This window comes from Dermacentor albipictus, chromosome 10, assembly GCF_038994185.2.
Source record: "Dermacentor albipictus isolate Rhodes 1998 colony chromosome 10, USDA_Dalb.pri_finalv2, whole genome shotgun sequence".
Taxonomy (NCBI): domain Eukaryota; kingdom Metazoa; phylum Arthropoda; class Arachnida; order Ixodida; family Ixodidae; genus Dermacentor; species Dermacentor albipictus.
The window spans coordinates 41,253,019-41,324,765 of NC_091830.1; the positions used below are offsets into that span (position 1 = coordinate 41,253,019).

General features: G+C 45.4%; 3 protein-coding genes and 2 long non-coding RNA genes across 6 annotated transcripts; 3 read left to right on the top strand and 2 right to left on the bottom strand.

Annotated features, from left to right (window-relative positions):
* The first annotated feature begins 2,362 nt into the window (after nt 1-2,362).
* On the top strand, nt 2,363-5,319 carry LOC135907392 (uncharacterized). The gene is made up of 2 exons (XM_065439083.1): nt 2,363-2,609; nt 4,811-5,319. Exons 1-2 carry the CDS (start codon nt 2,510-2,512, stop codon nt 5,050-5,052), a joined length of 342 nt encoding a protein of 113 aa, XP_065295155.1. The 5' UTR covers nt 2,363-2,509; the 3' UTR covers nt 5,053-5,319.
* Nucleotides 5,320-10,458: 5,139 nt separating this feature from the next.
* LOC135907393 (uncharacterized) lies at nt 10,459-15,220 on the top strand. The gene is made up of 2 exons (XM_065439085.1): nt 10,459-10,670; nt 14,697-15,220. Exons 1-2 carry the CDS (start codon nt 10,487-10,489, stop codon nt 14,942-14,944), a joined length of 432 nt encoding a protein of 143 aa, XP_065295157.1. The 5' UTR covers nt 10,459-10,486; the 3' UTR covers nt 14,945-15,220.
* A 6,202-nt stretch (nt 15,221-21,422) lies between these two features.
* Nucleotides 21,423-29,161, bottom strand: LOC135907394 (uncharacterized). Of its 2 annotated transcripts, none has more exons than XR_010565986.1 (4): nt 28,847-29,161; nt 25,966-26,013; nt 23,096-23,305; nt 21,423-21,600 (listed from the first exon to the last, which is right to left on the bottom strand). It is a non-coding gene; the product is annotated as an uncharacterized lncRNA (long non-coding RNA). The 2 variants fall into 2 exon arrangements; XR_010565987.1 differs by having other exon boundaries at nt 23,092-23,305.
* A 6,610-nt stretch (nt 29,162-35,771) lies between these two features.
* LOC135907395 (uncharacterized) lies at nt 35,772-38,540 on the top strand. The gene is made up of 2 exons (XM_065439086.2): nt 35,772-36,157; nt 38,199-38,540. The coding sequence occupies exons 1-2, from the start codon at nt 35,845-35,847 to the stop codon at nt 38,420-38,422; spliced, it is 537 nt and encodes a 178-aa protein (XP_065295158.1). The 5' UTR covers nt 35,772-35,844; the 3' UTR covers nt 38,423-38,540.
* Nucleotides 38,541-44,258: 5,718 nt separating this feature from the next.
* Nucleotides 44,259-56,978, bottom strand: LOC135907396 (uncharacterized). Its single transcript, XR_010565988.1, has 4 exons — nt 56,826-56,978; nt 54,244-54,279; nt 44,706-44,910; nt 44,259-44,437 (listed from the first exon to the last, which is right to left on the bottom strand). It is a non-coding gene; the product is annotated as an uncharacterized lncRNA (long non-coding RNA).
* Between the last annotated feature and the right edge of the window lie 14,769 nt (nt 56,979-71,747).

A 71,747-nucleotide genomic window follows, 5' to 3' on the forward strand; every position in this document is an offset into this window, starting at 1 on the left:
GTCAAGTGTACTCCGCAAGTTTTATTAAAGAGGGATGCGATGGCTCTTTGAAATTTGGTGCGTGCTTTCGCTTGTAGGCGCATCTACCAGATGGCGCCCCAGGATCGCGCAAAGCAATCAAAGCATGGACAGACAGTAATGGCATACTGGGAGAACTTTAGAATGTCTTCAGATTCAGTAAGCGTCTGGATGATAACATATTTGCCCTTACTCATTGTATTGAAATATCCAGAATAGAAAGGAGGTTGTTATATATGGCTTTTTTAGACATTACAGAAGCGTATGACAGCATAGACCGCAACATTTTGTGAGATAGTCTGGAAATGGAATGCTTAAGCGATGATTGCATACAGCTTTAGAGGCATTTGCCTACAAAATAACGTTTGCGTTTAATGGCTGGAGATGAGGAACGAGGCGGAAGTTGATATCAACACGGCACTGAGACAGAGGTGCCCTTTATTCCCACTGCTGTTCATGATGTACATGGCAAACATGGAAAGGGCGCTAGAGGGAAGTAATGTCTGGTTTAAGCTCTCATACAAACAGGCGGGTACACTATAGTAGAGCAGCAGCTTCCAGGTTTGTTTTATGCGCAATACATTGTGTTGCTAGGCTGTGAAGCAAAGTGATATGCAATGTCTGGCTAATATATGTGGACAGGAAGGTGAGAATTTAAGTATGAAATTTGGCCTTAAAGAATCATGTGTTATGGCATTGAATGAATACAGTGAACAGAGTGTCAATGGAGGGCCAGAAATACCTCGTGTGAAAGAATACTAACACCATGGTATGTGGGTAAACGAAGGCAATACATGCATGGAAACACAGGCAAAAAACACTAACAGCAGAAGGGAAGACAAATGGGACCATAATTAAACACAGAGCGCTATAGGGATACACTGGGTTCGAGGCGCTCCAGGGTATGTGGAAAAGTGCAATTGTTTCAGGACTTACATTTGGAAATAAGGTTGTTTGCTTGAAGTCAGGCTTACGATCAGGAATCGATGGCAACAAAAGGTCAGTGGGACGCCTCGCATTGGGCGCTCAAGGGGAGATTACAAATGAAGCTGTGCAAGGTGATATGCGCTGGACAAGTGTTGAAGTGAGGGAAGCTCACAGTGAAATTGATTATGAAAAACGACCGAGGAATATGGCAGAAAGTAAATGGGCTTTGAGAGTGCTCAGATATTTTTACAGGACAAATGTTGATTCACAGTGGAGGAAAAGAACTAGGAAGCTTACCAACAAGTTCGCGACCGGTATGGTGAGCAACATTAGCATTAGCAACAGTGAAAGGCGATTGCAGGCTTGACGACCGAAAAGTAGGTAGACCAGAAACAGCGGAGGCGCACGAAAACGAAGTTCCCAATACTGATCGAGAAAATTTAATGCTGGGGATTTCTTGACTCGAATCTAGTTGAATGGTGGAGTATCTGTCTTTCATATCTGGCTTCGATAAACGTATAGCCTACATATACGGAAATCTATGCGGAACATCGGGGCGAAGGTGACAGCGAAAATTTGCTTGGAGTGTCCGTATGTTTGTTCTTGCAATAAAAATAAAATCTGGTAAGCTGTATCCGCGACGCAGTCGCACTGCGGTGCGTGAAACATCTTTTGCGTGCTGCTGAGGGTGTGCGGACGACATGGTACAGAAATGACCTAAAGAAATATACAAGTGACATATAATCACAGATTACAACATTTACATGCTCAACTTATGGTGCTGCTGGTTTGGGGACAGAAGTATAATGTTGCTATCACACCGGCTGCTTATTCGCAATCGACGCCATTAGTTTTCATGAAATGAGGTGCTCCTTCCCGTGCAGATATATGCATGTGCGCATAATTTTACCGTGCATCGGCAGCCTGCACTAAAAAAAAAGGTCTTTGACATATATATATATATATATATATATATATATATGTATATAATATGGGGTTTTAGCATTTAACGTATGACGAGCGATGATTGGAATCCTTGTCCTTGGCAAAACTTCATCATTCGCTATGCGAAGTTTTTTAATCGGGAACAGAGACAAGCAGGAGTGCAGGAGCATAACTCTCCCATGGAAGTTCTCTGTTCGACCTAATTCGTTTTCGTGCAAGTCTTACCGGTTTTCTTGCTTTTTTTTCTCTGACTTCGTTTTTCAGCTTTGCATTCTGTTGTCTGTTCTTCCTGTGGTAGACTTGAGGGGGCGTGGGGGGGGCGGGTAACCGCAGACTGATACCTGTTACCTGTTTCTTATTCCTTCATTGTTAAATGTATATAGTATCGAAAAATATTTCTAGCTCTCATGATCTTACGAATACTTTTATTTCTTTCCCTCTTCTCGTTCTGCCACCCATTTTATGGTTAACCCGCCGTTGTGGGTGTGTGCCAATGCTAGGAACCATCATCGAAAAACACTTGAGATAAGCACGCAGGTACCTTCAGCCGATTCCCGGGTATCAAGAGAAGCAGAGCCTTCTACGGTCATCCACCAGCGAAGACCAGAGTGCCTCCCAGATGAGCGGCACCCGGACCTCCGAGAATAGCGCCAGTGGTCCCGGCTTGGAGGACCACCCAGGAAGCAGCTCTTCCCTGAGCGGCCTGACTAAGGCTCAAGGTCAGGACTCGTTGGTCATCTCGTGGGTGCGAGCCACTTACTAAAGATGCAGCTACCTTTTCTACGCATGCTAATGAGCTAACTACAGCACTGATTCAAGGATTGTGCATACAAATTGCGCAAATAACCTTTGCTCTGCTAACCACCAGTGACACTAAAAAAAACAAAACAAATGAACTGCATTTTCAAATCTACTAGGACTTTTCGTAGTTAACATTTGGACTCGCTCTGTCGAGATGACAATGCACTTAGAGTGTGGCGTCGGGCAGGTGGCGAGGTCAACTTCTTCAAAGGCCGCTCTCTTTTCCTTCCACGGGCTATCTGCGCAGTGGTCCCTGGAAAGTAGACCGTGCATGGTTTCCATTGCGAGGAAAAAAAAATACTAGGAGGGAGTGTCATGTCACAATGTTGAAGCCAACTAAAACATTAAGTGAAAGGTCGTGTAGAAAGAGGACTTCTTCACGTGATATGCAAGCGGTAATTTCTAACCACCGAGGGCGAGTTGGCTATGCTGTGGAGGGACAGTGAAGTGGAGAGTGAGGTTACAAGAGCGATCGTGACACAGGTAGTTAGTCAAAGCTACCACTGACCAAACTATGCATTCTATTTTTCGGCCACCATGGAGGGCATATTTCCCAAGAGCCCACGCGAATGTGGACCTGGAAAGAAAGGAAGGGTGACGTCACAGCAAGCTGCCTTGCTGAAGTTAGTCTTTTTCATTCCTCCATGCGTTTGAGTAAATGACACAGCACCTGGTTGCCAGATCGTTAAGGGCAATGTTTCGTTTGTAGTAGCCTTTGGTGAGGCCCGCGCCACTATCGGCCCGCATTACCCTATCCCTCATGATTTTTGACACGCTACGCTCTCTTCAACGCGCCAGGGAGCTAGTAGTTAACACAGGCCTATCATGGGGTGAAGACCCTTTTCGCAGAAGCCTTCATTTGTGTTTTTTCATCTTCTATCCCAACTTGGCGTAGTAAAGTGAGCGAGTAAATTGTGTCAGTCCCTCAGACCATGCAATCAACGCTGGCGACTTGGTGGGCAAATACTGGGCGAACCTGCTACTACAGTGTACGATACCTTCCCTGGCAAGGGTTTGAACTTGGCTTGTCACGAGGACCAGTGCTGGAGGCGGTGAAAAGTCCCAGCACTTGCACGCCTGAACGAATTAAATGATACAGATAGCCAACGAGGGTTTTCAGTAGAGGGTCACAGCGCTACGGGAAGCTATCTCTTTAATTTGACGACCATACCTCAATGGTTTCTGCCCAGTTTTTGCGACTTTGCTTCAGTATTTTCCCGTGATACTCGCTTTTCGTTTTTTTATGCCCCCATAATCAAGATACGCAAGTGAGCGTGAACACAGCAGAATTCTACGTAGCGTAAGAGAGATAAAGACCGACCTAAGCATGACTACATCCGGCGTTCGCTTCTTAAGCCACCGCGTTCTTATACTTGTCTTTGTTTAAACTGCACAATAATTTAAAAAAATTGCCTGTGGTGGATAGCAGAAATTACTCAGCGAGGCAGCCATTACTTCTACAAGAAACCAGAATTTCGAACTAAATAATTAGCACACTTACACTGATTACGTTTTCAATTCATTACTTTACTACACATATTTCCATTTGCAAATTGTACGCGGTGAGTTCGCAAGGTGGATTCACTTGGGACGAATTGTCAGGACTAGGCCAATAGCGATATAACAATTTTCAACGTGATCAACGATATGCATTGACCTTCCACTTGCTTTTGTGCTTCAATGCTCAAAACAGCGTTTTCTTAAAATAGCAGATGAAACAGCAGGGCATTTTCATCGCAAGTTGGACGGCGCACATCTTGAAACCAGCGCCGTACTCAGAATTCGTTCCCAGTTGATACGTCTTCCAAGCTCACTAGCTATAATTTGTAAATTGAAATACCCGTCCTAATGTAAATGTTCAGAAAGGTTGATTAGTGTAATCATAATTAATTATTCATTTAGGTATTTTGATTTCTCGCACAAGTAAAGGCAGCCTCACTGACTAATTTAGATCAATGGATAAAACAGTGCTATATTCGACAGACAATTGAAAAAAATATTTCGGTGCAGCTGAAAAACACTTCGTATGTGTTTTTGTCTCCCTAGGGTTGCTCAGGATCCCAGCATGACCAAACATGTGGCCCGAATTACTGATTTTATCTAATCACGCTCTCTGCAGATCTCGGTGCGGCTCGACGCTCACCTCGTTCCGTTGGGGCTCGCAGGAGAAGGTTCTTGCGCTACGGGAGGATGCGCGCAGACCGGACGGGCAACTTCTTGCTGTTCTGCCTGGCGGGCATGACGCTCGCAGCGCTGTCCTGCCTCGTCATCTTGGTGATGCGCCGCCACAACAAGACCATGCTCTCACTCGAGTGGCGCTTGGCGAGCGCCCTGGTCAGCCGCATCTATCGCGGAGACTGACCACGTCGAGCAGCTATTGCGAGGAACGCACGGGAAACGGCGACGACTCCGATCATTGTGCGGCGAACCGGAAACTAAACAGCGCAGAAGATGAGAAAGAGGGAAGCACGACTCATCCAATGCCCGCATGAGTCTAACAAAACTGTATTGCATTTCACTACGTTCCCGTGTAGGCATGCAGCAACCGGCCTACGTCGGCACATTACAGTTATGCACGTTGTACCGCTTACTTGGTGGCGAGTAAATCGACACTTCCCTAGAAACAAATGATTAACTTGATTCAGGCTCTGCCCGGGCCACGACAGAGTCCCTAGCAGTAATATACCGACTGGTGAATGGTTATAAAACACTTGATAATTGAACCCGAGGGCAAATAGTAGTGGAAATATTAAAGCGCGATATCGACAGTTTTATATAGCCTATTCTAAAATATGCTGCTTAGTTTGGCTTGAGTGGTAATGGAAGTGACGTTTGGTTGTTGCATCACCAGCTTTGTTGCTCAAGGTACGCCGGGAAGACTACTGCACGATGCGTACACAGTGATGTATACTCGAAAGTTCCCTCCTCTGGTGATCAGCGCTCATCTGGTGTTAAACTTTTCTTGTTTGGTGAGCGTATCCTATAATATTTATTAATATTGTGGATATTATGAACAGTTAGAAGCAACACAAATTTAAACGTGAATGAAAAAATATTTGTCTGAAACCCTACATAGCCTGAACAAATGCATATGAGCAGTGATGCCGCACTGCAGCCACATCCTAAGCAAGCCGTAGTCCCCAGAACGTGCGAGGATTTTGCGTATCGATACTATTGAAATGTCAGTCACGTTCGGAAACGCACGAACGCTTAACCTACGCTTCCTCACATCTTGCTGGACTCCTGCAGGTGCACCGTCAACGATCTGCCCTCAGATCACGTGGGATATCTGTAAAAAAAAAGTTTCATTTCCGATTGCTGCCTCTTAAGGTGCTTAGAGGTACTTGCTTTAGCGGTGTTTCACGTCAAACCGCCATAGACTCGCCGTGAGAAAGCACTGTGTCTTGATGAAGAGTTCAACGGCCTCAGCTGTAGGTGGCACCAGCAGAGGAAATGTCAGGCGGAGGACCTTGGAATCAAGCTGGAAGCCCAATAATCGCGCTACTCGCGTATACCGGCAATGCCGCCAACCTGGTCCTACTTGCGTACTACTTTCCGAATACTTCCATCGTTCTTGCAGCACTCACCGACCTCACCTTATACGGTCACTAGTTCAATTAACAAAGCAAAAAGCCACATTTTCTTTTCTTCTAGAGCTGCACTGGAAGAATGTCGCGAATCATGAAGCGATCGTAAGCAAAAATACTTAGGGTGCTTGAGGAGAATGCTGAATAAACATTTCACGATCATTCGCGCAACAAGGTTGATATTTGGAAAGAGAAAAATACATTTTCAGTGTAGTTTATTTGCCCTATACGGACACTGCATTGAGGGCACGTTGATAAAGCATAAATAATTTTCCGGGTTTCGCGTGGGAAGGCAATGATCAGGTTAAGAGGCATGCTGTATTTCGAGAATTGAGAAAAAGTTTGAATGACTGCGGTTCCTTAACGTGCGCCTAATTTGCGGTAGACAGACTTTTTTTACATTAAATAGCCTTTCTAATGCGACCGCTGGAGTCGGGATTGAACCTATGACCTGCACCGCAGTGCTCTAGCCGCTCGGTTGTTGTGGTGCATCAAAAGAGCCCCTCAAGCGCGTTTTTGGACATAGAGACATAGAAAAGCCCTGTCTCCGCACTTTCTTGGTGAAAATAATTTCTGATTAAAAAATACGGCTACACTAACTGAATGTATTGAATTTTTCTATGCTTACACTCGTCTGGAGTGGTCAAGAGATATCAGAGTTGATAAAGTGCGCTCCTTGTTTATTTTCGTGCGGTGAAAGGTTGCTACGTTGAATTACTTCGTAACATAAAACGCATTGCGTTGGATGTAAGCGAGATAGATCACGTGGAATCAATCAACCGATCAGTCAATAAACTAGTCCGTCAATAATTCAGTGAGTTCCTTCACTAAGGATGTGTTTGACAGTCAGCTGGGCTAAAAGTTATGCCGGAAACATAGCATTTGATTGTTAAAGTAAGCGAACAGGTTAGGCGTATTGCCCCTGATGAACCAATTACTACCACTTCTTGAGTATACGGCAGGGGTGAATAACGGTGTTTCGTGAATGCGGCGCAAATTATCGCCAACGTGCTTGGTAGACGACATGACAGCGGGAAAACGACGACGCTTTGCGGGGGTACGATGACGACTGCGCGATTACGTTAGAACGACGACGGTCGAAATCAAGTCGGCGCAACCACCAAGGCGTGACGACAACACAGCGTTGATAGCCTAACGATATCGGTTGTGGCAACGGCTGCACACCTACGCTTTGTTCTCCGCTTTTTTACTCCATGGATGCGGGATACTCTTCGGACCGTTAATTTATTCGTGGAGACCGTGTGAACTCGACCACTGAACTAACTCGACGGCATCACCATGTACAAACAATGAATGGTGGTTCCATGGCAATAAGGGGGGGACGACGACGACAGGACGAGTGTCGGATGGCAAAGCTGGAATGACGGCCATGTAAAAACCACAATGCCATTACGACCACTAGTCCGCATTTGTGGCCCAAGGTAGAAAACTTGGGCCACTTGGTAGGGGTAGAAGGCGTGACGACAATGGCAAGACGAGAGTAAAATGTCACGAAATTTGAATGACGACAATGAAATAATAACGACACCATCACGGCCAAGATTGCAAATCTCGTGACCTAAGCAGGTATACAACTTAGGCCAATGGGCAGGCGCAAGAGGATAGAAGATAGGCGCATTGATAGCTAGACAGGGAGGCTGAAAGTGGATGAAGTAGACAAAGAATGCTGTGGGCAAACAACGTTGGTTGATCTCTCTGTCAGAGGAAATGGTCGCCGCACGAAAAAGAAACGTGTACACGAAGAAGCAATGGCATCTTTATTGCACCTTCACACTACAAGCATGCACATGCTTTTATTAACTAGAGTTTCGCCTGGAAGGCGAAACAATTACAGGGGTAGCAAACACGCGAGGCCTGACCCGGAGGCTGCCAGACGTCCCAGGTATGTCTGACCCGGCGGCCACTGCGTATGTATCGCAACAGTTTCCTTAGAGCTGCGGCGGGATTACACGTGCGTGCCCATGCACATGTTTAAAACCGAGCAGACACGCCAAATAAATGGGTGGATGGATGGATGGATGAATAAATGAATGGATTGGTGGATTCTATGAGCGTCCCCTTTGGAACGGGGTGGTGGGTTGCGTCTACAAGCTCTTGTTATTATACTGCCTAGTATCCTGCCTATCACTAAAATATAAAGAAGGAAAGGAAAAAAACAACTATTCCCATCACCAAGCTTTGCACACCCCTATCGGGAACGTTTCACGTCGCCGTTGCTGTTAAGTTCCATACTTTTCTTCCAGCAATCATCCAATCACCTCTTACTAATCTCCATTGAGGACATGCTCACTTTCCCCGCGCTCTCCCCGAACTCAAGGGTTTCAAGGACAGAGGTGCATAATTCGACCGCTGGGCGGTGAAGATTGTCCTGAATTGGTTTCGTAATATCGCGAAGAACCTGCAAGGAACGCCGCTGCAGGTAGACGTCGAGTGAGTAAGACACACCTTGCAGTACTACTATCTATACTACCCTTATAGGTGTCGTCACGAATGAAGCCAGGGTAATCGACCAGCTAGCAAGACTGGCATTCTGGTTGTTACGCCTTGATAACGGCGATTCAGCGAGCGAGGTGAACGTCCGTTCGAGGTGTCTGCAACAGGCCCCATGTGTGAAAGGGGTAACAACCATCAGGTAATTGCAGCTCGCTAATCACTGCAAGGAGACAAAGTCAGGCCGCGAGACCGGCGTTGACTGCTGCTTCCCGAGAGCCTCATACGCGGGAGGGAAGGTGCGACATCAGGGGCGGACTTCGGCGCGATGCTGCGAACACTTCGACCTTTCCGATTGGTCAGGATAAGGTGACTAAATTTTCTCGTCTGGTGACAGCGAAAACGATGGCTTAGACGTGAACATCTTCGGCGCTGTGAGCAGGGTGTGCTCAGACTTGTAGTGTGCTCCCAGATCCATGGAGCCAGTTATGAGCTGCAACTATGTAGCACAAAACAGTTTTGCGTTTAATTCGACCTCTCGAAGTCTTCTTATCGCCGACAAGCAGCTATCGGTGATAGGGACGGATGGCGGCTTGGGTTCAGATAGCGAGTTTGCTGCAACGCCCTAGTATAACGCAGGCCAGTAACCACGCTTTAGGCACTCGCGCGGTGTAGGCAAGGACCCTCTGTGGATACCCGAGTTCGAACCAGAAACCGGAGCGGATCCCAAGAGTGTCCAGGCAGCCAGCCTGAGTTTTTAGGGAATTTCTTGCGCATAAAACATATGCCACCTAAACGTCTTAATTTCAGCATATATGCGTCATCAAGAGCATTATTCCAAATCTTCCTAGCCATCCTATGGCTACATTTTTAAACATAAGGAAGTCAGACAATGGCGAAGTGTCATTATCAGGAATGCCAGCGTGATAATGATTCGGTTATGTGCGCATGCGGGACAGATTTTGGGTTAAATCCGGCAGAGAACACATTGTATAACAGCGTCCAAGCCAAGGGAGTTTGTTACAGATTGTAAAAAAAATATTAAGTCCGAGTCAGTGGATTATCCACATTGAAAAAAAAAACACATATGCAACACACCACATATCAATAACTCCATATGACACAACCATAACTACAAGTCCTTTTACAGGATACCATGGATGCATAGTCCCCATAGGAATTATGCGATACGGGGGTTAATGGGCATAAGTGTTACTTCCATAGTGTAACAGTTCAGCAGTATTTTATAAGCATTTTCAATAATGAAGTGTTTTGTTCTCCTTAATTGCTGGTTATCTGCTGACGCAAAAATGTATTATCGTACCGTCTGGTGTCTACAGACATGTACGGGCATATATACGGCCCTAACAGTTAGTTTTAACCCTTCTGGAATGGTTATGTGCTTTTCTTAATGGGGAAGTGGGACAAAGAGAAGTGGGGCAGATGATGTTGATTCCCACAAAATTCTGTATTTCATTTGCCTCATTCTCATGTAATTCTTGTTTTTTCCGCGCTCTCGTCCTTCTTTTTTTCTCCCATTTCATTTTTTCCGCTTTGAATTCATTTTGGTTTTCTCATAGTAGAGGAGTTGCTGAATCACAACACATAATAATGCTAAGAAATTCTAGTTTTAATAATGTTACTGCTAGAAATAATTCTCTTCTTCTCGTTCTGCCACCCTCAATTTGTGGGCATGTGCCACTGTTCAGAATCATCACCAAGAAGAAAATCAAGAAGCCCACAGGTACCCTTGGCCGATGTCCGGAAATCGAGGGAAGCCGGCCTGCTCTCAGCAGAGCCTTCAGCGGTCGTCCACCACCGTAGAGAGCAGCGCCTCCGAGATCAGCGGCACCCGAGGCTCGCAGGACAGCGCCAGCAATGCGGACGTCGAGGACCACCGAGGGAGCATCTCGCCTCTGGACTACGTGGCTAGGGCTCGAGGTCAGAACACACTAATCGTCCTGTGGGTGCGTGGCGCTCACTAAAAATCCGGCTATTTCTTCTACACACATTGAGGAAGGTACCGAAGCACTGGCTGAATTATTTCGCGATCAGGTTACACAAGAAGCCCTGTGCCAGCTAAACTATCAGGGCCTTAGAAAAATTCAATTTACGAGGGCTTCTCATAATTACCTTTTAGAATTGCTTTATGGTGATGACAATGAGGGCGTCGGTGTCAACGTCGATGACACCCATGTTGGAGTTAGAAAACTGTTAGAAGAGAGCGCCGTCAGGTAGCTATAAGCCTCTGCAAGGCGACCTACACAGTAGCAGAGCAGCAGGGGTATAGCTTTTGCATTCGTTCAGTTTTGCACACTTTCGGCCCACTGGTACCATCGTGTCGTTTCTATGGAGCAAACTGCCCTGGAAAAAGGGTGTGTTCTCACCGGCTCACACCCCGCAGGGGCGTCTGCGTCAGCAGGCGTTTGGTGAGTTGCGACACCACGTACCCGAGCACACGAGAGTTGGACCCTTCCGCGCCTAAACGTGCGCGGCTTAGCCGTGTCCGGGGAAAGGGAGATCTGGGGGGGGGGTTGACCTGATGAGCCATGTCTGGACCTTTACGGCCCGCCTTCAGAGGCAACACACCCCTTTGGCTTCGGCTTCACATAGACGGCACTCCCGGACTGACCCATCGGTAGTTTCCTTTTTCTGTCCTCCTGTCCAATCGGTCTTTTTTTCTCGCTTTCCATCTTTTCTGTCTTCGCCTCTCTTCTGTATTACTTCCTATCTTCTAGACCGTGATGGTTAACCCTGTGCAAGTAGCTAACTTAGATTATGTTATATTCGGTTATAGTGGTAACGCACAGTTGGCCTTTGCAGGAGCTGTCTTACAGCTCCTACAGCGTCCCCTTGTAGGTCTCTATGGTGGGTAGCAGGCGTTAGTACAGGAAAAATACACACTCATTAATCTCTCATACTTCCCCCCCCCCCCCACTACCTTATCGCTCCCTGAAAAGGGGACGCACTGATGAAACCTTCCAGTTTTTTTCTCGCCGAAAAAAAAAACATTTCCGCGATTCCATTGAAGTTATTCCCAAAAAATAGAAAAGACATTAAAAATGATCCCACCTTTCGTATAGCTGCGATGTCTCTGACGGAAATTTTCGGTGCAGGCTATACCGTATCAAAAATGATGAGTGGCGATCTCATTCTGGTACTGCGTGATTAGAAACAACATGAAAAGCTGCCCAAGCTAGTGACTTTCGGGGACATCCTGATAACATGTGCCCTGCAACGCACTATGAACAATATTCGAAGTGTCGCTTGAGATGATGATCTTGTGGAATTTACTGACGCCGAACTTCCAGAGGTTTGGAATGATGAGAATGTGATCAATATCGAAAGAATTAAAATGAGGCGTCATGGAAAAGAGATGATGACCAAGCGCCTAATGCGTTTGGCTCAAGCATTCTACTGACACTATCGAGACAGGGTCAGCGCACATCGAAGATCAGAGCACACTGAGTGGCACATACCCAGAGCTTCAAGTCGGCGTCAAAGTGTTCAATTCAACAGCGGTACCTACCCAACCCCTCAAATACAGTCACCCATGTCGGTGTGGAAGAGGTTCGTTGAAGAGCGACCCATATGTACATATTACACATACTCAGTGAGTCAAGTTGGTGCCACGGTTGCTTTCGAACTCTGTTCTCTCAGCATAGCAGTCAGATTCTCTAACCATTCGGTCATGAACTACACAAGGGCTAGACGGCGGAAAAAGGTTAGTTACAAGCGTACATACATAGAAACATAGATAGATAGTTAGCCCCCGGAAAGTCTGCGAAGTACGCCTAGGAATGCGAATCCATTAAAACAAGAGAAAGAAATGTCACTTGACATATACACGACCAGCCGTGGTTGATTTGTGGCTTTGGGGTTGCAGTTCGAAGCAGGAAGTCGCGAGATCAAACTTCGCCACGGTGGCCCCATTTCAATCTTAGTGAAATGCAAAAACGCCTGCGTACAATGCGTTAGATGCACGTTCAACAATCCGAGGTGTCAAAATTATTCCGGAGTCCCCCACTACGGTGCGCCTGATAATCAGATCGCGGTTTTGTCATGTAAAACCCCAGAATTTAATTTTTGTTTTAATGACATGTACTCAGGGGCACAGCCTAGTGACCCTGGTCGGCGGGAAAGCGGCTAGCCGATGTTAGACAGACATGCACAGAGAGATACCGCACACTGGATGAAGTTCCCAAAAAATGCAAATGACATTAAAAACAAACTCTAAACATGTGGGAAATTGACCCTAACTACGTGTTAGGCAAGCCGTAATTAATAGCCTCTGTGAGCGGGGCGAAAATGGTATTAAAAAGAGTAACTTGGAGTAAGAGAGAGAGAGACCAACTTTATTGTTCCCCCAGGATGAGATCAAGGGGAGGGGAAGAGGTGGGAGATTCTCTTCTGTCTTCCCCTTTTAGGTGGCAGCCAGTAGCCCTTGTGCCCCGGCGGCGCCTTCAGCCATCGGAACGAGTCGGATGTGCATTTCAGGATCAGAGCTGAGCAGTGCGATCTCCTATTGCTCCACAGAGCTGATTTCTATAGAAGGGTGATCTTTCTGTTGGACAGGACTACCTTTGAGGGGGCACAACGAAACCATGTGCTGAAGGTCTGCCCTGCCTTTGCAGATTATGCATTCGGCTGTATAGAGTCCTGGGTAACAGCGAGTGTAGGGTACAGGGTTGGGGAAGGTGTTGGTCTGGGGGAAACGCCATGTCACCGATTGCCACTTAGTTAAAGTTCTGTGTGCTGCAGGATACTAGGCCCTCACATGTATACAATGATCAAGGATGTCCTGACAGGGCACCAGCCTGTCCCGCCTCGACCGGCGAAACGAGCGAGCGTCTGCGGTGGAAAGGTCGGCGTCGACTTGGTTGGATACACCTCGAGCACCGTCGTGCGTGTTCTCGTACCCCGGGAGGCGGGGGTGGGCCGGCGCCCAGACGATTTGGACCCCACTGACTCGGTTGCCACGAAAACCGGTCAGCAGGATGTTGATTGCTTCGGACGACAGACGCCTCCTTCCGAAATTTACGATGGCTGAGTTATAGTCGCTCACTATGAATTTGTATTTGCAAGATGCAGAGTGAGGGACGAGAACTGTCATGACGAGGGCATCACTAGAAGCTGCCGCGAACCAAGCAGTGACTTCTATGGTCCGGCAACCAAGGAGCTCCTCTTTCCCAAGAGCTAACGCGCCGGCGGGCCTCGATGGACATTATGGGCAGTGCCAGAGCTGAGTTTGCTTGCCGGAGTAAGCTGCCTGACCTGAAGTTCCCTCACAATCTCTTTTCCTTTCTCAGCGCTCTTGATTAAGTGAACATGCATGTGGTTACCAGATTTTTCAATGCAATATTTTGTTTATGGTAGCCCTTAGGGACCTCGGTGGCACGATCCTCCCGCACTAAAACTTCTGGCGCGATCTTTGACGCCTTTCACGCACACCTCAACCCACGAGACGGCTAAAAGGGACCGCTTGCATATCACTTGGTGATGGCCCTATTCCCACGAGTATTCCTTTGTTCTTTTTTAAAACGGAGCTTTCTACCTCTACCTGGGGTTGACGGCTGTCTGGTCGAGTAAATTGGGGCGATCATTGAAACAGTGTCATCAGAGACGATGACTTTGGGGGTTTATTCTGACACCATCGCACAAGGTGTGTCGTCCTCACAAGGGCATTATAACGGCTTGTAGGGCGCACTGATAATGGATGCAGTGCAGTGTGGCCGCACCCACACACGCCTAATAGCATTTGCCAAGTAGAGCTGACAAATCAGTGTCCCCAGCAGCGTATGTGAGAATGTCGACCGGGAAGGTATCACTAGACTTTTGCAACCAGCTTCCGTAGGTTTCTGCCCAATTTTTATGACTAGTCAGCACAATTTTCAGCTGACGTCTGGTTTCTTTCTTTCCTCAATCATGAAGAAACCCAAGTGAGACTGACGAATACGCTCTTTGCAGATCCCGCGGTGGGTCTTCACTCGCCTTCTCCGGTTCGCGCTGGGGCGACATGGTTCCACCGCTACAGGAGGACACCCGCAGCGTTGACCGGTCACTGCTTGCTGTACAGCCTGGCCGTCCTGACACTGGGATCAGTGGCCTGCCTCGCCTTCATGTTCATCCGCCACAACGAGAAGGTGTACGCTATCGTATGGAGCTTTATGGCCGAGCTGTTCGGGCGCATTTTCCGCGAAGACGGACCATGTTGAGTAGTTATTGCGAGACAGTGAAGTGGCGGCCCCGGCAACGCTAACCATTGTGTGGCGAAGTGTGAACAAACGGCAGGAAATAAGGCAAAGACTGGAGGAAGACGCACCAAGGACTTTCCAGCAAACTACGCCCACTTCAGCACGTTCCCACTTGGGTCTGCAGAACTAGCCGACACCGACACACTTTGCATTTTATGCCGTTTACTCGGCTCGATGTATGATTCGATGATTTAAAGGACGGCGATTGTTTAATAAAGAAAGGAGTATATGGACTCAGGTAGTGTGTGGCTCGAGGGAGAGCTTTTGCCAGTGAGTGGCTGATTTGAGAACGCCGATAACGGGGGTGATAATGAAACTCGCCGACGAATAGTCATGAAAAATAACAAGTATGGGCTGTTTCCTTAAGACCGTGTTTGAAAGTTCTGGCACTTAGTTCGGGTATAAGAAGCATGTTACTGCAAGTGACATCCTAATTGCATTAATTTTGGCAGACAACGTGACAACAAATGGGTTGGAATTTTGCTTCCCCGTGCAGTTTATAACTCTCGGCGAAAAACGAGAGGTCATCGGAATCCATGTCCTGGGCTCATTTCCCGGTAGGCTATTCGCTAAAGTAAATGATAACGAAAGACAAGCGGCAGCGGAGCGGAATGACAGCATTGGCGCGCAAGTTCTATGTATTTATTGTCATGTAATTCTTCTTTGTTTAAGCATTCTTATTTTCTTGTGCTTTTCTTTCTCGCACTTCTTCTTATCACTTTGAATTGGTTTTTCTTTAATTTAATTATTATTATTATTTAAACATTATTATTATTGTTATTTTATAACCGGTTCTCATCTGATTATTTCCTTTTTTCTCCAAACACAAAACGTTTACTAAATTGTTAACTCCCTTGGTATTATTATTATTTTTATGCACCTAATTGAACCACCCGATTCTTGGCCAATCCCCCACTGTGGGTATGTGCCACACCCATTCAGGACAACAACAACTACTGCACACTGACCATTGAATGGCGCCTGCTGTTCATTATTTTATTGTTTAAGAGATATTATTATAAAGCAATGGCAAGTTTTATTAATATCACAAGTTATACTTCTTCCCCTCTTCTCGTTTCGCCACCCGCTTTTTGGCCAACCCCATTTTGTGGGCGTGCGTCAGCGTTCGAAATCATCATCAAGAAGACAATTGGGAAGCCCACAGCTAGGTTTGCCTGGTGTTCGAGAAGTGAGGCAAGCAGGCGTGCTCTCAGCAGAGCCTTCAGCGGTCACCCACCCCAGCAGATTGCAGCGCCTCCGAGATGATCGGAACATGGGTCTCGAGGGACACCACCAGCAGTGCGGACGTCGAGGACCACCGACGAAGCACCTCCCCTCAGGATTACCCGGCTAGGGCTCGAGGTCAGAACTCACCAATCATCTTGTGGGTTCGAGCGGTTGCCTATCTTGTCTAAACACGTTGATAAGTTAACGTTAGCTCACTGGATGAGGTGTTTAGGATACAGATTAAACAGCATCCGTGTCAGTCAACGACTAGTGGAGTTGCAGGGAAAGGTACTCCATTTTTAAATCTACCAGACGTTTCCAGAGTTAACCGCCTTACTGGTCCCATGTCGATGGCAGCAGTGGCGCAAGTGAAGTCAACTGTGTGAGTTGCAAAATTGTACTTGCAAAATTGCACTGCATTTGCTCTGTATGCATCGGCGATGGGGAACAGCTCTAGAAAGTCAACTGTGTGAGTTACACTTGCAAAATTGCACTGCATTTGCTCTGTATGCATCGACGATGAGAAACAGCTCTAGAAAGACATTGAAATTTATTATGTGACATGCAACATAACGTCCTAGAAATTGGCGAGCGTAATTTATTGGTGCATCTTTAAAAAATGCAATCTAGCTTGACAGTGCTGCACTATCGCGAATAATTCTCGGCCTACTTCAGTCACTTTGTGTCTATCTGACCTCCTTGTGCCACAGTTCAATAGCTCTTTAATAGAATAATGCTTGAATTTCTACTTCTGCGTTTTTAGATTGTCACCTACTGCAGGAGGAACCATGGCGTCAGGCAGCTAGCGTCAGAAATGAAAACGTAAATGAATTCTGGGGTTTTACGTGCCGAAATCACGACCTAATTAGTATCCACGCCATAATGGAGGGATGCGTGTTAATTTTCACCACACAGGTCTCTTGGACATGCTGGCACACGAGCGTCTTGGGATTGCACCCGCATCGCAATACGGTAGCTGCGGCTGTTATAGAACCTACGACATCGCTCTCAGCAGCGCAATGTCATATCCTCTGAACCACCGCCACTGGTCTAGCCTCGGCAAGCCATCCTACTCTAATGCCACCCGTCCCTCCTACAGCCCACCTACGGGACTCGAGGGCGCGGGTTATCGTGAAAGGCACCGACACACTATTGTTAAACTTCTGAATGCAATATTTGGTTAGCGGTAGCTCTTAGTGAAGTGACGATTGGTCCACGTCACTGTCTCCGCGTTGCTCTCCACCATTCTACGCGCAACACCGAGCGAGATGGCTAGATATTACCCCTTGCCTATCGCCTGTTGAGAGCCCTTTTCCCACAAGCCTCCCACAAGGCGGTGACCTGGTGGGCTGATCTGGATAGCACTGCATGATGTGTGGCCGATCGTGAAAGGAGTGCAACATCAGAGCACCCACAAGCGTCACAAGATGAACCTGTTAAGTTAACCAATAAGCGACCACAGCCGCCTGTCTCATAGAAGTGGTAGACAGGGTGGACATCGCTTCACTTGGAGAATAATTCACAGTTGGATTCTGACGATTTTTCTTACAGCGTTGTAAATAATGTCATGCGAGGTTCACTTTTTGTTTTGTTTCCTTTGCGATCAGGACACGAAAGAGAAGGTGATGAACACAGTATTTGCAGATCCCAGGCCGAATATTCGCTCCCCTTCTTCCATTCGGGCTTGGGCGACGTGGTTCTCCCGCAACCGCCGGAGACCCGCGAATCTGGCCGGCCACTGCCTGCTGTTCTTCCTGGCCATCGTGACTCTTGGATCTGTCGCCTGCCTCGTCTTGATGTTCTTGCACCACGACGGGAAGGTGTACGCGCTCGTGTGGAGCTTGATGGCCAAGCTGTTCAGGCGCATCTTCCGCACAGACTAGCCACTTCGTGTAGCATGTGGCGCGATACAGAAGTGGCGCCGACAACAACAACGACAATATTCTGTACCGAAATAAGTGGGAACAAGCAGAGCAGATTAAACGACGAAGTGATGGACAACGAGCGTCACACCTTATTGAGCAGGTTCCCCCTTCGGTTTGCAGGAACCGATCTACATCGACACACTTCCTCGGTTTGTGCCGCTTCCTCGGCTCTATCTGTATGATTCGATGATTTATGCTGGGTTTGTTTAGGAATAAAGTATTGTGTCAGACTAGGCGGTGATGGGCTCGCGGCAGAGCCGCTAGTACTGAGTAACTGATTGGTAATGCTAGGGGACGCCAAAGACTTGAAAAATTATAGAGCGGTCAGCTTACCGTCCGTTGCCTACAACGTAAATAGAATCGCAAATCGGTAATCGCAAAGGTAATCGCAAATAGATCGAATCAGGAACACCCTAGACTTCTGTCAAGCAAAGGACCAGGCAGGATTCTGTAAAGGCTACTCAACAATAGATCATATTCACACTATCAATCAGGTGATAGAGAAATGTGCGGAGTATAACCAACCCTTATATATAGCTTTCATTGATTACGAGAAAGCATTTGCTTCTGTCGAAACCTCAGCAGTCACGGAGGCATTACGGAATCAGGGTGTAGACGAGCCGTATGTAAAAATACTGAAAGATATCTATAGCGGCTCCACAACCACCGTAGTCCTCCATAAAGCAAGCAACAAAATCCCAATAAAGAAAGGTGTCAGACAGGGAGATACAATTTCTCCAATGCTATTCACAGCGTGTTTACAGCAGGTGTTCAGAGACCTGGATTGGGAAGAATTGGGGATAAAAGTTAATGGAGAATACCTCAGTAACTTGCGATTCGCTGATATTGCCTTGCTTAGTAACTCAGGGGACCAATTGCAATGCATGCTCACTGACCTGGAGAGGCAAAGCAGAAGACTGGGTCTAAAAATTAATCTGCAGAAAACTAAAGTAATGTTTAACAGTCTCGGAAGAGAACAGCAATTTACAATAGACAGCGAGGCACTGGAAGTCGTAAGGGAATACATCTACTTAGGGCAGGTAGTGACGGCGGATCCGGATCATGAGACGGAAATAATCAGAAGAATAAGAATGGGCTGGGGTGCGTTTGGCAGGCATTCTCAGATCATGAACAGCAGGTTGCCATTATCCCTCAAGAGAAAAGTATATAATAGCTGTGTCTTACCAGTACTCACCTACGGGGCAGAAACGTGGAGGCTTACGAAAAGGGTTCTATTCAAATTGAGGACGACGCAACGAGCTACGGAAAGAAGGATGATAGGTGTAACGTTAAGGGATAAGAAAAGAGCAGAATGGGTGAGGGAACAAACGCGAGGTAATGACATCTTAGTTGAAATCAAGAAAAAGAAATGGGCATGGGCAGGACATGTAATGAGGAGGGAAGATAACCGATGGTCATTAAGGGTTACGGACTGGACCCCAAGGGAAGGGAAGCGTAGCAGGGGGCGGCAGAAAGTTAGGTGGGCGGATGAGATTAAGAAGTTTGCAGGGACGGCATGGCCGCAATTAGTACATGACCAGGGTTGTTGGAGAAGTATGGGAGAGGCCTTTGCCTTGCAGAGGGCGTAACCAGGCTGATGATGATGATGAATGCTTTTGCGTTCCTACAAACGCTGATGATGTTGGAGAACGGGGATGACGAAAGTGGTAATGGAACTTGTGGGCGAATAGTTATGAAGGGAGACCATTAAGTATTGATTGTTTTCCTTAGGCTTCTTTTTAATGTCTTCGCACTGAGTATGGCTTCGCCAAGCACTGTGCAGATGATGATGCGAGTGACAACTTTGTTGCTGCGTAACATCGACTCTGCTTTGTTTCTCGACATATACTGCCGAAGACGGCGATGCTCGGTGCGCACTGTGAAGAAGTACCGAGAAGTTTTCTCATTTAGTATGGTATGGTACCATACTAAAGTATGGTACCATAGTATGGTACGATGAACTTTATTTAATGTCCTGAAGATCAGCCCTTAGGTTGACGCAGACGGCTCCCACGTCGGTACAGCAAGGTGTAACCTTACCGCCGTATCATGGGCCTTCTGGACGGCCTGTACTTGATCGAAAAGAACTCCACTGTATAGAACCGCCACCAGTCTCTCTCCTTGTCCCAGTCTGTGAAAGTCACAGGACACTGCCAAAGCATGTGATCCAGAGTATTTAGTGGTCAGTGTTATTTGTTCCGCCAGTGTCACCCATAGTGTTCAGCAATTTCGTTACGCGGAACGAGTATAGGCGGGAAACTGCTAAGTATGTCTACAAGTGCAGTTAGAACTGGTCAAGATGGAACCTAGCCCACATCAAGCCAGGCATGCCGTAGCAGTAAGCACACATCAAGCAAGACATGTCAATATTGTAGCAATTCTATGTAGCACAGGCAGAAATTAAAACGCAAAAAAGACTCGTTGGCAAGTTTTATAGACATAAATAATGTAAATATAACTTGCGATCAGTCGACAGTTCATACGAAACAATATGTGGCCCGAAAACGTGCATTTTCGAGCCTGAAATAGGGTTCAATCGCAAGTTCATGCGAAAATTGAAACATAGCCATAAAGCCTAGCCGTTTCTTGCTAGAGCTTGAATTATTCTTCATTGCATAATCAGTAGGCTATAATGAAAAGCGATGCAAATTACTAGCAGAACGTTGAAAGAACTAATGGTTGGCGTAGTTCATGTTACGTAGCGTACAGCTGTGGCTACTCAACTGGTACTCACGTATACTTTGGCGTTGGCACGTCGGTTTCAGCGTCTCCAAGTGTCTCCTATAGTTTAAAAGTTATTTTCAGGCGATTTTAATCAACTCAGATATACTCGTAATGATGAGCTTCTTGTGTAGATTCTAAGGCAAATCATAGCTTTACATATTAAGCTTTAATTATTACCCTTTCCGATGTGCTTTGTCAATCATTTGTTGACGTGACAATTGTACGAGAACAAGTCATTTTCTATTCCAACAACAACAATAAAAAGTTTTTGTGCTTCCCCTTGCGTTTATTGATTACGCCACATGCTTTAATCGAAACTAGGCATGTTGTTACTTTTTCAGGAAGAAGTGCTTTTGTACCACTCAGGTCATGTGCGTGAGCGTGGCGCGTACGTTTCCTGGAGTCGCCAACAGTGTATGCGTCCACAATCTTTTATCGAGCATGGCGCCGACTTCGGAGGTTTTTAAGAGGGTCGTGGTGGCGATCCCACCGCAGCTATGTTCCGCGAACAACCATGACACATATGTCGAAATGCGTTATATAGGCACAATTAATGGCGACGGAGCAACGTGTAAATTTATTCATGCATGCCATTTTTAAGCACTGTCCCCAGTAGCCCAATACCGCTTTTCATCAAACTGGAATGAATTTTTTACGGGTGGAAAGAAGTAACGCCGTTGTCATTTCGCTCAATTCGCCGTGCGGAGATTGTATTTGGTATTTAACGCGGGCACATTCTTTCTGAAAGCAAAGAGAGTGAGAGAAAGAAACGTTGATTTATATAGCACAATAAACCAAATTAGAAATAAATGACGAAAATACGTGGCTAATAGAATATGATATTTCAATTCAGTAAATTATATATGAACTAAATGTAGGATATCCAAAGATAAATTTGATTTTGAGCCAACAAATCTACCTTCATCATCTGTTAGGCCCGCTTTGCATGGTACATTTAAATTCACATACCTATGCTTGTAAACGAGGCAGCCAACGCGACGCAGACATTAAGGAAAGAAACAGCCTGCTTCTTGGCGAATCCCCCGGTTGTGGATTTGCGGCAGTGTTGGGAAAGAAGACAAGAACCTACGACATATCTGTGCACACTTCAGGCAGCTTATTACACCTACTGCTCTGAAATCTGATGCAAGTCTAGGAAATCTTAAAAAGAGAAGGCGATGTCCAGGAGTCTTCCTTCACCAGGAAAAGTTTTAAACTGCAATGAATGGATCACGCATAGAGGACGGCCATGCCTCGCTCGAGTCTTTTCTGGTTTTCGTTGACGAATCGGGAGCTCACGGTTGCCGCCCTCCTGCGCCAGGATTCCCCGGACTCGCACATGTAGTTGCTGCATTCTTTATTTTAGGCAAAAGGTGCACGAATTTCACGGTTATTACGAATGCACGGTTGTCATTCCAGCTCTTAAAATAATGTAACCGATTTCTACGGAAGCTTGATGCCCTTCCAGTTTCTCACTTTTACGGGCAGGGCATTGACAATTCACACAGTAATCAATGTTGTGGGCGTCCGCACACCATTTTCAACTACATAAACCTAAAAAAACTTGAAAGAAATTCTGCCGCTTTCCCAGGAAACCACTTTATATTGTAGGCTTTTTGGTGCACTACAAAATAGAAGGTTCTTGAAAAAAGGAAGAGCAGGCACTGCCTTTGAGATATTGTGCACGGTAAATAACTCCAGGTGGTGATAATTAACCCGCCTCTACGGAAATGCCTCATAGACCAAACGTGGTCCTGGCTCACAAAAGCCCAGGAGTTTCACAGTGCTAGCTTGTAGCGACTCACTACCCTGGTTGTTAGGATGTCCGCCACTGAACGCTGCCGTAAGGCTATAATTGGTTGCAAGAAAAATTTGTAAGAAAGAACAATTGTCCTTGAGCCGCAAAAATTAAAAGATTAGCCGTCCAAGTTTCAGCCTCTTACAGCAGCGAAGAACACTGATACTGGAGGTGCGATGGCTCCAGCAGCTGCCACGATGGACTAAAGCCAGTTCAATGTTTCTGTACTGAATGGAGCTGGTTTCCGCACCTTTTTCGTGTTTTGGCATGTCGCCTTTCCAGTTGCGGAGGTTGTCTACACACGCTTACACGTAAACGCTCGCACATGCATGTACGTACACTCGGACACAACACGAACACACACAAGTGCGAACATATGCAAGTCAGACGTACACATTCTTTTATGGCTGAAGTTTAACAGCTAAGCTAGTTACTTGCCAACGTTATTATTTTGCGTGTTCGGTTTGGGACGCCGTTGCTTCAAGGGCTTTTTGCACAATCTTCGGCAGTCGTCATGCTTTTCGAACATGTTGCAATTCCCATTTGCGTTGCTTCCCACGATTTTCCGGCACCGGCCGGTGTGGTTGTCGTAGTGCCACAGAGTCAACCTCATGTATCCTCCGGTATTCATCAAGGGGCACTTGCACACTGTGTTTGGAGGGGAAGCCATGAAAATTGAGGTGACAAAATTGCATTCAATATTTCAGTTATGTCATTCACAAAATGCTCGTTTTATTTAAAATGTAACTCCCTTCCCGACTCCCCCCCCCCCACCCCTCTGCCCCACCCACCTATTCATAGTTTTCTGGCTCATCTTTGAAGGAGATTACTGATAGCGTTTACTATCTGCCTAAAATAAAGTTGAAGAAAGGGAGAACAATTAGTTTGGAGGGGAAAAGTTTTAAATTATCAAGCCGACTCAAGTACACTTTATAAACAGGCCAAGTTAACTGATGAGTAGAGCTAGTTCCTTGAAATCGCTTTTTAGGCAGCTGGTGTCGCGGAGCGTGGGCGCATAATCGGGTGGTACTTTATGCATTTCTAGCGCCACAAACGCGTAGAAAACAACGAATCAGGACCTATCCTGCTAAAAAAACACAAATTGGGGTGTTGTAGGATCTAGTACTAGCTTTCCCGCCTGTAGTTGCGCTCCTTAGCATCATCATCATCATCATAATCATCATAATCATCATCATCATCATCATCATCAGCAGCAGCAGCAGCAGCAGCTTGGTTACGCCCACTGCAGGACAAAGGCCTCTCCCATACTTCTCCAACTACCACGGTCATGTACTAATTGTGGCGATATTGTCCCTCCAAACTTCTTAATCTCATCCGCCCACCTAATCTTCTGCCGCCCCCTGCTACGCTTCCCTTCCCTTGGAATCCAGTCCGTAACTCTTAATGACCTTTGGTTATCTTCCCTCCTCATTACATGGCCTGCCTATGCCCATTTCTTTTTCTTGATTTCAACTAAGTAGCTCGTTGCGTCGTCCTCAATTTAAGTAGAACCCTTTTCGTAAGCCTCCAGGTTTCTGCCCCGTAGGTGAGTACTGGTAAGACACAGCTATTATACATTTTCTCTTGAGGGATAATGGCAACCCGCTGTTCATGATCTGAGAATGCCTGCCAAACGCGCCCCAGCCCATTCTTATTCTTCTGATTATTTCCGTTTCATGATCCGGATCCGCGGTCACTAATTGACCTAGGTAGATGTATTCCCTTACCATTCCAGTGCCTGGCTACCTATTCTAAACTGCTGTTCTCTTCCGAGACTGTTAAACATTACTTTAGTTTTCTGCAGATTAATTTTTAGACGCACCCTTCTGCGTTGCCTCTCCAGGTCAGTGAGCATGCATTGCAATTGGTTCCCTGAGTTTCTGAGCAAGGCAATATCATCAGCAAATCGCAAGTTACTAAGGTATTCTGCACTAATTTTTATCCCCAATTCTTCCCAATCCAGGTCTCTGAATACCTCCTTTAAACACGCTGGGAATAGCATTGGAGAGATCGTATCTCCCTGCCAGACGCCTTTCTTTATTGGGTTTTTGTTGCTTTCTCTATGGAGGACTACGGTGGCTGTGGTGCCGCTATAGATATCTTTCAGTATTCTTACATACGGCTCGTCTACACCCTGATTCCGTAATGCCTCCATGACTGCTGAGGTTTCGACAGAATCAAACGCTTTCTCGTAATCAATGAAAGCTATATATAAGGGTTGGTTATATTCCGCCCATTTCTCTATCACCTCATTGATAGTGTGAATATGGTCTATTGGAGGGTAGCCTTTGCGGAATCCTGCCTAGTCCTTTGCTTGACAGAAGTCTAAGGTGTTCCTGATTCTATTTGCGATGACCTTAGTAAATTGTTTGCAGGCAACTGACAGTAAGCTGATCGGTCTATAATTTCTCAAGTCACTGGCGTCGCCTTTCTTATGGATTAGGATTGTGTTAGCGTTCTACAGAGATTCCGGTACGCTCGAGGTCATGAGGCACTGCGTATACAGGTTGGCCAGTTTTTCTCCTAAGTATGTAAGAAGAGAAAAATAAAGTAATTTTTTTTCACTTTAGCCAGGTATTTTCTCAACATAGAAAATAATTTTGCTTGCGGTATGACCGAACAGCGTTGGTCCCGTAACTGTTTTGTTACGGTAATATGCGCCTATCTCTGAAGACGTCGAGTATATTGCATCAATTATTGTATCAGTCTGAGACAACCATACCAACCTTAGTATTGGAGTTGCACTGTTGAGCTAAAGGTCCCGCGTTTGATCTGGGCCATGGCGGCCGCAATAGGGGCGCAATTCAAATGACTCATATGATTAACTTAGATTGATGTTTAAGAACTCCGGATGGTCATATTTAAACCGGAGTCCCCACTACAGCGTGTCTCATGTGGAGATTGTGGGTTTGGTACGTAAAGAAACCGGGAATTCAGTTTTGAGAGTGTGTATGGGTGGGTGGGTGGGTGGGTGTGAGTGGGTGGCTTACCGGTTAAATAGGTACAAGAGCGTTGCTCTCGCCCATGTGTTTGACCACTACGACACGCCAACGCTAGGGAAGGGTTGTGTCTCCTCCAAGCGGAAGACGTCCTTACCAAGTAGGTGCTTTGGTATGCCGCGTGCGAAATATCCGCCACTACATTCTAGGGAAACTGGTGCGACAAATTTCCACCCAGTAAGATACCTGACGCTAGTAAATGCTTATGTTTGTAAACTGAGAAGTAAGGACGCATGAAACACGTCAGCCATTTTACTGGGTCCAAACTATATAGTAATATTGTAGAGGTGGACGACGTAATCAACTTACTCTTGGGATAAACGCAGGTGTCCTTGTCCTCAAATATGCCTTGACAGTCTGTAAAGGGATGAATACTAAATGGATTATTTTCCATTCAATTTTACCTGTAGGTGACGTTTATATCTGTGGGAGTTACTTGGCTGTGTCCTTGAAGTTGAAACTGATAAGCAAGGTAAGCAGCACCACAAGCAAAATCTCGTAATTGACTTATTAGCTGTATGCTTGCCAAGGTATACTTATAGCGGAATAGATGTAGTGACGATAGGGTTGTCTTGCACTACCGTTTGTTTTGTGTCGTTTAATTTGGCGGAGGGGTAGGGGGGCTTTAGTTCGGGAGAAGAGCGTTTGAAGAGCCGGATTTCCCACGCGTGCCTATTTTTTATGTGTTTTGAGTTAATCAGCAACAAAAACAACCACTTTACGACTTCCACGCGCCCTGCTCCTGATATTTGGGCATTTCTTTTGCATTTGAACAAATATTACATTATAGCAGTGTCGCACGGGAAATTCTAAAGCGGTCGAACCAGTAGTTTCTTGATTCAGCGGAGAATAGGGTGCTGCTAAATGGCGAGATTTGACGGCCATCGAGTCAAATGTCAATCGAGTAGGCAGTTCTCTATGAAACTTCCTTGAAATCATGAAGGCGTTCAAATGATGGTGGCGCACCTTCTCGTAGCAGCGATTTCGAACCAACATGAAAAATAAACATTTTCAGTCGAAAAACTAATTAAAACCTACAAGCAAAAGCTACCAAGATCAAGGTAAAAATAATTTATATATGTTCTGAGCGTGGCGGGAAGCGATGAATATGTGGTTTTCCTCGTATTTTGATTGGCTTTGGTGAATGACAGGTAATTACTTGAACTCTCGATGTCTATTGAAAATTGCCGTGTGGTAGTCTCGAAGGCACTTGACTCAAAGGATTTGGAATGTTCCCTTGTAAGCCAAGTATATAATGCTCATTTTATACTGAAATTAAAGTGAAAGTTTATTGTTTTTTGATGAAAAAAAGTCGTCGAGACAGAAGGCACGAGACTGAGAAGGTCTTGGTCTTCCGTAGAACAGTTGGCATTGCACAGAAGCACTTCACAACAATTTCACAAATAATGTTGCAAGAATGGTGAACAGGATGGCACACAAAGTCGACATGCGTGAAATTAATGCCATAAAAGAACAGTCTGCATACAAAAATTATCGAATGAGAGACACAAACTAAAAATATTTTTTTTGCTCTCATAAAACAGAAAAATATTTCAGAGCTGACACATGTGCTAAGAGAAAATAATTTGAAAAGGAGCAACATAATTGTAGAGTACACTGATTAAATAACTATCTCATTGCGTTTCTTCTATTAGGCCTTTTTATTGGTAGATTTCAAACATTTCTATGAATGGTAATTTTCCATTTCAAAAAGAAATTGATTTATTACTGTGGGAACTTGGTAGCTTCGTGTTTGCTTGCCGCAATCAGTGCGTGTGATTGGCACATGTTTATGTATCGTGTGGAAAGCATATCGGCTGCTTGAATTATCTGAACAAGAAAAATACAATTGATGATTATGAACGTATCGAAGTAGACCAAAAATACATACTTGCTTAGCTTTAAGGATGCCATGTTTTTGAAATAGCAATGACCTAGGCAAATCTGAAGGTCTGTCTGAGTGCGGTACGATAACCTTGAGTACACAAGTGTGTAATACACGGATATCTTTAACCAAGGCAGAGTTGGAGATTTTGTACCGACGACCAATATTTTTGTTTATATCAGGGACCAATTTCGGGGTGCGAAAATCTCAAGGGAAAAATTCTAATTATACCACACACCATGGAATTTTTGATTTGAAACTTAGTTTAGTTCAGTACGCTGGCAGACAACTTCCAGAGTAATATTTTCTACTGTTTGATATGTTGAATGGTAATAATGTGTGACTTCGACATATTAGGGCTTACGTTGTAACTCAATAATAAGATATGTAGTTTTCCTAAGTAGGTATTTGCCATAGCCTCCAATTGGGGAGGAGGAATGGGATTAAAATATATAATCGTGTAATCAGTGTACATGGCTAGATTGGGCGATTCCCATATGACAGTGATATCATTTATGTATACTGAAGGCAACAAGGGTCCTTTATATTTATCCTTGAGAAACGTCATGCTGAATTGCTAAATTCTTACTGCAATCTGTTAATCAAAAAGTTCATTAGCAAGTGAGATACAATGCCGTGTTAACTGTTAAACTTGCATAAGAAGATGTCGGGATGAACGCAATCATAGGAAAGCTGATCAGAAAATAAAAACGTGTGTGAATTCAAATTGCATCTACAAGAATCTAAACTAGTTAGGCCATCCTCTTTTTCTGATACATTCACAACAGGTGAATATACACAAGTGCACTTTTTCAAACTTTTCAACGAATGAATATTTTTTTTAGCTTAAGCAACGGCAACGACCGCCTGGGATTGCATGTTTTTGTCAATTTTTTGTTGGGCCTAAAGGCATCAGGGGAGGTTATTCCAATTTACAGGGACAATGCATGTATGGCATTAGCGTTAAGAGTCCTGTTCATATTTTATAACATCAGAAGTAATGCCGAAGTTAGCTATGTGTGTTTCTCTTCTCCAAATTTTATACCGATTGAAACCCTTTCAGGCAGGACGAGAAATATTGTAATTATGAAAATATGGGGCGTATTGATTACATTGCAGATAAAAAGCAACGGTTACTTATAAATTATGAACATGTGCCCCTTATGAAATTTCAACATGTCCAGATTTACATTCGCCAATTTCATGAACGTGGGCTTTCACTTCGACAATAATATTCAGCTACGTACGCCAGTAGAAAAAAAGGAGTAAAAGGGATATTCTTCGAAAGGCAAAAGCGATACTTACAGTTGAGACGCTCTTTATCGTTTAAGGCAAGCATCAGTCGAGCAGATAAGATCGTAAGAAACAAAGAAGTCAGCCTGCAAGCCATCATGATCGGATCAATGAGAAGACAAATTTCCTATGCTTTGTGGTTTCAAGCGCAATTGGACACTTAGTACATTGAACATTGCTTGATAACAAACACATGCAAGACACCAAGTCAAGTTCTTCAGCTGCTAGCGAATAGCCCTCGACGTTCCACGAGAACGAAAATAGCCTAATGTCTCACAGACTTCATAAACTGTGAGCAGTTGTTCAAGGAATAGCGGCGCAGTTTGATGAGAGCTAGCATTTTAAATGAGTCAAATATAATGTTGTTCAGCATATACGTATAAAGGAGCTGGTCTTTCACAACGCATGACGAAGAAGGACAGCTTCGGAGGTATAATTGTAACAATATACAAGAAATAATAATTCTTTGCGTGTTTTCCTATGTCATGTAAGGAATGCACTTCCTGTTTTTAGTGACTTTTAGACGAGAACGATGTCGGACACTTGAGACACTTGCCATCTGTGGCTTGTGACCCCGGTGATTGATGTTTCCGACGTCATAAATTTGCGCCGCCGGCTCCTTGGTATTTATTACTGGAAGAAATATTATGCTCTTCTGCCTTCATGCAGCCTGGTGAAATGCCATCAAGCGGTAATTACCGATAGGAAGAAAAAATGTCCGACGTCTTCGTTCAACAAGAAGGAGAGCTAGTTTTATTCAGATATCACGCGCCCGCGGAGCTTTGGTCCCAGCTGAAGCCGGGTTTTTGTGACATTCCTGCTCATTTCAAGCGGTAGGTCCACGATCATGCCCACGGTTTGGTGCGTTGGTAATCTAAGCACTTTGATGATCTCTGCATTCTGAAACGTAATGCTGAGATCAGAAACCTTATCATCGTTTTTACCCGTCCCCCGACAAAAGCGTTGCCATGGCTTTCACGCAGAGGTGTATGGAAAAATACCCACCAGTGTTGGGTTGTCGTAACCTCCCATATGTCAAGACGCAAAGGTTTCTTGGAGTGACGATCAATAGGAACCTCACATGGTCGCCCCAAGTAAAAAAACTGACTTAGAAGGTTTCCTCGGCGTCGCACGTATTCCGATTTTTAGGCGGATCACACTGGGGCAGCAACTGTCGATCAATGGTGTTCGTCCATAAGGCCTATGTCGACCAAACACTACGATATTACCTCTGGATCCTGCACAAAATGTCTCCCACAAGCAAGAGAAAACTTGAGGCAGCACGAAACAACTGCCTTCGCGTATGTCTTGCCCTTCTAGAGGGATCGTCCCGCTCAGGAACTGTAGCAGAAGCTGGATGCCTGCCTCTCGAAGTGCTATCTTCGCAGCAGACACTTCGGATTCACCTCCGTCACGTCACTCATACGAAGACTCAGTTTTTAAAGGATATTACTAGAACCCGTGGTACATCTAGCTTTGGGTAGGCCTTTGGAATCATATCTATTTCGATTCCTTCTCAGGCGTCACAAATTATGCCACGAAACATTTCACCATGAACACTGCCCCCACTAGAAATCGTGCCATATATACCTGGAATCAGTGCGAAAAAGAAAATGCTTCAAGCTGCGACTCATCAGATAACTTAGGAATATATGCGCAAAGAATACGCAGCCGCAACGTTCCACATTCTCGTCTTTTGCTAAAATTATTAGGCCTAAACATCCACCCACTTGTTCACAACTCTCAGATCACAGCTCTCAGTATAAAAAAGTTGTGAAATTCTGGATGGGTTAAGCTGATGGCGGTGTGTAGCATCACAAACATAACGACAAGGATAAATTCTATATTTTGTGAATTGTACGAAAACAAATATGTTCCACGGAACAATAGTCACTTTTCTCGTAGTGAATTGGAGCGGACAGTTTATTACTATTATTATTAGTATTATTATTGGTGGTGGCCCTCCGCTGCGTCTGGACTATCCTTAGCAAAAGTGCCTACTGTGTTTATATCACGTAGGCAAGCGCATGTAAATAATGAGATTTAGATATGACGTAAAGAAGTGGCTTAGCGCAAGCAAAAGCCGACTTCTATTTAGCATACGAACCCTTCGTATTTCTGGGCTTGCTTTGAGTGCTTTTATATGGCCATCAGTTCGCGGCTTCTAAGTGCGAATCTCCAATTTCTAAAATTGCCTAATGTGTTATGTTCATGTTAAATGGCGCCTACCCATGCACGAAAGGCCAAGTATCAAACACTATGATGGAAAGACGAAGCCAAGGAAAACATGGAGATAATGTGCCTTGTTTACTACGCTACGGCAGAGAAAGGCGAGGTTGAGAGCAAAGAAAAATTTAAAATGTCGTAGTTTCAACCAAACGTCAAAGCGTTGATATCGGTCATACTGCGTTGTACCGCTACACGAAGTGAGGTTTGTATAAATTGCAGTAAACATTCTCTCACGAAGTAAGTCAACAAGCATAGTGTCATGGGCGCAGAGGCAAGCATAACACTCGACAACCACAAAAATTTGCTGCGACAACGCTGGCGGGATCAAGAACGCCGGCGAGCTTTCTCTTTGCATTGTCTTGATCTTCAACGCGCCTCGGAAACTGATCACATGATCACATGACCTCGAACAATAGTCGCGCCACTAGCCACCTCGTCTCGCCCTTTGCATTTGCATCCACCGCAGTTTACCTCTGGGATGCGGCACGTGAGCCGCGCATGCGCTGAACCGTACGGGCAGCCATGCACTACTACGTCCAGCTAGAAGAGAAGGGTTGGCGTCTGGCACCATGTGTTGAAAGGAATTTCAACCAATTATCTCACCCTGCCTCGTCAAAGTGAGGCGTGACTTCACCTGCTATTCTTGGTGTCCCCGCTCCACATGCAGAAAGAACTTTCTCTCATCCGACCTTCTTCCACCAGGCCTCGTCGAGATGAAGCGTGACTTTCTAACTCGCCATGACCGTTGCGAGTGTCTGCCTGTCTGCCGGAAGCCCCGCAGTGTACAGGCCTCTTTTGTGTGCGTATGTGTGTGTGGGTGTGCGAGTTTAGAGAGACCCTTTTCTCGAATTGGACCTAGAGGAGAACTTCCACGAACCCGCAACGTGCAGAAGAGGCAGACAGGCGGCTACAATTCCAGGAGGCGGGACGACCTCTTCCTTTCAGGCTTGGTATAACCAGAGGAGGAGGGGCCCTCTTGCTGTGCCGGTCACGTGACGTCGAAGGAAGCAAGATCCCGCCCACGATTGTAGAGAGCCTATTTAAGGGGCTTCGAAATGTACTTTTAAGCACTTCATGCTCTTCTCATTTTCTTTCATCTACCTTTGAATAAACCGTGCAGGTTTCGCACTAGAAATTGCCTCGCCCTTCCTTTGTTGCCATGGTCTACCGGATGCCTGCAGCCCACCGACAACGCCACACTACCCAATAAGTAATGTCGGTCGAGCTTCGATAGGCAGGCACCGCTACTTCTCGGCAGCAGTACGATACGCTACCCTGGAGTCCGCAACACCACCTGCTCCCTCTAGCGCGCGCGTGATGAAGTGATCTCTTACATTCGGCACGGGAAGGTGGCATGCGACAAGGCACTATTCTTCTCGGCTCACCCTTGCACGCATTACCTCGCAGCTCCACACCATACGATGGTGGACACCCTATTATTGCACTTGGAATTTATATGGGACATCACGGCAACGATGACGGCGAAAATTCGCCTCGAGTGTCGATATAACTTCTTTCCGAATAAAAGGCAGTTACTGTTGCGCGCAGTGACGTCTCACATAGGCTTGTTTGCTTAAAATGCACAGAGGGATCTGGCAGCCTCAAGTGCAAACTTTCGTCGAGACGAGTAGCCCATAGAGCTGCATTTACAAAAATAGGCAGTCAATAACAGGAGGGCTGGATGTGCCGTCTCACTTGATTTCTTCGAAGAAAGCTTTGCACAGTTATTCTGGTTGATCACCCAAGAAAAATGTAACACTGTAAATTGATATGTTCTAACAAGTGCAGAGGAAGATTGCAGAATGACCTAAAAAGAAAATTTATATTTGCGAATAAAGAGAAGCTTGAGGAACGGAGCCGTCCTGAATCAATTGGAAATTGCTCTATGATAGAATATTTTCACCACAGTGCTGGAGGACAGGAGTTTGGAAAAATATACTAAGAGTAGTAAAACTTGTGTCACGAATTACTGAAATGGCGCTTCCGAAGTCTGTGTATAAGACCAGTTAAATAATTAGCAAGAAAGGATCAATTGTTTCGGCGTTATTAGAAAAGGAAGATAGTGAGGATGGAACGATCGTACCCCTGTTTACACGCGATGAAAGCAAATAAGAAGCGACGAACTCTTCAAGAAAATAATCCAAGCTGTCTGTACAAATCCTATGAAGCGTTTCTTTTGAAGCCCACAGATAGTCTGGAGGCAGTCGGTCAGCATGGGATTTTATGCCTTGTCTTGATGGATGCCTACAGGCTTGCTGATTATCTCCCACTGGGAGAGAGAGAGTGAGACAGAGAAAGAGAGAGCATGATTGATTTGAGAAAAAGCGGGTAGGCCGGTCTAAAGTTACAGTCATCTAACTTGCAACTCTACTTATAAGGAAGGGGCTGCGAAGAAACGCAGTGGTATGAGGCGTGAGAAATTAGTGATACAATATATAAAGCTCACTTACAATAATGCGTTTTAGAAGGCCAGTTGGCCCTGTGCCATTTCGGAACACTGTGCCGCAACGCAATAATTTCGACACGGGCCTAAATAACTGACACATTAGACACACATAAAGCGCAGACTAGCGACTGTTTAATGATAGCACCGAAAAAAGGGCACATATAGCGAGAACATTGTTTCGCTGTGCAGTATTCTATCACGTGACATACTTACAGTTACTCGTGTCATGCTGTGCATAGACTTTGCATAGCCAGAAGGGCGAGATTGTGGAAAACAGGACAGCCTAGACTTGCGCAGATAAAACAGAAACCTTAAATCCATCCAAAACATTAATTAGCGCTTGGTGCCGTGTGCATCAAACACAAACTCCTGTGTGTACGTGATGATGATAGCCTCTATTGACATCCTATATGAAACTTTGAAACGAAGGGGCGAGAATGGTTCCCTAGCCTGGTCGAGCTAACCAGGCTTTACTACATTTATGGCACTGTAGTTTTTTTTCTCCTTCTCCTTGTTGTTTTCTTTCTACATTAAAATTTCTATCTCTACATGGTATCACTACCTATGCTTATAACAACACCGGCTCTATCGATCTCCTTGCTTTTTTCCCGTCACTCCGCTAAACGTTTCGTTCATCTCGGCTGCTGACCGGTTAAATGCTTCCATTCATGCGGATTACGTGATGGGAGGTTTGCTAAGTTTATGGGCTAGGATATGTTGGGTTGCATTAGGTTACTCGCTGAAACGCCTGGTCGATAAAAAAGAAAAATTGTTACTTAGGTGAGTTCATATGGAGTCATTTCGTTTCCTTCGTACTGTTACTTTCAAGTAAAATATTCACTTGGGTGTCCACTGCTTCTGTTGTCTTGTGCCATGTTTAGATATTCTTCGTTGCCAGTTCCTTGACGCTGCAGACAACAACAATAATTTGGAGCATGCTGTCCAGTTTTCTAGGCGGAACTGGTACGTGACCCTAGCTTGCGGCGCCGAGCAGACAATAGTTTTAAGCAATGTTGAGTATCCTCCCCATATAATACGGTGAACTCTGATGACAGTGTCTAAGGGAGATGCAACTATTGTACTACAGCCAACACAGGCTTCCTAGGATAGAGTGTACTACTTAGCCAGCACAATGCGCCTATGCTTCCTCCTTCTGGCTCGAAATGGCTTTGTGATTTTGAAGATTGATCAGTTTCAACAACATATTGTGCTATTTTGCAACAACTCACCGTGATTAATATTGTGGGCTGTCATTCTTTGCCTTGTTGTGATCAAAAACGGCAATTGCGAATACAGAGAAATAAAGCGTAACACAACGTCACGAGGAAGTTTGCAGTGTCAAGGAAGATCAGATCTATGTAATATTCAATTGCCTTAAGATGCCGCTTTAACAACTTGCTCGGATACAGACCCTATATAATAACTATCCTTCGGATGAATGATCACAGCGCCAGAGTGCTGTCTAGTAATTCTTGTGCGATAATATATTTGCAAGCAATTGACTTACCGCAGTGTTTTAAAAGACAAAGAACGGGAAGACACACTTAACACCTAGTCCTTTGCATTAAGACCCCAGCACAGCCCCGTTATGGGATTCCATGGATTGCTGGAAGAAATCAAATCTTAAATCATTCTCGGAAGTGCAGCACTTACAATTCCCTCGGAGCAGGAAATTTTGCAGAAGAAGACAAACGGAAGTGACATTAACGAGACTGCATTGTCAAGTCGCATCTCTAAATTTGTACATGCACCGGTCTGGCAATATGCCCTTTGTGCAAATTTTGCAACTCTTTAGAGATGATCAAACACTACTTACTGGAATGCCGGCGTTTGTCCTCCCTGAGAAATATGACATTAGAAATTAAGTGCGACAGCTTGGCCTGCCATTGAACACTCCGGTACTGCTGTCTTTCGGAGTGTCTGTGCTTGGGCACTCACATAAGAGTATGTGCATCGCCTTAGAAAATTCATTATTGAATCAAACCGATCTTATTGTTGACCGTATTTTTATTTCATTACTCCTTTGTTACCTCATCTATATTACATATACTTTTTTTCCCTTGATTTCTCTGTCTACAGAACCGTTTTGAACTTTCCTCACTTCAATATATGAAACGAAATTACAGATTTTCAAATTCATTACGTGAACCCATAAGTAAAGTCTGCCCGACTCTTGTGCAATCCCCATGAGTGGGTATGCGCCAAAATCATCAAGGTCATCATCATCTTCACTTCAGAGCGGGCAGAAATCAGCATCACACCCAGTATTATATTCCGTAGGACAGTCACGAGCCGTGGTTGTCTGCAAAGAGGAGGAAGACGAAGACCGGCCGCCATGTCGACGGTGTCCACCACGCAAGACGATGCGAGCGAAGACCCGACGAGCACGTCATCCAGCACGAACCGCACGGTGGCCGAGAGCAACGGTGGCGTGGAGTCGAACCTGCTCGAGATGATGAGCCTGAGCATGCACGAGCTGCAGCAGCTGTCGGCGCTCAACGACGAGGGTCCGCGGGCGCCCGTCAACAGCTTCGAGAGCCTGGCGTCTGACAACCCCGTCGGATCGAACGAGGACGCCCCCTCGCAGCGATCCCGCCTCGGGCCTTCCGACAGGGCTGTGGGGCGGCCGAAGCCAGCGCTGGTCAGAGGTACCGCTTTGGGTGTTACCCTCGTGTGGCGCTAGGAGCGTAATCTTTAGAAAGTTCTTTAGGAGAAGGGGCAGCGCGTGCTGAGCCAAATGAAATTCGATTTCCGGTTGAGGCAGTCAAATTCAACATTGGCGGAATGCAAGAAATATTTGGTAGGCAGTATCGTGGACGTAGCCCCAGTGGAGTAGATGAAACGCCTTGTGCGTGCTGCTGCGAGTGTGTTATCACTAGTGCACTGAAACGATGCGACCAAATACACCAAAGAACTTTTATTTACGCATTATAAAGCGTGCATGCTTTATGATGCAGCTGGTGAAAATCCCATAGTCTAATCTTGCATTCGTGCTCGTTCATTACTCGTAGTGGGTCCGCCATGGTCAAATTTGGTGGTCGTAGATTGGCTTCCCTATATCCTGCTGCCTGAGCCTCTTCTCGCCGTTTAAGGTCCCTACGTGCCGGACGCAGTGGCGCCACAGTCAGGCAACCGTAATATTGCTGGAAATGTTCGCACACTTGCAAGCCTTATTACCTCTGATAAGCATAGGTTTCAGTTTGGCGGATTATAGCTACTATGGCTGAGTGAACTCCTCCGAACGCGACCATTCCCGCTGGGCTGGACAAGCCTGCTGCCGAGCAATGCATCTGCGAACGCCGTGTGAAAGGCTGAATTTAGCTCCGTAAGCGTTATTCGAGATGCGAACATGGCACCCGTCTGTTTACGTGACCCACGCATGATCGAATAACGACATTTGTCTGCACGACGATACCAGTGTAAGGCACGTAGGTAGTAAGGTTGCAAGTATATGAATTATAATATAATAACATAATTTCCTTAAATGCGGTTTTGACAAGGGATCCCCTATGCTGAGCGAACTTAAATACGATTCACACAAAAAACGCTCATGCATTTAAATTTAACTGCACCTTTTAAAGACAAAGGGTCTTTCCTATGAAAATGGCCTCTCATTTATCTTACGGTCGCGGTCATCGGCAGCAAATGTAAAGGCAAGTGACTTTTTTTTTGCAAAACGAGTAGGCTTCATCATAGGTGACGGAAAAGCCTTCGGAATTAGAGACAGCCAGTCAGCTTGTCTTATGCTTTGGAATCATTGGTATGATATAACTTTACCCCATTTTTCCGCATTCCCATTTCTTCTCACTTAGGCGAGCATACCATTAAGTTGCATATTGAAGCTTTTCCATTCCACTCATTAATTTTGGCGAGTACGATGCCTGGCGCGTGAGTTTCCTTTAATATCTTTCATTTCCGCTTGCAACGCTGCCCCTTGTAGCGAACGGCACTACTCGACTACTTAAGGCACGCGTTCCAACAAACATTTAGAAGCTACAGTTGGTCTGTTGTGTTAGAACATTAAACTGAATCAATCAATCAGCTTTAGATTGCACTCAATTCCATTATTCTTTACACAGACGTGCTATAAAGAAGACATGGTTTTAGTCTACGCGTTGAACGATTTGAAATAAATTCTTTGCATTTACAAAAATATCATAGGATAGTGATAAACTCACGGACAAATAAAGGCTGACTCATTACGTAAACATAGTCGGGAAACTCATATCATATTTTGCGTAGTAAGGATTGGAACAAGAGTGCACAGAAAGACGAGAGAATTTAGGGATTTAACAGCTTGGGCCAAGCTGTTTCTAAAACTCCATAATTTCTCGTAGTTGTTGTCGTGCCGTCCCCATAGCCCTGCTTTTGTAGTCATGACGTAGCCTTTGTAGTGTTGGTCATTGCTTTCGTCATCGTTGCTATCAGGTCAGTTATGTCCAGTGGCGTAGCGACGAGGGGGGCCGGGGGGCCGTGGGCCCCGGGTGCAAGGGGCCAGTGGGGGGGGGGGGTGTCATTTACGCCTGAAGACACCCCTCCTTCCGCGGGCTACACCCGGAGGGAGGGGTGACAGAAGACCTATGGGCGCCGGGTGCCAGACGACCTAGCTACGCCACTGGTTATGTCTCTATTTAGTGTGGCACTAGCGGCCTTTTAGTGGCTTTCCAAAGCATCTTTTTCGTTGCGCAGCTGACCGCACCGTTACCGAGACGATGTCGGGAGAGGCCAAGGCTCGACGCCCATGGTACGGCGCCTCGGCGGCCTCGCTGGCCTGCGTGGTCGTGCTGATGGTCGCCTTCCTGGCGGCCGTCGCATACGGGGTCTTCCTCTTCCGCCTGGGACACATCCCCGCCCCGGAGAAGAAGGCGGGTGCCCACCGGTCGGCCAACGACACCGGCGCTGGCCGTGGCTGACCGAAGGGCCACTTGGGTGCAAGACGCGGCTTTGGTGGAAAGCGCTCGGCTGGGCTGATGTTTCGTGTTTTATTGTTTTATTAGCTGCCGATAAACGCCCTGTACGATTTCTAATGCATCTTTTGTTTACGGTTCAATAAGCATACGTTATGGCAGTTGAATTTAGAATACCAACGACACCTTCAATGCTCTTGTGCCTTCTCAGGCGAAAGTGCCCTCCTTGGCATCAACTAAATGTTGAGCGAAAAAACTGGTTTTTATAAATATAAACGCCGTCCACACTGTTCGAGACCGCAATATGATACTTCACCTCCTAGTTTCAATGACATTAAAGACCAACTGTAACAAAGTTTCACTTGGACTAAATTACTAAACACGACTGGAGTATATTCTAGAAGTAATCTTGGCAAAGCCACGGGGCTGGTAATTGCCTAATTTTGTTATTAGTATTTAAGTGGCACCTATGCACACGACGCGTGTATCTGGCGGGAAAGCGGTACCGGCCTCAGGTTTGTTTATAGCAAATGCAAGCACGATCTCATAGGCGACCTCAGCTGCATGTTACACATTGCTGGGTAAATGATTTGGTTTGGAGTCGTTGCAGCGCATGCTGTGGCGGCAGTCGTCGCTATACGGATTGCACGCACCTGCTGACTTGAGCGCAGGCGTACAATGAGTGCGAGCATGTGTTTCAATGGAAAGAAGGACATGGTACAACAAAAGTACTTCGTAGTGGATTTGATGATGACTTTCATATTTAGACTGTACCAAATATTACATGTTGCCATGATGTCTGATTAAGGAGATACCATGAAGGTCGCCGCGAAACCTGATATAAAAACAGAAGATTTAGTTTGACGGCATTTGTAAAGCGACAGTCAAGCTTTCTTATTCTTTGAAATCATGTACCAATAAAAAAAGACGCCAGAACATAACAGCGAGGCAATGATGATGCATTTTTTTCGCAATAACTTTTGCCAACCGATCTAATAAGCTATATATGAGCGTATGAAACGGCGAATTTTATAGGAGTACAGAAGATAGTTTTGGCACGTAAGTGTAAGAATGGCATCTATAGAACTTCCCTATATTAAGGGCGCTGCTATATTGAAGTATTTGGAGACAGAGCTGGGTAAAATTTGCTGGGACACCTAAGCATTTATGAGTGGTGAAGGCGGACGCATGAATGTCCGTAGTAGCAACAACTTGATTTGGTGGATTGGGTTCAGCCAACACCACCAAGCTAGCACAATATGGCAAGAGCCAGTGGAGCCTTGGACTAAGGGCCCAGACCATTAGCGATTCTTCCGATTATTCTTTTAATAAAGTTCATCTATATATCTATGTATACTTTTCATGACTTCATGATACCTGGCCCGACCGCCATAGAATCTAATGGGGATGCTCCCAAGTAAGCGAAAGTAGTTTTGACGTCACCGCCTTCGTCACGCCAGCCTTGGCAGTGGAAATTTCCGGCTAGGTGGCATGACGGTTATGGATCGGAAGGAATAGGCCTTGGGCTATATAGCTGGTGTTGGCCCAGCGGCCATCCTATTGTGTTTGTTTTCGATTCCTGTCCTCGTCTTCTGCGCACTGCTTCAAGTTTTACTCAATAATGTCCAATTGAACGCTGCTGTGTGGTCCATCGTGTTTTGCGTGGCGAGTAATGTACCATAGCGGTAGGTGCTGCCCGAGCCACCAAGCAACTCAACAGCCTGCGATGCCAGCGTCACACGCCCCCGACGTCCTGCGCGGCGAGAGACCGAAGAAGCAGCAGCGGCCTCCAAGGTGGGCAGGCGCGCGCATCAGCTAAGCCCAGTGGGTGTGAAAGTCATACGGACCGCGCACAGGCTTCCAAGGGCGAGAGTCAGGGTGATGTGGAGTCTCAGCGATGCCCGCTCCTCTCACTCAACAACTAGCGCACCATCCCAGCAGTAGGTGTTCGCCTTCGCCCCCTCTGCCCCATCGAGGCACGCTGTGGACGTGGAGCCGCAGCGAATGGGAAATTAGGTGCCGTTTCGCTCCGACAGATGTCGACGTCGGCTTTTTGGCTCAGTGGACCCTTTGACGTTTTGGTATCGAGAACATAGGCTTTGTCCTAGCTCACACGTACTGAGTCACGAGATGCGGACAACCAAAATGCATTTGGTTGTCCGTTTGTTCTTGCGTTTTAATTAGAGATCAACAGTACGGAAACAAAAAGATATTCAATCAAGATGCTCAACTCATTTTTCATCGAGAACCACGGAAGGCTTGCGAAAGTTAATTTACTGATTTATTAATCATTTTAAAAAATTCCATATTACGCTAATTTACTTGTTTATTATTTATTACCTTCCGAAATTCGAAGTAAACTGATCAAAATTCATTTTCTTCTAGCTTGCTTTTCCTTCAAGAACCCACTTTTTTCTATTATCGTTTCCGGTTTAACCACCGGCTTCTTCGCCAATCGCCCGCAGTGGGTACGCGCCAGCAAGCAAGCAAGCAAAAGCAGACGTGCTCTTTCTTTATTATGTGGTATGCTTCCATGACACTGTTAACTTTCGTATGATATGCAATTAGTTGCTTTCTCAAAACAAACAGCCACAACCACCAAATGTTCGATTAAAAGTCCTCTCGGCATAAAAATCAAATTTAAGACAACAAACTGACGCACCTTGATATATATAAAGCTAAAATTTCTAGATGACGTTTTGTGCTTAGTATGAATCCCCCAAGCCTAACAAAAATAAAAAAAAAATGAATTGTACTGTTTTACGTGCCAAATGGATGATGTGATTATAAGACACGTCGTAGCGGGGAATGTGGCTCAATTTTGACCACGTGGGTTTCTTTAACTGGCACCCAGTGCACCGTACACACGTGTTTTAGCATTTAGACCGCATGTAAATGCGGCCGCCGCTGACCCGAAATCTAGAAATCAAACCCGCGACTTAGTACACAGCAGCACAACGCCATAGCCACTAAGCCACCATGGCGGATAATCGCAAATCCACTGAGCCGCTGTCGAATTTTTCCTCATGTTATTACAAAGTGGTGTGTGTGTGTGAAAACATTTATTGGAATGAGGTCCGGAGGCTCGACTTCTTAAGTCAAGGCGGGCCGCTCCCCCGTTGGCACTGTCAGGCCAAGCCTTTCAGCGACATCATGGGCCCTCTGGATGGCCCTTAGTTGATCCTGAAACAATGGGCTTTGAACCCTTTTCTCCCACTGTGTCCATTCTTCAACGAGGTTGCGGAGAGTCGCGTGGCACCCCGCCAGCATATGTCTGATTGCAATGATGCCATTACAATCTTTGCAGTCCATCCTAATCTCCCTCTCTGGATATATTTTATTAATGGTGCACGGTGTGGGATACGTACCTGTTTGGTAAAACTAGAATTTTGGCTTCATGAGCTAGTGCAGCGGTGGCAAAATCTTGTTTCCGTTGTAGTAACGAAAGCTTTTGGGGTCAAGTATCACGACTGAAAGAAGCGGAGTTACCCAAGAATGTAGCTCGCCAAAACGTTGGCAGGAGCGTCTTGCCACTCCGTAAATTGAAGATTTTCTTGGTGGTCCTCGGGGCATTTACTCAAAGTGTATGGTGTTACACTTTAGTTGGAAATTAGTGCTTGTGCTTTTCGTTTAAGGAGTTTCGTCGTCCTCCTAGAATGCTGCGCTAGAAATGGAACACTGATTTAACTGTGTTTGCTTGCAAGAAAGATTGGGACAGAAAAAAAGTGGCATTGCTTGTTACTGTCAAACCGGGGAAAGTGACAAATGGATTTGCTGCGTTACCATATGTGCATTGTTTTTTTTTTCTTCATAATTTAAGGAATCTGGGCGAAATGTTCGGTATCGCTGTAGTCTTTTCCGCCCCTTATAAAATAGCCCGCTTGTTACTTGCCTGGAGAGAAGGATGGGGAATCCAGAAATGCTACGCCTGGCTGCGCATCCTGAAACGCGAACATGCCAGATGGAACACTGCTTGAAAAATAGACTGAACGAACATTAAAGGTCGCTGACTGAAAAAGTGCTATTTTATTATCAGCAAGAAATGTGCAACAAAAGCGAATGAAAATATTACAGTGAAGATAGTTATGAAGGCGGGACACGAAAAAGGACATACAATTATGCAAATCCAACCCCCATATAACGGTCTATCCTAAGCAAAGGTTTCATAAAGTGAATAATTCAGTGCCATACAAATGATCATTTTCAGCATAAAGTTTTGCAGCATAGGCTTAATGGGCCTGCCAGGCAAGATGGTGTGATGTGGAGATACCCAGTAAACGAGTAGCTTGACCGCGCATTACACGTCTCTGGGATCTGCAGACATCGTAATGAAACGGCCTGGTTTTTCCGCCGAGCAAAGTGGACTGATACTGAAAATAGTGCTGCAGTAAATTTCCCTATCTCCAGGATCAGCCACCATATTTAGTGAGAAAGTTACCGAGAAGACGCGCTGAACTCCACAAAAAAGTACATTTTATTTAGAAAAAGCTTAAAAAGCTTGGTTTAATGAAAAAATTTAGCGCTTCATGGCGTACATTTGTTACAGTAAGAATACTTGGGTACCATTTGTTGTTTCACTGTGTAATTCTGTAGAGAACGGAACTGGAAACAAGCACATCTGTAGGGGCAGTACAGATCAGGCAGCATAAAAACTGATTCGTCATACGAGTGCTTTCCTTTTCGTGTGCTACTCGGCGTGGTTTAGGACGCTGATACCTTGAGAACTCAACACTGAACAGAAAAAGAAATTAAGTGTTCTCTCTACAAAAGCCAGACTATATAAGTTCGTCATACCACCCACCTAAAAATGCCCAAACTGCCACCAAAAAAACAAACAAACAGCTTAACACGCACTTTTAGAAAGCAGCTCAGCCCGCCCAACACGGAGTATGGTGCGGTGAACGTTTAAAGCAAACGGTGACTTCAAGTACTTAGGTAAACGCAATGCTTGTCATTTAGAAAAAAAAGGCGCATAGTATAGAAGTTAGTAAAAAGCACAAAAGAGCAGAGCGCTCCTCCTTCGATCTAGCTTGACTTTCGGCAAACGAATCACAAAAAAAATATCGGCAAGCGTCCTTCCTTTGACGTTGACAAGTTATTTTTGGACATAAGGGATCGTGAACCTAAAATGTCACTTCTAGCGTATTCAACAAAATAAAGCCAAACACACACAAACATGTGTATAAGATATAGAAAAGTAAAACTGATTTGTGAAGTATTCTGCGGGAGCAGAAGGAGCAGCAGCAGTAGTTATAGTTAATAATAGTAATAATAATAATAATAATAATAATAATAATAATAATAATAATAATAATAATAATAATAATAATAATAATAATAATAATAATAATAATAATAATAGTGGAGGGTTCGCAAAAGAACCCGCCGTTATAAAGCAAATACTGCCCACACCTGGCCAGATTATTCCAGCGATAAAATAATGACCTATATGCCTACAATACAGACGCTTTTCTTCAAACAGTTCGGAAGTGTTCGCAACAATGCCCATAGGTGCATTGCTCATGACTGAATTTTTTTTAGAATGCCTTCACTACCGTCTGTACCGCAGATTTACTGTTTCACACAGTTAATTGGATTATTCGGGACGCACTGCTAAAATTTAAAAACCAGAACATCTCTTTACTGCATTTAAATGAACATGATAATGTGAGACGAGAGATAAAAGGTCAACTGTAGGCAGCGGAAAAAGGGACAACAGTCTGGTAAAATTAAATTTGTTCTTGCTCAAGCAGACGCAGTTCGGCTGATCATGAACCTGCTTGTATGCATAGATATTTACAATAAACTGAAGTGGTCGCGAAAACACTGAAGAAACGACAGCTTTGAAGTATTAATTTTATTCATCGATAAGAACAATATGAGGGCAATTCGGCATCCAGTAAAAAAGCTGTAAAGAATCCCGTAAATAACAGTGTGCTTTGGTGGCTGGCGCATCGGGAAAAACAAAAGCAGTAAACCAATTACGATGTCAGGATCCGGAGCACGTTTAATGTTGAAAACCTGCAGAACAAAAGTAAATATTTTAACGTAAACTGCCAAGAATGTACAAGCGTCGACACGACTAAACCCTTCACATATGCAACATCTGCTACTTGCAGTGTGGTACATCCACCCATATGCACTCATATGTTCAGATATGTATCTCTCTGAATAATTTGATGGAGTTGATGAAACCGAAAAATAGCGTGCGCCACGCTCAACTTTATCTTATTTATTATATGTCTGAAAAGAAGAACCATCTGATCTGCAAAAAGAAGCATACACTTACCAGTGATTCCTGCAGAATCACTTATCTTCTTCAGAGTCATATTCAAGCCCACAAAAGTGCGCACACTCCTCCCAGGTTTCAAAGCTGTTGCAACTTCTCTCCGTGTTTGCAATGGTTGCTTCGCAGCCTCTAGTACTGTTATCGAAGTAAAAAACTGTTTCTCTTATGCGTCCACTCGGTTCAGGCTTTGGACAAAGTTCGCACACTGAAACAAAAGTAAACTCAACAGTTCACGTTTGACTGCGCAAGACCTTGCACTAGAAAACTATCTTCCAAAGAGATCATGCTCACTATGAGACAGCATGGTGAAAGACGATGAGGGGCTGCTTTGTCAACTGGGCACCATGAACCGTAGAATGAGTAATGTGAACCATGAGATCTTTCGTTAGAGCCGTACTGGAAAGACAACGTTTGTTCGACATCAACTATGCGCTGAAAAGCCTTGAAAATTTTTGTCGATAGTGTTGATTATCATCATCATCGTCGTTGTTGGCATCACCCCACTATAATCATCATGATCATTATGGTCAACACATATCCTGTGGCCCCAGTTCCCATACATAGTGGCAAATGAAGGGGCGGCCGTATACCCTGGGGTACATGCCCTTGTGGACTAAGTGGCACTTATAGTTGAACTTCACAATCTTCGGGATCGGCCCATGAGAAATGCTAGAAATATGTTAGAAAAGTCTTACCCAGAAAGCGGCGGTAACTCGTCACAGAAAACATTATTTCTGAAACCGCTACGATATACTCAGTATTACGTCACTAGCTGCGTGAACTACACATAACACTTCCAGCTCAAACGCTTGTTGATCGCTCAAATTTCGCCCAGGTATGCTATACTGCGCGAAGAGTACCAACTTGGCAAGCGCTACTAGCTTGCTCCGTCCGCGATAAATCTAATGTTCGAGTTGTCTGCAACGACGCCACCACTGATGATGTGGCCACGAAGCCCCTCGAGATAGACGAATGATAGTGACGTTCTCCTCGCCTGGGGGCTCTTTCTTCTGTTTTCACCACCGCCCGCAGCTTACCGTTGTTAGATGCGGGCCATAAACTAGCATCGGTCAAATTCTTCGAACGGAACCACTCGCTGTCGCACGGCCATTATGGCACGCAGATGCGCGTCGACCATGCTGTCTGACCCGTCACACAGGTTGGCTATCCAACCCTCGTGTGCCTCACATGGAACGTTGTGTCCACGTGCGTCACGCTTCCCGAAATAGCAATTCGAAACCGGCACGGTTCGAGGTCGTTGACCCTCGTCCCGGGAATAGGTGACTGGCAGCTGTGGAAGGTCGTTGAAGAATGACCCGTCCCTTCCAGTTAAGCGCCTTCCAGGCGCGAAGGCAACGCAGGACTGACGGCAGCCACCGGAGAATAGAGTTCATGGAGTGTACCTATTGGCTGAACATGACGCCACTCTCATGGGCCCGACGATTGGACGAACATGACGATGACTCCATGGGCTCGACGATTGAATGAAAATGATGTGAGCTCGACGGACTGAAGGATTTATAAGCAACAAAAACATCGGGAAGAGAAAGATGTTCTTCTTGCCGTCGGCCGCATCGATATGCTACCGGCTGTAATGATGACTTTTCTTGTTATTTTATTATTTCTGTACCAAATGTAACGAAACCTTCATTTTGGTAACTCCTCATCAACGTCGCCCAACTCCCGCACTCCACGGCAAGATCAAATACGGTGTCGTTAGCCCTATGAGTTTCCTGACTTTGGTTGTGATGGGCCTCTACGCCCTATGGAAAGCGCGTGGACCACGTTAGTGTAAGTGGTACTGCTATCTCATGCTCTGTGCTTACGATTTTGGGATGAAGAAGGCGTATACTGCCTGACTAGCTCTTCGCGCAGTATCCTAGGCCTTTATATATATATATATATATATATATATATATATATATATATATATATATATATATATATATATATATATATATATATATATATTCATTTTCTGTATTTCATTTTCTGCATCTGTACACAGGGTGTCCGCACTATCAGTCATGCACCAAGATTAAAAAATAGAGTAATTGCAGTACTCCGAAAAAACTGAGTCCCTAGTGTTTCCAGTACAGTGTAATAGCCGCCAGTATTCGTATCTTGTTTCTGAGATTTATTTAAATGATTCGTTAAGTAACTCGAGAAATACTGTCTTAAATGTAAATGAGGGATTTGTAGACACAATCGAAGAGACATCTAACGGTGGTATCTTCAGCAACGTAGTAATTGCATACACATTTTTTCCGACTGATAAATTGTGAGAAATATAAAAAAATGCCATGTGACTGCGCTCCCACCCGCACTATGAAACAGCGCCCTCAAATAAGCTCCCTGTGAGTTAGCGAGAGCGAAATAAAGGAAGTAAAGAAAAACATCGTTATCGAACTAGTGCCTCAATTGCGGCGCCCCGGCCTAAGCAACATGTCGAGTTTAGTGTTAGTTGGAGACAAGCTTTGATAGCTGTTGTCTTAGCGGAGACAATGTTAATGGATGTTTTTTTTGCCAGAAAATTGATCCCCATAAAAGCGAGTCGACAACGTCAGTGCAAAGGTTTAAAGGCGCGTTTTGCTTGGTCCCAATAGCCATGTCTTTCTCTACTGAGCAGAAGGCAGACATGGTCCTTGCCTTGAGAGCTGCAAATGACAAGAGCAAGGCAGCGAGCATATATCCGTCATGGAAGTGGGGCAGTAGACAAAATAGACCAAAAGCATCGACGATCATCAGAAATTATGAAAACGTGAGACAAACCTGCTGCCTCAAGAAACAGCGGCACACAACTCCATCTTTGAGTCCTAGCCTACGCACAGATGTTCTAGCATTAATGTGGTCAAGCCCTCATGCTAGTGTACGAGACGTGGCCGCCCAGGTACAAATTTCTAAGGCTTGGAGGGTTTGATAGGACGCGGCCTTTCACTTGTACAACCTTCATCATCATTATCATCATCTTCAGCCTGGTTACGCCCACTGCAGGGCAAAGGCCTCTCCCATACTTCTCCAATTACCCCGGTCATGTACTAATTGTGGCCATGTTGCCCCTGCAAACTTCTTAATCTCATCCGCCCACCTAACTTTCTGCCGCCCTGTGCTACGCTTTCCTTCCCTTGGAATCGTTTCCGTAACTCTTAATGGCCATCGGTTATCTTCCTTCCTCATTACGTGTCCTGCCCATGCCCATTTTTTTCTTGATTTCAACTAAGGCATCATTAATATATATATATGAACTGCCTATACGAACAACCTTAACCTTCACCAATGCATGCAAGAGGGGGTCCTGCAGAATCGTTTAGATTTCACGAAAGCCGATGAGTCACCGGACTTTTTGAGCAAAAGTATGTGGAACGATAAAGTCAATTTTTGTAGAAACGCCCAGATAAGTTTGCATAATGCACAATGTTCGAGTGACTTCAATCCACACTGTGTAATTCAATGGTATCAGTATCAACGACCAGTATCAATGGTCGTTCACTGTGTAATGTGGAAGTTACGCTGGTACTATATTTGGTCTCATCTTCAATCACACACTGACTGTATATCTTTACGTGGACAAAATTCTTGAATTGAGTGGTGGATGAGTTTCTCAGCGAAGTCCCGCTGTCACGTCTTCCACTTCTGTTGTATCAGAAAGATGGGGTGCCAGCACACATCAACAGCCAAGCACGAAGCTGGCTGGATGCGAATTTTCATGCGCTATGGATTGGAAGGCATGGGCCCGTAAATTTGCCGGCAAAGTCACCTTGCCGGCAATGATTTTCTTATTTGTGGTTATGTGAATGATTGTGTTTACATGATCGAGGCGATGAGAACAGATGAGCTCAAGCCAAGGACAACAGATGTCTGCCGTAGAATTCCAGCGTAGGTCATTAAGAAAGCCACTGAAGATGTGATAAAGCGGACTTAGTGCTGCGTAGTTGCAGAAGGAGACCTATTCGAACACGTCCTCTAGGTGGAAGCTGGTGTTCAACGGCGCTTACGAATGAGCAGATAATAAGTACGCATGGAAATTGGATATTTTTTCTGTTCCATTTTCTGCAGACGTCCCGATTGCCAATTCGGCCCATTTGGAAGTGGTACATTTAATTTTTTTAACGCATTGGTTATACCTTTTTCTCTGGGTCGCTTCCCGATCTGCTTATTTCGCTTTCATTTTTTTCTCACGAACCTGTTTTTGCAGCATGTATACACTCTCATGAAAAATAAAACCGTCACATTAATTTAGCTTTGGCCCGCGGCATGTTTCTCGCGCTAAACATTGCTGCGCGCGCACTCTTTCGATGCGGTGTGAGAATAGGCCGGGATATTGAAACTTTCTATGCCTATTACATTGCTTTCCGCGTTTCGTCCGTGGTCAGAGCTGCGCTTCGTCCGCGTAATCAAGGGGTGTTTATTATCACTGCGATCAGTGGGAATTGCAAGACGGATAGTAAGTGTTACGTAGAAACGAGGATGGTATCGGTGCGAAGCCATGAACCCTGCTGTTGGTCATCCTTCCGTACCGTCGTCAAGCTGATGCGCTGTCTCTTCGTGTTTGCGAGAGGGAAAGCAGTTGCTTTCAATCAGCGCATTTCACGGCGTTGCTTTAGGTTGCTGGCGGGAGCGCAGTCACGTGGCATGTCTTATATTTCGTTGGGCTTCTTTGCCAGTCGGAAAAAAATCCCACGCAATTAGTATGTCGCTGAAATTACCGCAGTTAGATGTCATTTGGTGGTGTCCACAAATCCTTCTTTGACACTTTGATAATTAGGATAGTACTTCTCGACCTAAATAATTACAATTACGTAATTTAATCTCCGCATCGATAATGTAACTGGCGGCTACTCGATTATACTGGAGTAGCCTTTCTTGGGAGCTAGACGGTTTGTAACCTCACCGCCCGAAGTCGCTGCCTCTAGTTTTCTTGGCACAGGCTAGGGGAGCTGCCTCTAGAGACGTCAGGGAAAGCGCGATGGGCCGGTGAAATGTAATGAGCCCTAGATAGAGAACACGGTTGAAGCGTCGTTGAACCTTCCAGCCGAAAGCTTGTGGAAATGTTGCAGGTGCATGGAGCGCCAAAGGGAAGGTAATTGTAGTTGAAGAAAAATCTAGAAAACCGAGCTGCGTGATAGTGACAAGCTCGGTAAACGTGTTCTGCTTCGTCGCAATGAAAGCATAGCGGCCGGCGGTCAGCTGTGAGCAAGAAATCGGTCTTCAGAAGTGGTTAGCCAGCAGGAAATTCTCCGTAAGGCCGAGGCGCAGTGATCGGCTGTCGAGAATACAGCGTTACTGATGGCGGTGGCGACTGTCGAAGATAGGGCACTGAGGGTGGCCGAGGCGTCGGAGTGGCAGACGGCGTCAGGAGTATCGAAGTGGCGGGAGGTGAAGACAAATAGCTTCCGCATAGGTGAGCCTTCGCGGTACTGCCTGTCAGTCGGGCCAAGAAAAAGCCTCTAAACTTCCTCCCGTACGATATCAGTGGCAAGAGATGTGCGCGTTCCTGAAGGGTCCTGCAAGGGGTTGAACTCCGGCACCAGGCCTCACCCAATCCCCATCACCATGGCCAGCGTAATTATCTTCAGCACGTGGACCTGCTGAATAACATATCGAGGTATAACGGCTGCTTCGTAAGTGGTGAACGTTGCTCTCGGTTCCTTAGTTCTCTGTGACTTCAAGTTTCCCTGGAGCTTCGTTTAGGTCGCCGCTTGCTGCGCCTTTCTACCACCATGGCCTAAGAATGGTCGCGAGAAGCCTCCTGCATCGCCGTCTCTGGCAGATGGGCCCCTCCCTCATGGAGCGTCAGTACTCGGCAAGCGTGACTAGCTGTACAAATATGACCTAGTGAAAGAGTTAAGTCAGTGGGATGATTTCACGAGCTTCGAAACATCGCATTCTTCCTTACTGACTTTGGTAAGACTTGGTTTCTTAACCGTGTGATCGCATTGCTTGGCTGGGCGGAGTTCAAACACCACCTTCGGCACATTTCCGGCCACCCAAACGTCCGCTCTGAAGTCCCCAAGAAAAATTCGATGTATGCATGCAACTTCCCGGCAAAACGCACACTTCTTAAATAGGTGACATCCTCACCCTTTATCGCAGTCTGGACGCCAGTGAAACACACGCTAGGCACACCTTTAGTTAACCACAATGGCGGAGCTGCCGTGGCGTCGGCGAAGCGCGCTTACGTCGAACCATGGAGGCTCGGGTTGGATTCCCACCCAGACCGATGCTTACCAAATCCTTTTTTTTTCAAAGCCCTCAACTTACTTTGTTCACACGAACCCCACTGTGACATTTATCGTCAGTTCGAGCATTTTCGACATGTTTGTACTCTTTGCACGGTGGGAAATCTTTGGTATCACCGCTCGGGGGTGACGCCGACGCCGCTGAATTTTTGTGTAATGGCACAATAAAATACGGATGACGTAGCCGCCGCCAGTGCTTCAAATGCGCTTGTCTTCCTAGTGTCAGGATTTGTAGCAATAAAGTGAAAGTATGAATTAAAAGCCGTGCTCATTTGCGACAACAGTGACGCAGTAAGGTTTTAGCAAAGATAAAATTTCAAGTGAAAAGGTAGAGGCAACTCAAAAGAAACCTTCAATGATTTGGTTTACTGAACTGTGGCAATATAACGTTAGGAAGAAGGATGGTGCAGGACCCCGCGGAAAATTTCCGAGGGGCCCCGGGCCCCGGGCCCCGGAGTCCCTCCAGAGTCGGCGCCTATACGCCAGTTTTTTCAGGCACCTTATCCGTGTTTATAATCTTTATACCACAGTGTGCTACTCGATCTGTGGGTCCCATTCTTGATTTCGGAATAGATGTAGTGTGAAATACAGCGCAATAAAAGTACTTAACTGCATGACCCGATGGTCCAATAAGTGAGACTGTGAAGCGCAAGTGAGGGCACATTGCCTTCTGTCACTTGCCATGGTGAGGTCTAAGCGGCGAAAGGGTTTTTACCACGTTGAACTAACTGTGGCACTACCAAAAAATTATGCCATAGAAAGGTTGGGCGCAGTACCCAAGCCTGTACCGCAGCGTAGCAATCGGAGATTCTACCGCAACGTCAACACTGGAGCGTGCCTAGCTGCTTCACCACATGTAATATTAACCATGGCCTGCTAACTGTCGGGTTTTCTGGCACGTATGTTTTGCTAATTTTGGCGTTTCAAAGGCCATTGCTTGTGGTCGTTACATAGATTATAAAGTTTTGTCCATAACGAATTTGACGCTCAGAGCCACGTCTAAACGCCTCGGCCGTTATTATAGCCAGCCCTCATCCACGCTAGCACTGACTGTGATCGATGTGAGTTATGACACGCAGGTTAACATGTTTGCACAGTATCGCACCTAGTGCATCTTAAAAAGGCCAGGTGTGTGTTTATGAGGGAGAGCTATGTACACATTCTAATGAAAAGCTGCGCTCTGAAGCCACTGTGATAAATATTCGTCGCATTCAGCTTTCGGAAAAGCTTTCTACTCATGCCCCCACCTTATCTCTAGTAAGATCCACTGGATACGTCAGACCCGTTTTTAAAATAAATATTCAGGAGTACGTCCGACATATATGTAGGCACTGCGGTTAAAAAATGATGTATTAAATCCTCACAAACATTGTTGAAATGCCACGCTGACGATACCTGATTTACGTAGGTGATTGAACAAACATTTTATTGAGTGGTGGAAATAGAAACAAGGACGGGGGTTTGACATGACCCCTCGAAACATATTTCACTGTCCAAAAGGAAACCTCACTTCGATGGCGTAACGAAGAAATGGAAATAGATATTAAGCACTGAGGTTACCAGAAACATTTACAAATATTAAGAAAAGTCGGACTACTTCGCACAAACAGTTTATAGGCATTTGTTCAAAGAGCTGCGAACATAGGTTCCATAAAGCTTTGAATTTCAACTAACTTAATGTAGTTTACTTGTGAGAAGCCTGAAATTCTTATGCCCATGCATGTATTTCAAACTCCACAACATACTTTTTTCACCATACCGAGTAGAATTTGCGTACATTACAAAGGAAATGAAGTCGAAAATTCATAATCTAGAGAACAATCAATATCTTTTTCTATAATATCGTAAAACATACAATTATTGGTTAAATAGTACTGCAAGTTTCTACTTTAAATTATTACATTCTTCTTCGACGGCAGCCAAAAACCCCTCCCGCCACCCTTTTTTTGTAATTAACCATCCTGTATATAACGACAGGTTTCGTGGACATTTTGCCGCCCTGAGTGATAGGTGTTCTTTTAGGAAACGTAGGCAAGCAAAAACAACTGTCATTCTTTTTGTAACAAATAAAATCAATAAGCCAATCAACCGTGTCGTCTTCTCTGCGGAAAAATGTTGCCATCGCCGTAAGTGAAAAGATAGAAAATTGGGCGAGTTAGTACGACAAGAAATTCTTGGATTGTCACGCTCATCCTGTCTTCTAGTCTGTGTGTGTGTCACTTAGCGCTTCAAAGCAAGAATATGTTGCCGTAAGTGAGTTCAGGGCCAAAAGGAATTGCTGAAGTTTGCTGTCTTCTTGCATGGTTTGCGGAAGGGGGAATGTGAAGCGGTGATTATTTTGGTTTAAAATGTAGGCGTAGCGGAAAGGATTAACGGGCAATGCAAATCCAGTTCCCTCCTCTTTTACGGCTGTGCCAGTGATCTTACATTGTCGCGCACTAAAACATTAATTTTAATATAACGGTAAGTTGATATTAGCTGCATCAAGGCTTACCAAATGCTTGAGTACGGCTTTTATACGTTATCCTAGTACTCACCAATCTTTATTGCTGTCATTTGCCACCTGTACTTTTGTAAGGAAGCTAAAAAAATGGCTGTGGCTTAGGTAAGGTTAAGCCCAGGATGCGAAGCATACTAGCCTTTATTTTAGTTGTTGAACCACTGTTTAGCCTGGTGAACTGCTGTTGCTTGGCTATATTTGGTTCGGCTAGACGAAGAAACAACTCATGCATTACTTCTTCGCCTTCAAGAGTGGAACGCGACAGCGTTCCCGTCGACCCGCCAAGGGGTGTAAGACAATGGGCTACAGGGCAGCGACTACGCGCCCCGCATTGGACGCGGTGAGCGTCGAGCAAAGCAGCGTTCGGCGCGGCAACGAAATGTGCGCCTGAGCAAGAGACGCACGCCTTAGAAACAGCGCGTTTCTAAGGCAACACCGCATTCACTAGAGGCGCTTTTGTACCGCTTTGAAGCGTTGTACTCGTGGCTCAGTGGTAGCGTCTCCGTCCCACACTCCGGAGACCCTGGTTCGATTCCCACCCAGCCCGTCTTGCAAGAGTTGAGCCAAAGCCACTTCTCCTCTGTCGTGACGTCACGGTGTCACGTGATTTCATGGTCACCGCCGCGCCTGAGGAGCTGGGTTGAGCCCTCGTAATATGCTTCGCATAAAATAATGCACCCGAGCAGCAGCTTGTTCTCGTAGCCAGCATTTGTCCGAATCCTAGTTGATGGCGCATGGAAACACTTAAGCTGAAGGTAAGCCCTGCGCATAAAAGTACCTTTAGAGCAGTAAACCTTACCTTCAGGGTATCTGCAAGTGTCATTCCTAAAGCAGGCTGGAAAGAAAAAAATACGCGTAAAAATCATTGAAAGCGTGTAATTACTACTCCTCGCGAAACACGAAATGCTTCACTGAAACAAATAGAGAGCTTTCAATAAAATATTTCCGCCTTTCCGAAAACACCCTATTTCTGAACTATGACGGTCATTTATGTAGGGCCTCTTGAACAGTATCCTTGGAAATTATCTCAGTATACGCTTTATAACTTCGTCACAAATAGAGGCCATATAATGTCTTTGCCAGCGGCTGCCTGCACTCAATTGCAACATTGACATGAAGCGTGATGATGAAGCTCCACACTAAGAGGATCACTATGTTCCGCACCACTTCCAATGTCTTATACTGCCAGGCCGCTTCGTCGGTTGGCCCATTCGGTATGATTACAGCAGCAGAACCATGTAGATTTTACGCGTACTGGCTTGAAAGTCTTGAATTCTCCTCTACAGCGAGAGAGAGAGAAAACATTTATTGGGAATGAGGTGGGGCGACTTCCTCGTAGGGTGGAGCCCTTAGTTCAGGGTCCCACTTGCTTGCGCCACTTCGCGTGCCCGGTGGATCAGCCATCGCTGGTCTTGTGAGTCCGCGCAGTCTCCCAGCAGGAAGGCGAAGAAATACGTTCCGTCCTCCCACCGCATGCTCTTCTTAGGCAGCTCTTCTGTGCTGGCTGTGGCTGTCAGTGGCACTTCCAGAAGCACACTTTGTCCTTTAACGGCAAGCATGTGTACTGTCCCAACTTTTGCCAGGGATAATGACAGCTTGGTATGGCTGTCCTTTGCGTGACACTGAGGTTACTTGTCTCCTATATAGTATCGAAATTGGACGGCCAGTTTGCGGAGGAGATCCTAGAACACAGAACTCACCTTTCTTGTCTGTCTGTCTTTCTGTCTGTCTGTCTGTCTAATCGTTTTCACGCCTACATGGGCCACTGCATAGCCCGTGGTCGAATGGGCAGCGCATCAGGCCGCTTTGCGGAGGTAAAATGGTTAGAAGCCAACCATCGGACGAACTTGGATAACTGAGGATGTGGCAACCTTTACAGACGCACTGATTTTCAGCGAACCTCTTTCACGCTGACATGAGTCACTCTAAGGTGCGGGACTGCGTGTTCGACGAAACTCTCTGATACGGACTTGCAGCAGTAGGTATGTACCACTCGGTCTGTGCTGGTCTTCAGTGGACATCCATGATGCCAACTTGGGTCATATTGGTGTGGGCCAGCAAGTGTTCGCCGCTCTTCAATGACCGTTTTTGACGCCAGCTTGGGTAACAGGTACCACTGGAAATGTGCCCCTCTACAATGACGACAAAGATTCCTCAAGCTTCTCCGATCTTGAGCGGAATCGAACCCACTTCAGAAGGGTTTCTCAAGGACAGGGACCCGACACATTATCAGGCTGCGCCACAAACCACTCTGTATCTGTCGCGTTTCAAAGAAAGCGTTTGACGCCAATGCTTAGGCGAGGTGTACCATGGATGCACTCGGTATGTACCGACCATTGACGAACCTCTTGCCAGCCTGAGTCACTGAGTATGTGCGACTGAGTTTGGCAAGCTAGGGAACAATTCTTAGCCTTAGCAGGCACCGACATGCCGCGCTTTTTGCCTCGGAAGCCACTGGTGAACTTTTCAGCTATGTCACTTCCTGGCGCAGCGTTTCCAAAAAGATGCGCGTGAGAGGAGGCCGGTTGCCGCATGACGCGTTTCTCAGCGTTCGAAGGGAATGGCACGCAATGCATTTTGGAGGCCGTGGGTAGGCTTTGTGGCGGCGGTGGTAGATTGTACAAAGTGTTCTTTGAGAAGCCCGAAAGGGGAGTCACATGGCAGTGCACTCCTGATGATAAGTTGTTTCGACGGTGGCCATACGTTGTGTAGCTGTATTGAATAAATGCTAGCGCATTACTGACGAGAGTCATCGTGAGAGGGGTTCTGCTGCAACATTTTATTCGTCTAATGAAGCCTAAGTGCTAACCACGATTGAAAATTTCTGAAACTCTTAAGTATGCGTGCATGAATATCATTTCAGTGCTGGTCTGGAGGCCTAAGAAAGGACTTCAGGATTGTTGCATGTATAAAAATATTTATCATTTACAGGATGTCATTTAACTATAGAATGAGGCCGAATGTTATCAAGGCATATCTTCATAAATAAATAGTTAAAAAGAAAGAACCATTTTGAAAAATATAGAAGCAATATTTCAAGAACAATGCTTATACATGTAAATGGCCTGTTAGAATTTTTCTGCGGTTCCTTTCTGCTGTGGTAGACGTACGAAGCTCACGAGAACTGTGTTAAAGCATTAGAGCGCTAATTATTTTACAATGTATGAGTGTAATGGTTCTCACGCAGCTAATGTTCTTCTACATCATACAATGTAACATGTATGTATTGGCCTCAAAGGCTACAAGAATTTACCTCATAAAGGGGTCTGTGTTCTGTGAATATTTTGCTATCGGGGACGCTGAATAATGAGCGCCAATATGATATAAAACAACCTCGTGAGAATAAGTTTTACAAAAAAAGTGATGTACTAGGTAACTTACTAATAGTAATGTTGACTTCCTGAGTGCCGTTTCTGTGTCCTGAGGCTTGCAGTATGCTGAACATGATAGCAAAGGATCCCAAGAGAATGCAGTTGCGCATATTGGCGGTCAGCTCAACTTCAGAACAACTGCGCACTGAGAGATCTGCCTTGTTCTTAAGTACGACGAGCACGCTAAAGATGAAGATAGTAAAAAGTGATTCCTTGACGTATGAATAGTTATTTTATTAGGTACAGGAAAATTGACAAGGTACGTTAATTGACTTATGAGGCTAGCATAAATATATTAAGGTCACGGCTAATGCTACTGTAGATGTACTATCCCTTCTTATTTATGAGGTTTATTGTGTTCGGCTTTGCGACAAGGAAATAATGATTTAGGTCACTGTAGCTCACGTTTGTTAGTTATAATAAAAACACTCTTTTCTTGGCTGACTTTCAGTTCCCGCGAAATAGAAGCATGCTGTGGCCTTTCATTGCTTTAGCGACCTTCAAACAAAACTTACCTATGACAAATCAGTTGTGCGGAATACCGCGTGGCGTAGGAAATATCATGAAATGGAAAAATGTCATCCACACGTATGTAGCACGGGGTTAGAAAAGAAGCTGCTTCAGTATCCCTGTGCTTTGAATTGTCGATCAACTTGCCTCTTGGTTAGCTCTGATGGCAGCATGACCACTCCGTAAACGGGTTGGTCCCGATTCAAATCCAGGACCAGGAAGGAAGGTTTCGTCAGACGCGAAACTTTTTTTCTGAGAAACCCGTTGGGTTCCCTTGAAGCTTCATGCAACATTCGGGTGTATCACAATTTTCCCCCTTGAAAACTGACCTATATTGTGTGTGTCTTTGATATTAACATTGATGTGGCGCAATAATATCAAAAGTGAAATAATTTGAGATATTTTATGAAATGTGTGAAGAAGGATGACCAGCGAAGCTGTGTATGTGGGCCCTTTAATGGCGAACAGCACCTTCGCCGCCGGCTGTCGCAGCATTGCACTATCTTCGGGTTCGGCCCCCGTATCCAGAACGCTTAACGCCTGCGTCACCTCCGCCGCGGTTCGGTCCACGTATGGGGAGTTTTGTGACTACACGCGGACACTATCATGGGGGCCTAGCTGTCTTTGGGGTGCTAATTAAATAATGATGACCCCGAACGCGAGAACATTGGCTCAAGCGCCTTCACGTGGTACCGCCGAGGGGCGCCTCGAGCCGGCTGTGGATGAAGACGACGACGCCGGAGCCAATCTTGATGATGATAGTTTTGTGTTAACACACGGACACGATCCTGGAGAAAGTAGCCCACAACAGCTTCGCTCTAAAATACGCTTTAGTGCTGAGGACAACACTCACTCTTTTTTCTGCGAATTTCGGTCGCAGCACCAGCGCTTACAAGGGGAGGGGTGGGTGAAGTGTTTAGGTATATGTATCACGGTTAGACTAGACAAACATACTATAAACCACCATGACATCATGATTTCTGAACAAAAAATAGGAACATTTCTATTTTTGATGGTTATTGAACAAATGTATTGCTTAGCAATGGGTATGGTAACTGGAATTGAACCATTGTTGAAGGAACTGGTCGTTTCTTCCTTTAGGATAAAACCTACAACTCAAGTTTTTAGCTAACCTAAAGTATACGGTATTGATCAGAAAGCGATAACCGAACTATGGCATACAGACATTGGCTGCAAAATAATTTTCACCCTCACATGATTTTAACAGACATCGTTAGCGTGGTTGTATTTGGACCTCTGCATTCTGTTCCCTTCAGCTTGGGATGATTGCAGCCAGTGGTCGCGTCTTGGCAGAGGTAACCACAGTCCGTGTGCTTGGAGTGAACTTTTCTGCAAGCGGATCGGCATTATCATGGCTACGGTCTGCCCGCATATCCGCATGTAGCATGCTTCACCTTTTTTGTCGAAACGCCCAGAGATCGGGTGGGGCTTGGACTCGTATTACTCGGAAGCTGGTTTACTCCGCATTGCAGCCTCGCTTGTTCTATCAAGCAGTTTCAGCGTCTTACCAAAGCAGAGTAGGCTCGACTGGAAAACCTTAACCACGAAGGCATGTGAGTGATTAGAAGCCTTCCAAGGCTCATACCTATCACGACATTTCAGGCAGAAGCTCAGGTGAACACAGATGATGATCTAATCCATCAAAGACATGAAGCGCGGGCAATAAAGCACAGCAGTATTTCTGGGTCTGCAGCCTCGGCGAATTAGTTGTATTGTAGCAGTTTGCAATGAAGCACACTAAATAAGCTGGCTTACTGTGGGCGAAGTTGTTCTCGCGAACTCAATACTAAAGCATTCACACAATTTAAAAGAAGAGTTAACCGGAGCCTATTCCACAGTCAACCGTGTCTCCACACCGAACACACTTTCAAGCGCCCTGAAGGCCAAGAGCCACGCTGTGACTTCCCATTGGACGGGAGACTCGGGCGCTGCCGTGTGCGCGTGCACGGGAGGCACACGCTGTATTGCCATTTGCGAGGCGGTGCTGGCGCTCTTGTAATGGCAATGCTATGAGTAATGCCTAGGGGCTTTAGCGATGAAGCGCTTGGAAGGGTGCCTCACGAGGGTGCTCGTAACTGGCATGTGGAGAGCTCTCTGCCGCAATATAGGGCTTTATGGCACAAAAACAACTACGGCTATGATGTGCCATGCACAGGAAGACAATATATAATTTGATGAAAGTGCTTCAAGCAACTAAAATTATTACGTTGCACTTTGTTTAAGAAACATTTCTTCTACATAGTTAAAAAATATTTGAAGCGCGCTTAAGCCTTGCCTTTAGGAGCGGCACGCAATAGCATTCAAACATCCCTGACATCTTCTCACGCTTCCCGGAAACTGCAGCTTATGTAACCGTAATGTTTACCGGGAAGCAACTGGCGGTGAACGCTATGCACGAAGGCGAGCTTCCTGGTGGAAACGCGGCCTCTTGCGTGGAGAGCGATGCGGGGCTTACGATGGGTGGATGGATGGATGCTATGAGCATCCTCTTCGGATAGGTATGGCGGGTCGCGCCAACAAGCTCTTGTTATGATATTCTCTACTGTCCTACTTAAGTTAAAAGCACCCACGAACCATTCCCATAAGCTTACTTTGTGACCCTTTTGTGAGCTGTGTTTTTGTACGCCTCCGTTTCTCGTTTCCCTACTTCCACCAATATCCAATAACCTCTTACTAATCTCTATTGTGCACATGCTTACCTTCCCCCGGCTCTCGCTGAACCCAAGGGCTTCAGGGAGGCCGAAGGTGCCTAAATCGACCGCTTCTTCTTCTTCCTTGCATCTCGCTTTTAAGTGCATGTTCTATGGAATCATAATCTCGCTTCGAAAAGTAATCAGCTTCCCTTTGAATTATCATAAATTGTTTCTTTCTTAATGTACTTTTTTCCTCTAAGGTAGTTACTCATAGCAACGATGCGGTAGAGGCGAGTGCAAGGTGGAGGTGTTGCAAGGAACCGGGCGCGCCGCTTTATGGCATTGGAGAGGTGGGCGCGCCGGCGCGCGCAAATTTTGGAGGCCAATACTGCACTGTGAATGGTGGAAACACTGGAAAAGGGGTTTATTATGTTTTCTCGTATATTGACACGTGCGCTTGTTTACCTTTCTCGGGTGAGCGCTTTTCAGCGTCTAACACATGTTGTCGCTCAGCGCGGGACGTGCGTGCATGCATCGGAAGTTTCTAGAATGTTATCGATGGTTCTACCGCTGTCTGTTGTCACCTATGAATGTGTAATCTGATGGTATGTGTGCGTGACGCGAAGGATGTAGAACTTTGTGGAGGACAAGCGGGCACCAGCGATTTCTCTGGAACTTTCAATGACTCGTGTACGAAAGCAGATGCGCTTCACCAGCAGATCAAATTTTTGGCGATCGCCGACTTTATTCGCCGCTATCGTTGTTATTTAAGTGTAGCCTGCTTTTGAGGGCATAAGTTCGCCCAATAAAACTTTCAGTTTTATTAGGCGAACAGAAAAATCACAATTTTGCTGCCTTCTTTACTGTCACTACTGCGTGACATCTGGCGGAGGGGCTTTACGTTGATGCACCGAACGCCCCAGGAAAGCCGCGATCCAAGCCTGAAACCCGAAGACAACACCAACGTCACCGAAGACCACCGAGCTAGCCGAAGACTGCAAGGATGGCCTCCGGAGCACGGAATTCTGCCTGATACGATACCACAATGGCAGACACAGCGTCCCCCATCATGCTTCAATAACCCAGGGAGCCCCTACCTTCCGTGGAGCTTCGTCGGAGGATCTGGAAGCCTGGCTCGAAACCTTCGAAAGGATCTCAACCGTCAACAACTGGACCTTTAAGGATAAGCTACGCCATGTGTACTTCTCCTTGGAAGATGCCGCGAGGACTTGGTTCGAGAACAGGCAGTCACCCTAACAACGTGGCACCTGTTCCGCAGTAACTTACTGTGAACCTTCACCAGTATTGCCCTAAAAGTAAGGGATGAAGTTCTGCTGGAAACTCGAGGGCAAATAACCAATGAGACCCTCGCCATCTTCACGGAAGAGATGATCCGTCTTTTCTGGCATGCCGACCCTAAAATATCCAAGAAGTCCACTTCTTTATGCGAGGTGTAAAGCGAGAACTTTTCGCCGGACTGATCCGAAACCCACCGAAGACTGTAGCTGAGTCCTTTTTGAAATATAAAACTATGCCCAGGAATGGGCATAGAAATCTTTTGTAATTGATTGCAGAAGTATAGGCTAGATTCATGTAATCATCCTAGTGTGAGTCGGCAATTAACCAGAAGTGAAGCACACAAACAAAAAAAAACCATTTTCGCTCGAACTACAAGCAACAACAATCTAAGCATTGAAAACTCGTTGTAGGCATACCAAATTATTCTTAGTACTTCTACACCACCAGACTATAATTCTAAATATTGTAACCACGAAGCAAAATTCAGCACGTGTTGACCTGGTGCTACACTGCTTCAGCTTTCACCCATGTTCAATGGAGTGATTACCTCAGCTGCAGTTACAGATGGCGGTCTCGCATCGTTCTGTGAAAAGGCATTGTCCAGTTTATTTCTTTTTTGGCCCCCTCTTTGTGAGCGCTGCATGTGCCGAAAGATGAGTGCCTGGCAACTTGCTGCGTTTACAATTTTAGGGGTGCAAGTTGTATACGCCGTGCTTGTTAGTTCGCGCCCGTAGAGGGCGTGACGAAGGCAGTGGAAATGATGTATTGCATTTTCACAGGATGCGCTCTAGGCATAGGTAGCTCTGAAAGAAAGAAGTTTTGAGGAAGATAAAAATGATGAGATAGATATTTACAAAAATGGTAGAATAAAAAGCATGTAGCGCATACCTAGTCAAGCCAAGCAGGCCAGGTGACTATTTGCCACCAACCCGTTTCAACGGCGATGCCCATAAATCATCACCATAAAATGTAGTCGTCTTCGTCATCACTCTCTGGAGTGACGCAGAAGGGGACATACATGCCCATTGGAAGTGCCTACTCAGTGCAGCAGTAAAAGCGCTCCATAGCGATAAGTTTTTGATTTGATGTTTGCCCCATTTGGTTGCTACCAGTGTTAGGTTAAACGAGAAGTGTACATTTAATATTCTCATGTTTTTCAGCATCCCATGATCACAAGATGGGGGCATCACACGACGAAGCTGCAACTTCGCTTGGAAGCGGAGTGAACAGTTGCATTATTGAGCGGATTTTGGCTTCTTTATACCCCTCCTAAAAGTTCATGCATTCGTCAATAATGTGATGAACCATGCAGACGATGGCGTAAGCAAAAAGGAACCTCACGGCTCTAAATACCTTATGCATAACTCGTTTTTATGGCGGCGATATGTCATGTCGCTCCATTGATTCAATGCTTAACAGTCGACAGTCATCGTGAGATGGGTTTCTCAATATTTTTGTATTACCAATAGATGGGCTTGGTCTTGATGCTTCAGGGAGGTGACCTCAGTCCCAGTCGCCTTGAGCTCGAGCAGCATCGGTGGTACTTTTTGTGAAACTGGGTTGGAAAGAAATCATCAGGCCATGTTGGGCCACAGGCATGGGACATTGCGCTCGTGCCACCGATCCGTTACCCTGTTTCAAACTAGTAACTGCTTATATGCCACTCTGAGAAATTCTGTTTACCCCCCTTTGGATCGCTGCGTATGCGCAACCGGGCATTTACCACACCTAAATGCACCTCTATGATGGGAATTTAGGGAGCCAGGGTATGTGCCACTAGGCGGGGCCCACAAGAAAAGTATTAAAAGGGATGTGCCACTTGAATAAACTTGTTTGACGCCCTTAGGCGACATGGGCCTGGACTGACGCTTGTGATGACATGATTTATGCGATCTGTTTCTTTCTCTTGTTTCTGCCATCATCACCCCCCATTGCGACCATCTTTTTCCTTCCCTTCCTCTTCTCTTGCGGCGAGTAGCAGGGAAGATGGTGCACTTTCCGGCCGACCTCTCAGCCTTTTCTCGTCAATAAACTTCTGTTTAACGCCAATTCGGGCTGCGGATTATGTGTCTGGGTGCACGCACGCATCACTCATGACGGGTTTTGGCGGCTCCAATGCTGTGGGCTGAGGCACTGCTTGGCCGCTCATCGTAGTAATGTCGAAACTTATCTTTAGGTAGGTTCTGACTGATTCTTCACTGAGCGAAAATTTGAGATTGAAATTTTTATAGAAAACAGGGGATGGAAAATTGAAGAAGGGCGTCATGATTTATGGCGCTTTTATTTGTCCGGAAATATTGTTATATATAAGCAGTGGAATAGGGTACCTGTCATAAGTACAAGTCTTGAGGGTAAGTTCTTTTGCAACGGGAAAGTCCCTGCAGTTTAGCTAAAAAGTAAAAAGGGAAGGTGCGTTTAGGAAACCTTGCAACAGGCTACTGGGTCCAGCGTGCAGTGCGATCGTGCAACCAAGAACACCTATTTGGGATATATGTTTTTAGGAGCAGAGGTATCAACCTTAACTCAACAGACATTGCGCTTACCTTTTTTTTATTGTGCAGGCATTTTTGTTCCATATATACCTATGTACATACTAAATGGCTAAACGAAGAAAACGTTGAATGCAGGCAAGAATACAAGAAGCAGTGCTTCAGGAACACCTGCACGTTGATTTTTAGAATACAAGGAGAAGATAAAATATTGTAGCTCATTAAAATAATAAACAATACATTGAAATTGCTTTGTAAACGTTGCTGAAGCTTCGAATAATTAAAACTTAACATTAAAGAATATTTATTCTACAAAGTGATAACGTTGGTACATAACTGTTGAGGACGCTGTAAAAAATTACTGAAACACACTGAAAATGAAGAAAAATTGCGTTGAGAAACGCAACATTTTGAATCGTAGGTAGACAGTCAGATAGCTCAACTTGTTGATATTATTTGAGCATAGCTCACTCGAAATTCTGTAAAAATATAGCACTGTGCTTATGAACGAGCGCCGACGGCCTGCACATTTAGCAGTGTCACTGTATGGCTCCTAGATTCACATTTTTTGTGAGTCACCTTGTTTATCACTTTTAACATGCCGTGCACCTAGCATAGTTCAGGCAACAATTATCTGTCTCCACAGCTTTAAAAGTTATAATAGGGGACGTCAACAGGAACCAGAAAAAATACCATTTGATGACCTTCGGCAGTTCAATGTAAAGATGTTCGTTAAAACTGTTTTTTTTCAGCCTGTATACCCTCCTATATACCCTTCAAGAAAAGAACACACTGATATTTTCTTATGATTCTTCGTGACATCTTTCACATATTAGTTATAAAGAGCACAGGTGACACTGTTATCGTCAACAGAGTTTCTCCGAAGCCTTCGACATTCTTTGCTCTTCCCCCGATCATGCAAAACCATTCTTTACTGCAACCGATGGGCGTGAACGGGTAAGCCGACACGCAGATATGTCAACGATGTCATGGACAAGCCTTAGCGCTACTCAGTGACCCAACGTCCCCGTCTCATACACGTAATATTAGCAGAAAATGCTGCTCTGGCTATGTCGTTGTTGTTGTTGTTGTCCTTAGTGGCCGTGGCACATGTCGGTGCTATCATCCTCCTCTTTCTTTAAGCTTCGAATCTTGCGAATCAGATCAATATTCATTTACATTTCTGAGGAACACATTGAGAGATATTTTCAACCTTTCTAGTAACTTGTAGCATGCAAGCAACGTTCTCATGACTCCAGGGGCCGAATTCACGGACATTTTTGTTCATGCATGCTGCGTGCCGTCGGCTGGGAGCTTGCATCGAACTTGCATCGGTGGTTCTGCGTGCGAGAGTGCCGGTTCAAGGCAGCTATATAATCAAAATGGCGTTGTTGGTGGCTTTTATTATTGCCGTTTCGGAACTGCGGTCGCGGCAGAAAGTTCTGAAAATCGGATGGCCAAGGGCTCTTGCGTCCGAAAATTCATATGCTCTTATCACTGACTCTATGGGGTACGTGGCGGTGCCGCCAACCCGTCTGAGTTATCATGTCCGGAAAATCCGTCGTTGACTGTACACTGGCAACTCCTCTAGCCGACGACACGGCGTCAAAGACGGTTCATTACGATTCCTCTCTGTTACTTGAGCCAGCATTAGCGCGAGTGTCGTTCCCTTTCAATAAAATCGCAGCTCATTTTCCCTGAGAATGAGTTTTCCCTGAGTATAGTGAGACTTTTCAAAATCCCTTAGAAATCCCGGTTGGTAAACACACTGTTTATTGTACCCGATATCGGCGAATAAAGTAGCAAAGCAAATGTTTGGCCGGGGCATTGCCTGCCGGAAGGGTCGGCCCTCGAACAAGGTCGGTACCACGTCTGGCCACTGCCTCAGCTTCTTCATGAGTATTTCAAACTCGACAAGCAGGTGCAAATCGTAGTTGTATCTGTCTAGCGTGAAGTGTTCCGAAAACTAAACAAAGGCATCAGCTGAGCGCCAGTCCTTCCTGCCCTCATTCATCTGTCAAGATTTGCACTTGGCCGACTCCTTGGCGAACCTGAATTACGATACGGAGCATTCCTTGATCAGTTCGCTCTGGCATCCTACAGCACTATATAAGCACTGCGATGGCATTGTTTCCACCGCTCGACGGTGAACAATTCCAGTGGCAAGCGGAACAAAGCAAAAGTTTCCCGCATGCGCGCGCAGTTGAAACAGAGATTCTTCTCCAGATTATACATGCTCGCTTGGCAAGCATGAAGCCAATGACACCATGGCTCGTGAACGTGCCAGTGTTGCTCGACTGCTACTCCCTTCGAGTGAAATATAAAAAAAAATTCAATTACAAGAAACAAACTGGCTCAAATGCACTAAACTATTTGCCAACGTGTTCTTGAACGCACAATGTTTACTCACACACAAATTACACACAACCATACAAATTATGATCACAAACTGGGTGTCATGCCCCCTTTAAGTTTACCTTAAACGGTTGTCTTTTACCTGCACCTAATGTTGAGTCCACAGAGGTTTTGTTTACGTTTTCTTAACAACACAGCCTTTAGTGCAATAGGAAAGCACATGGTCTCTCCTCGAAGAGTCAGAGCCACGCAACACTGCCGACCGGACAACAAAGTGCTCGGTGGCCAGTCGTCATCATCATCATCAGCCTGGTTACGCCTACTGCAGGGCAAAGGCCTCTCGCATACTTCTTTAACTATCCCGGTCATGTAGTAATTGTTGCCATATTGTCCCTGCAAGCTTCTTAATCTCATCCGCCCACCTAACTTTCTGCCGCCCCCTGCTACGCGTCCCTTCCCTTGGAATCCAGTCCGTAACCCTTAATGACCATCGGTTATCTTCCCCTCCTCATTACATGTCCTGTCCATGCCCATTTTATTTCTTGATTTAAACTAAGATGTCATTAACTTGCGTTTGTTCTCTCACCCAATCTGCTCTTTTCTTAGCCCTTAACGTTACACCGATCATTCTTTCCATAACTCGTTGCGTCGTTCTCAATTTAAGTAGAATCCTTTTCGTAAGCCTCCTGGTTTCTGCGCCGCACGTTAGTACTAGTAAGACACAGCTGTCACACACTTTTCTCTTGAGGGATAATGGCAACCTGCTGTTCATGATTTGAGAATGCCTGCAAACGCACCCCAGCCCATTCATCTGATTATTTGAGTCTCATGATGCGGATCCGTGGTCACTACGACCATGGCCACAGTGCCATAGGCCATAGGATCCGCGGCCAGTCTTAGCTCTCGTCACAACGCGGACCAAAATTATGACTGTAGATGGCGCAGAAAGCACACTTTCCATCAAAAGAACATGTAGCTTTTCATTTTAGGCAGTGTTTCCGTTCGCTACTAGTTTCCTGGCTTTTGTGGCACAGCGATAAACATTAGGCTTTTAGGCAGGAATTCTTTGAATGTCCTGGCTGAGTAGTGTTCATGGTATTACCGAAAATGGGTAAATGTTATGCGAGATAAGAGAGTTAGATAAATTGATATATAGGGTTCTTATTCCTGAATTAAGGCACACTCATCTAGCGCAAGAAAGACCGTAAGGAACACAGAACACGACGTTGAAAACCGTAATAAGCACAAAATAGCCTGGCGTATAGAAGACCAGGTTAGTTGCCTGCGCAAAGCGGCGTTTTCTGAAGACAAGATAGCGCCTGCAGCCTAGAGCCTCTTTCATGTGGTCAAGCAGCACTGAATGCTGATCTGGGGACATCATTGGGTGCTGTATATCATGACAACTGGTATTTCACATGCCGGTACCATACAGGCACAACATGTCACATCGCCTCAAGAAGGCTGTTGGGAAGAGTGGCCTACTGGTTTTCTTCGCGGCGTAACAGAAACAGTCAATATACCATATTCTCAATGATGAACATGCTGAAGGTTGTGTGAAAAAGGTCGCCATGCGCTTTGTTGACTGTTGTGTGGCTATGGTTTATGTGATTTCACTGTTGTAGGACAAGTTATATATATCGTTATAATACCCTTTGTTTAAATTATATCTTGAGCTTAAGCAGCTGGTGGCCAACTGTCCGACCGTTACCGTAGGTGGCTGCGTTCCCCACTGTTTCACAGCCATCGTTTGTTTAGATGGCTCCAGAGGCAGGCTGTGCGCTTTGCACAGAAGCAGGCGAGTGATAGGTTTGTGCGTACATACTCCGTCGCCACACAAAGCTCCTGTTTGGAAAAAAACCGTGTATATAAAGGTTCAGATAGCTCATGTGTTAAAAGGGGAAAGGAGGGAAAAAACGTTGATGTTGCTTCTTCGCCTCAAAGGTTTGCGTATCCGATAATTTCTATGTTCCAGGGAATTGAAGCTCATGTTTAGGTTTAGCGTAGTAACCTGTGTGCTTCTTGATCTCTCCCCACTTCAATATTGCGGTAGGTAAATAAGTCTGAAGTCCTGATAAAGCATTATCGCCATCTGTTCGTGACGCTATGCCGCTGTATCGACATAATTGGCCTCAAAGTCGGATAAAAATGCACACGAATAACTCTGACGGTGGTGTAGATTACAGCTGTATGTTGGTTCAATCAGTTCGGGAATGATCGTTAATAAATGCATTCGCATCAAATTTATTCTTTCGGTCTTGAAACAAGGTTGTGGCTTTTGTAAATGGACTATTTGGATCGCATTACGAATGAAATGGTCAGTGAATACGTGCATTCGCGGAAAGAATGTTTTCATGCATGTAGAAAAATAAAATGGCCTGAGACCTTACGAAGAGAAAGTTGAATAAATAAAAACAAATGAATGCCTGATATCAGCTTTCTGAAGAATAAACAAAGCCCGCTATGTAGAACCTTTCATTGTCTCGGTAAATCAACTACGGGGGCTCCAAAGTTCTCTCTAGTAATTTTAAAAGAACGTCTGAGGGCTGTCTGACGTACGTATCCTTTAAGGTCACGTTAACACCATGATTTATTTCAATTGAAAAACATAATAAAACAGATAGAGACTCGCCGCGAATGGGCTACCAAAATGTTCGATGATAATGAACAAGTATAATGCAAAAATGCGCCGTGCGACTGACGGAGCCGTCAAGTTGACTCCAGGCTGCAGCGAGAAGGAACTTTGGTCTAGAATATATTGTACGAACCTTTATAGCAGGCTAATCACTGTGCTGTTGTTATTTGCTGCAAATGAAACGCTCACTTACTAGCTATCGTTCCCTCCACCGGTAACAAAGTTCTCCGATACTTATGGGCCAAGGAGCGTAGTTCAGAAGTGATAACCGGGTTTGTGAAAATGGTAACGCGAGCACGCACGCAGTAACTACCGTCAAACATGAGGTTAACTAGAGCTCCTGATGTTAATTTGGTTAGCGTTCGAAACAAGTAATAACTAACACAGAATAATAGAAGTGAGAAGTCGATGACATTATTTATGCGAGTGAAATATGAAATGCCAGTGCTATCTCTTCAGTATTCAGGCTGTGTTTTTTCTTTGCATGTTTTTGTTAGTTTTCTACAAGTGAGGTGCTGTGCGAAGTGAGTGTGCGCGCAGCTGTTCATTAAAGGCGTGGCTCGGTAAGGTGAAGATGTTCTGCTATCTAATATAGTTTTAAAACTTGTGGCCTGGCATACGCCTAAATATAAGTATTACAAGAGGTACCCATTTCCTGACCTCAGGCTTATTTAAATTTCTCCTCGGTCTGTTCATAACAAGTTGAAAGGGCAGCTTGTAGCTTGTGAGTAATTCTTGCAAAGAAAATCGAAACGATATTTATCATCTGGGTAATGCGAAGTCTAACATTTGTTCAGCTTGACTTGCATGCCCTGCAGAATACTTGATACGCCTGCTGTTGATCATGGCCGCATGCACTATGCAGCATATTCTAATAGAACTATGGTTACTCGCTGACACTTTCCACGCATGGCCGCCCTGAAGATATGAGAAGAAATGCGCAATACTTGCAAAACGTACTTGCACACAACTAACAGCAGCAACCGTGAACGAAGGCAATACGTTGGAATGGACATCTGCGCAGGGGAAAAAGTGAACTTGATGAGATTGTTGATCATTGTTCCCTCCTTTTCTTTCATGAGAACGTATCAGCCCTACTGTTTTTTCAAACCTATTCCACGTGGTTCAATCCCTGCTCGTTTGCATTTAAACATTCACCATATGCGTCCATGCCAGCCGGCCATTACCTTCTCAAGCATTCGCTAATAAAGTGCATCAACATATGTGTCTCCGGAAGATTTCCACCCATGCGTCGGGTTCTGGCAGTGTTGGAGTATACAGTGCTTTCTGTTTCCACTTCGGCTATGAAAGCTTAAGCAGAAAACATAAAAGAAAACTGAAAACAGAAAAGAAGCTTCTGTGAGATCTGCGCACTGTAGACATATGTAGAAAGACTCGTCTCAAGGAAAAAAGCACGGATTATAGGGTAAATTACAAAACTGCAACCTTACTAGACTGCCAAAAAGGCCGTTTGCCAGCATACAAGCAAATATAACACACTGTCATGCAAAATCCCACCTCGAAAGCGAAAACAAGACTTTCATTACCCATATTGTATCGACCTTGGTTCAAGAACACTCAGATTTCTTCACTTCTGATAATTTGCTATAATTTGTTTGGCAGACTGTGAACCACACGTTAAAATTCGACTGTTGCGAATAGTCTTAGTAGCTTTGAGTATTCAATAATATTGTATACTTCCTTATCGTATTCGAATACGAACTTTTTACTGGGTAGCTAAAATAGCCCTGTGCCAGCTAAACAGCTATATAGCCCTGTGCCCGCTAAACTATCAGGGCCTTAGAAGAAAAGGAATTGAAATTTGAAATTTACGAGGGCTTCTCCTAGTTAACCTTTAGACTTGCCTTATGGGGATGAAAATTATGGCGTTGGTGTCAACGTTGATGATATTTATGTTGGAGTTAAAAAACTGTTAGAAGAGACTGGCGTCAGGCACCCATAACCCTCTGCAAGCCAACCTCCCCAGTAGCAGGACAGCAGAAGTAATGCTTTTGCATTCGCTTACTTTTGAACGCTTTCGGCTGACGCAACGCGCGGGGCGCCGCCCGTGCCATCGTGTCGTTTCTATGGAGCGAGCTGCTATGGAAAAACGGTGTATTCTCAGCGTTCGCAGGCACCGGCCCATCCCCCGCAGGGGCGTCTGCGTGAGCAGGCGTTTGGTGAGTTGCGACACCACGTACCCGAGCACACGAGCAGTGGACCCTTCCGCGCCTTAACGTGCGCGGCTTAGCCGTGTCCGAGGAAAAGGGGATCCGGGGGAGGGGGGTTAAGCTGATGCTGAGTGTCTGGATATTTGAGGCCGGTCTTCAGATGCAACACACCCTTTTGGCTTAGGCTTCACGTAGACGGCACTCCCGGACTGCCCCATCGGGGAGAAATCAGTAGTTGCCGTTTCCTAGCCTCCTCTCGAATCTTCGTTTTCCACTCTCGTTTTCAATCTTTTCCGTCTTCTCCTCTCTCCTGTATTACTTCCTATCTTCTGTACAGCGAAGGTTAACCCTGTGTGAGTAGCTAGCTTAGGTTATGTCATATTCGATTATAATGGTAACGCAGAGCTGGCGTTTACAGGACCTGTTTTACAGCTCCGGCAGCGTCCCCTTGTATGGCTCCAATATGGGTAGCAGGCGTTAGTGCCGGAAAATATACACTCAAAAATGGCTCATAATTTCCCCCCACTACCTGATCGCTCAGTGAAGGCTGCACGTACTGATGAAACCTTCCGGTTTGTTGCTCGCCAAAAAGAAACATTCCCGCGATTCCATGTAAGTCATTCCCAGAAACTAGAAAAGACAGTACGAATGATCTCACCTTTCGTACAGTTGCAATGTCTCTGACGGAAATTGTTTGTGCAGGCAACAACGTATAGAAGATTCTGAGCGGAGATCTCATTCTGGTACTGCGTAATCAGAAAAAAAACATGAAAATCTGCCTAAGCTAGTGTGATTCAGGGACATCCTGATGACAGGTGCCCT

Bases quoted from the DNA above. Each gene is read 5' to 3' on its own strand.
- LOC135907392 (XM_065439083.1), top strand. From the start codon at position 2,510: ATGAGCGGCACCCGGACCTCCGAGAATAGCGCCAGTGGTCCCGGCTTG. The intron at 2,610-4,810 runs GTCAGGACTCGT...CGCTCTCTGCAG, and splicing joins CGGCCTGACTAAGGCTCAAG to ATCTCGGTGCGGCTCGACGC.
- LOC135907393 (XM_065439085.1), top strand. From the start codon at position 10,487: ATGTCCGGAAATCGAGGGAAGCCGGCCTGCTCTCAGCAGAGCCTTCAG. The intron at 10,671-14,696 runs GTCAGAACACAC...CGCTCTTTGCAG, and splicing joins CTACGTGGCTAGGGCTCGAG to ATCCCGCGGTGGGTCTTCAC.
- LOC135907395 (XM_065439086.2), top strand. From the start codon at position 35,845: ATGTCGACGGTGTCCACCACGCAAGACGATGCGAGCGAAGACCCGACG. The intron at 36,158-38,198 runs GTACCGCTTTGG...TTCGTTGCGCAG, and splicing joins GAAGCCAGCGCTGGTCAGAG to CTGACCGCACCGTTACCGAG.